Source organism: Cupressus sempervirens, chromosome 3 (assembly GCF_028749045.1).
Source record: "Cupressus sempervirens isolate cs-2001-9-10 chromosome 3, ASM2874904v1, whole genome shotgun sequence".
Taxonomy (NCBI): Eukaryota; Viridiplantae; Streptophyta; class Pinopsida; order Cupressales; family Cupressaceae; genus Cupressus; species Cupressus sempervirens.
This window is the reverse complement of record NC_143120.1, coordinates 522,220,452-522,292,540: the sequence shown is the minus strand read 5'-3', so window position 1 is coordinate 522,292,540 and position 72,089 is coordinate 522,220,452.

Genomic DNA, 72,089 nt, shown 5'->3' with positions numbered 1-72,089 from the left:
TCGATATCAATCAGAAATACATGAAACAAATAGATCTATAATGAGAATAGGGAAAACATTAATAAATAGCAATATCAATGATAAAAATCAATGTCTCTGCCAGAAAATACTCCAATGTTATTCCAATGTATTGTAGCAATGGAAGCATGGGAGTCTATATATGCAGAAGATTGGACAGGGGGACATTACACTTAGGTTCCCTAAATTTCTTCTTAACCACATAAAAATCATTTAAAAATCCTTAAAATTCATACAAAATGTTTGTAAGTATAGTGTTTGAGTTTGGATATTGACATGTTTTATGAGCATGGCAGGAGGCCATCAAGCTTGCAATTTATTTTTTATTTCTTATAGTTAATCAAATTAGAATAAGAAGAATTTTGGATTTGCCTTAATTTTAAAGTATTTATTTGTCAATTCATAGCACAATTTGAGAAGCTACATTTTTACTTGTCAATTAAGTTGCCTAGTTATTGTCAACATTTGAGGGTTGCCTTCCCTGATTGAGATGTTGTAAGAAAGGAGAGCTTAAGTTATATAATATGTTGCGAAGAGAAGGCATTCACTTGAAATCTGAAAAGCAAAAAAAAATTAAAAAATCATGGGATGAACATTATCCCTCTCTACATAGAGATCAAGCTTTTTGAAAAGGGATACCCTTTAGAGCATATCACCATTTAGATTGACATCTAGAATAACAATTGTGTCCATTCCTGACAATAAAAATGTTTAATAAGTTGTAATACTTTAATGAATCTCAATTTTCTTGTGTTATGTTTCAAAACAATACATAATATACAAAATATAGTGTTCATGAACATTTATAAGTTGTTTTCTGTCCACATTCAAACTATGTTATTAAAATGGTATCAAAGCTCAAATCCTACCAGCTTATGAATCATGGAGGGAATTTTGACAAAAAGAAGGGAAAACCTTTTTCAAGATAAACTTATGGAAATTCATAGAAGCCAAGTTAAAATGATTAAGCTATTAGAAAAAAAAGTTGCAAGTTTAAAGAAGCATGCAAAATTTATAAGTATAATAGAACCATAATAGAAACAATTGAGCCTTAGGTATAAGTGTGTCAGCTTTGAGATATCTCCCACACAAGGCCTAGATATACCCCATAGATTCATCTTGCATACCTTGATATCAATATGATGTAGAGATAGGTCAATCCAACCACTTGACCAAATCACTCTACGAAATGTATAATAAACCACAAGGTTTTCCAACTTTTGCTTAAAGGTTTCCTTTGAAATAGAATCAATTGGTTTTCTCACAACCTAAGGCTCTCACCACATCTTCTTAGGTTGATCTTATCACTTTATAACATGTTTAAAAATCTCACAAAGTCTTATGAAAAAAATAGATAATGAAAACTACCAAAATGATCACAAATGGGTGAATCTCCTTGTAGTCCTACAAAACTTAACTAATGACCTTTTCATAAACTTTCTAAAAAAAAATTAATAAACATATTATATATCATAGTTGATAGTGGGATATATATAAGATATGTGAAACACATGTACAAGTCCTTTTGACCAACTATATGGAATGTGCAATTTTAATTTTGTTCACACGTGCAAGCTAGAGATCTCATACTAGCCAAAGCAACTAAAACTTGTTTAGTATTCATAAAAACTCGTGCAAATTGTATTCATGATTATTAGTTAAAGAGATTTGATCTATTAATTATAGTCTTGTGCATGGATGACCTTATTCTTATTAGTGATTAGGAGCTAATAGGATGGTGTAAGGAAGAGTTGGCATTTGAATTTGATATGAAAAATATTGGCCTTAGGGATTATTTCTTGAGTTGTGGTTAGGTACAAGAAAGTCTTCATATTGTTAGTTATGTGCATCTAGAATTTACTTTAAGCAAGCACAATTTCTGTCAACACATGGGTAGAAAGTCAGACAAAAAGATGAATGAGTAAAGAGTAATGAGCATTTGAGGACAGTAAGGGGTTGATGTTTGGAAGGTTAATAGGTAGAGAAATAGAAGATAGATAATTTTGGAGGGAAACATGATGGATAAAAGAATTGGATATGAATGATAGAAGAAAGGAAAGCTATCTCCAGAATAAAGAGAGCAAGTCGATAAGGAGAGAGGCTAAAAAAAATTACAATGAGGTTGTGTTGAGGCTGATAGCAGAGAGGTTAAACTGGATGAACATGGCTGAAGGAATGGAAATGGTCTCAAAGAGAGATGGAAGCCAGAGACCCCATCATTGAAGAGTTCATAGAGTATTGCCAAGAAAACTAACAAAGGAATCCATCTGCGATCAAAGGAGAAGAAAGTATATAGAGTCAAGAAAGAAGTACAAGAACAATGGAGAGCTACAGAAGAATATAGGAGGAAAAGGTTGGTCCAACAGGTTCATAGACAAATGTTTGAATAAATTTATATGTGAACATCATTAAATGAGATTCAATAATAAAGTTCATTAACTTTATTAATGATTGAATATGTTGTTTCCTCCTGGTTTATGTAACCACTGTGATGCCTATTCAATTTTTCCTCCTGGTTTATGTAACTCTTGAATTGGGCATTCTCACTTTTGAAACCCATTTCCCCTATTTTCTCATTCTCACCCCCTTGAAATTTTGAATCTAGTGTAAGTTACTATAGGGATTCTGCTTTGGCAAGGTTTACTACTTTTAACCATATTTGATAGCAGATAATGTCAAGATTTGAACTCAGGATGTGACTTATGAAGATAAAATTGGCCAAATTCAAAATATAGTGGAGTGTAGTTGTAGGTTGAGCGTGGGAAGATTCAAACATAAGACTTTCTATAGTGGAATTAAAGAGAATGGATAAGGATGCAAAATGGGCATAGACACATATATATACACACATAGAGAATCTGTTCTGCTAGAATTGCACATAAAATTCAAGGGGCCAAAAGACCTCATTTTTCAGAAGAATTTTTTTGTTTGAAGTTTTAACAAATGTGTGTGATCCCTTTGATTAAAAAGAACTTACCGCCTTTGTGATACCAAAACATCTGTATGCGAACTCGCCTCCTCTCACCCAAAAGTGCTTCTGCATAATGAAACAATAATAACTATGTTTCAATTTTCATTTTTATTCTAATATAATCCATGTTTTTCACTATTTTGAAATCCCACATTGATCGCTATTTCAATTTTTTTGGGAGCATAAACAAAAAAAAAAAGGTTCACAAGCCAATTTGGCCTCTCATCAAAAATAGAGGCCAAATGTACTAGTGAAAAGAACTATTTACCAAAAATATCCTTGCCACAAAATAACCTAGAAACCTAACATTAAACTAGGGTTGAGAAGATATTAATAGAAAAAGAAATCACTCAATACTAAAAAAAAAGTTGATATCACTTGAAACCAATGTCTTGTGACTGCCTCTCAAGAAACCCCATAATATTGTGCAACCACAAAACCCATAGAAACTTTCATGCCATAGAGTTTATTCTCCAAGCCATGATTGGGCTTTGAGTAGCGTATAACATAAACATAAAAACTAAAATAATGTCAAAATCAACATAATAATTCTTTTCAAGCATAATATCTTTGATACTTTGTGTTAATGTTTTAATCAAATCTTTCGACCCATGATAATGGAAAATGTAAAGATTTTCACAAATTGTATTTTAATCATAATGTCTTTGGGTTTACACTCATGATTAAATAAAAGAAATAATGCCAATAAAACTTCTTACACAATGATGTAAATGCATATGATGCCTTAAGATTAATGTGTGATCAACACCCTCAAAGAAAATGATGTCAAACATCCAAAGATCAATAATGTTTTCTTCTACCCAATATGAGTAATGTGCTCAAAGTCAAACAAGATATATCATTACCATAATGAAACTTGTGTATACTATTATTTGTATTGTTTTTGCATTTAGAATCAATATCATCACCTCATATTTTTATATCATTATTGTCATGATTTTATAATAAAATGGCCATCCTCGTTTAGCTCAAATCAATGTATTACTTGATACATATAGATTGTATATCCAATAGATCTTTAATTACTTATAGATTTTGTATATAATAAGTAATTAATAGCTTATCAACTTAACGAGGTATGTAAGGGATTAATATCTATTGTAAAATAAGATACGTAATACATCAAATAACAAGAATGAATATGTCAATCATATCATATTGTTTGTCAAGCAAGATATATGTAAAAGTGATTGTTTAATCTATATACGTGTCTCCATTCTATCTACTAAAGTATACCATATATCAAAGATGTATCAATGTGTTATATATCTAAAATGATAATAAAATCTAACCAAGTGTACCACTAAGTATCATTAACAATCAAATAGGATTTCTTCAATGTATCATTGTACCTTAATAGACTTCTCCAAAAGTATCAAGAAAGACCATCATCCTAAGATCATATATTGGTTTGCATACATTAATAAATGAAATTATGTAAATACCATGAAACTATGTCATCAACTTTAAATGAGCAACATATTTCATCAACTTGTTTCAATGACAAAACCATCAACTTATATGTCAACATATGTATCTAAATGTCAACCCAAATGTCAATATCGTGTGCATCATGTATCACAGTTGTATTTATGTGAGGTATATGCTTCAAAAATTATAATTATTCTTTTCAAAAATAAATTAATTGTAAGTGAAGTGTATCATCATCAAGATTGAACAATAAACAACAAGAAATAGCAATTGTGTGATGTTACCAAAGGCTAAGATGGTACATATATATTGACTCCCTAATAATAAAGTGTTCAAGTATATTTATCTAAGTGAAATACTATGTGTATACAAGAGGTTTGTGTCTTTGTCATCAAGGGCAAGAATTAAGAGGCCAACAAACTCCCCCTTTTCTTGATGGAAAAACACAAACCACTCTCCCCATTTCTACATCAATGACATAAGGTATAAAAACATGTGAAATACCACAAAAGGATAAGTATATAGAGGAAATCAAGTTTTTTTGAAAATCAAACTTAGAATGATCAACCTAGGGTAATGGGTCTAGAACTCCATAGAGTTGTAACAACACTACTAAAATTCTTTAACAAATCAAGTATAATTATCAGCAATGCTAAACAAAGTTTACAATTTTTATTCATCAAATAGAAATACATAGAGGACAATAATTGGATTCTTTAATAACCACTAAATTTTGAGATCTAGTGTACAATAACAAGGAAATCAATGTCAAAGGCCACAAGAGTAATAAACAATATGTTAATCAGAGGATAACCAAAATCTTATATGCTAGGGATATAATATAAACTTGAAAGCTCCCCTTGAACATGTGTATTTCTACATTATCAATGATAATCGTTCTCCCGACCTATACTCATTGTGATCCAAAGTTTTAAATGATGATACAAATTCAATGCTCAAGAAAATAAATAAAAAACATAGAGACATTGAATATTGAAAACTTAAAACATGACAAAATCAACTCTAGTTCCAATCTTATATGCTATTGATGAGTATCTCCAATTCTTAGACTTCCTTACTATTACCATGAAGACCTAACTGAGATGGATGTCAAGAAACCATGAGACACTTATTTTGCATGATGCGATAAACCTATATGTCCATGATCATTTTTATTTGTATCAGATTAGATATTATGTTATTAATAGAAACTTCACTTCACTTACTAACATTTTAGTGAGGTACCTCCTCATCATAGGGTCAAAACTTGTGCCCTACTTTTCTATTTTGTAAACACGCTCCTCTTTATTTAAATATTCATGTTATGTTTCTTAAATATATTTTTTATCTTTTCTTTCTCATAATTTTAGTGAACATTATTTGTCTCCATCATAAACAATTATTGTTTTTCGAAGATCAGAATATTTGTAGTTTTCGGTAGCATCACTAAATTATAATGAAATATTATTATTTGTTGTGATAATAATGAGCTTTATACATGATATATTATTATCACTTTCATCTTATATTATTAATATAAATGATTTCATATCTATGATAGTCATATTTATCTCATGTTACTGCAAAAATATTTTTTAAGTTTCATTACAAATGTTTCCTTTGTCCATGACTCTCATTTTTTATCATATTGTCACCTTATATCTATTCTTGGCTCTATATAGTACCTCACAATAATGTAATCCTCATGTTTCTTCTTGAAAAAGTCATTTTATGTAATAATACCCTTTCTATTAAGACAATGCTATCATTATTGAATGATGATTGTATTATTTTTCATACACAATCTTGGATTGAAACCTCTTACTATTGACTTTCATTTCAAATGAATATTGAATCATATTTATATTGCATCTCCTAATTTCAACATTTTTTTTTGACAATATATTTAGAGAATTATCATATAATATGTTTCTTCTTCCAAATAGATATTTAGATCTTTTACTTGATTATGCATAATTTTTGCCATTATTTAGGGTGCAAATACATTTAGATCTTTCACAATATCTACTCTTTAGCAATGTATCTCTATTTTTCTTGAGATAATATAACTCTCTTATTTATTCATTTTGAAATAGGGATGAGATGAAAATAAATAGACTACGCTCACTGTGATTCCATGTCATTATTTATGCTCTTATTTATATATCTTATGCATTAAACACACGTACATATGCTTTCTTCTAGGGTCTTATTTTTCTTACCCAAACGTTTTTAGATCCTTCCTTCTTGCCATGATCCCTAAGTAGTCTTTCAATACCACTTCTTAAAAAGTGTGTTGTGTGCTTAAAATGATTACATTTATAACATCTTGTATTTTGTCTTTCAAGAACACACTCCCTTTAATAGATTTTGCAAACCTTTTATAATTTCTGACCTTGTGACCAAGGTTATAATAATTTGAAGACATTTGATTCTTTTAAGCAATTTTTTTTTTCTTGCATAACCATACCATATCTTATCAAATAAATTACAAGTTAAAACCTTATGTGCATGACCATTGCATATATAAAAATAAAAACATGTTCCTTGCACTTATTTTTCTTTCTTTGTGGATGTCTTTGGACCATCTATCTTCTGAATTCTTCTTAACTTCAACCTTAGATGTAGAAACATGACTATTCAAATCAATTTTCTTCCTTGATTTTTATCTCACCTTAAATTTATTTGCATCTCTAGTTAAAAACACTATTTCATTCTTCTAGAAATTTTCCCTTCTTCAAAAGCTCAAGCCCATAAAATCCTTTTGATGTTATTTTTTCCCAACATCTCATATAAACATCGAATCATCTTTTTAAATTGAAGCATCTTATAAAAGTTCAAGGAAAATTTTTATAATTAATTTCTAAGAGATACTCTCTCAAATTCATACTTATTACAATTTATTTATTTTACCTTTAGTTGATTATTAACTTCTTCGTCTAACTTCTTGACTTTAGTAATTTGAGTTCCTTCAAATCTATTGTCTATTTTTTTTGCATCTTCAAGGATAGAAATATTTTTGGCATAAAAATATTTTCCTTTTATATTTGTTACCTTAACCTTTCATTCATTATTTTGAGCTTTCTATTCTCATCAAGGGCGCAAATGAGTTCACCTTTCGTATAAACCTAGAGTTCATTTTCATTATATTCTTGTTCAAAATCACTAAGTACTCTTTTTTCAACATGCTTCTCCATAAAATCATATTTTGTACTAGGTTTAAGTGGTTCTTGTTGTTCACCATTCTATAGGGTTTTTCTTTTTCAACTATTTCTCTTACTTCTTGCCATAACAAGTACTCCACTACAAGGATTCCCTTAAGTTATATAGATATATAAAAAGGTTGTGGCTCGATACCACTTGTTAGAGCACATAAAATAATAAAGTAAGAGGTGAATCAATGTTTATCAAGCATTCAATTTCAAAATAACTCTTTTTAAACAATGAGTATTCAAATTAATGCATATATATCTATAAATAAATATCTTCAAATATATGAATCCAAATGCTATGATGAACATGAAAAACACAAAGCTCATAAAAGAACCATAACACAATGTATTTCATGAGTGGAATACCCTCATAGAGATGGAAAATCACTTATAAATTCCTCACTGACAACTAGGAGAGCCTTACTAGTAAGTAAGAGATCCTCAATAGCAAACTATAGTGCCTCACTAGAAAACTATAATACAATTTTGAAATCAAATAGATAGAGTACAATACCTATTTCATTATGTATAATTTACTTAATAGCTCATTATGTTGAGATGAAGGAACATAAGTAATCACAAGATGTATACAAAATTATTATTTGAATTATACATCTTATGATTGCCTATAAATACCTATGCAAAAAACATTATAAATGCTTGAAAAAATAAATACAAAGCTTATACCCTCAAAGCCAAAACATAGGTCCATACAAAATATAACCAATATATCGTAGAAAAGAAAATATCATTATGTAGATTAATCCAATAGTTCTCAATCTAGATCAAAATAAAATTATCTCTTTTCAAACCATATTATTCAATATTATACATTAACTTCACACAAATGCCTAATATTCTTGAAAACATATATAATCCTTTTAATAAATGATCGCACAAAATTGTATTTCCTACTAAATTCCATAATTGAAACCAAATTGAAAGAGCATAGTATTTTACAATGATTCTATTGTATCCCAAATAAAACAAATCTTTTAACAAATTCTATACAAGAACACTTTACTAAAACTACCTTTTCTAAAAACTAATTCAACAACCCAACAATAAACTAGGGTTGAGAATATGTAGCAAAGAATAAATCATTTATTGCTAAACAAAAAAATTTGATATCACTTGAAACGATGTCTTGCGATTGTCTCTCAAGAAATCTCACGATCTTGTGCAACCACAAAACTAACAAAGGCGCAAAGCATCTAGTTCCCATCAAAGTTATTTTTCAATTATTACTACTTGTGTTCTACTATTTTTTTTTAAGTATCTATTAGTGAATATGGTTAGGATTGAGAAAAAATCATAATTCCTTTAAAAACTTAATTATTAATTTAATATAAACTCTTTGTAATAGTAAACTTTATATTCACAAACATAATCAAGACATTGTATTTAGTGTTAATCTCATATTGGTTTTGACATATAAGTGACAATATACTTAAGTCATTTACTTAGTTCATACCAAATAAGTAATGTATGTTGACCATAAGTTGCCAAATAGTATATGTTGAGTGAGAGATATATAGTGTGTTGAGTAACTAGTAAGTGTCGAGTAGATAGTAAGTGTTGAGTCATTTAGATGTCGAGTGATCAATGGATGCCAAGTCATTCAGAGGTCAAGTTACATCATTGAAGTTGCAGTTGATGCCAAGCATCAGGGACTTCAAGTGCTAAGTAAATGGTTTTTGACATAGTTGTTTGTAATGGCACAAACTTCTATGTAAACCATTTTTTAGCTAACTTAAGGATTGTTTTATGATTCTAGATGATAAGGATGAATCTTTATTGAGGATCCCTATGCAATACATGCAACCAATCAAAATAAGGGAAGGATTAAGTGATAAAATGGGTGAATCACATTCATTGATTCATACCTAACCCTAAGTCACCTAGGTATTATTAAGGAGGATAAACCCTAAACTTTTTATGAGTGTGGAAGGAGAAAAGGAGAGAAGTTTTCATGCGCAAACAAAGCATTCATGGTGACTAAGAAGTTGTGAATTGAGATGCATTCTAGAACTAGTTAGAGGAGAACAAAGGAAAAGAGTTAAAGGAGAGAAGAGATACATCTTATCAATGAGGATCAAGTACACATTAGGAAAGAGGTGATCTATCATCTAGCAGTAGAGTGCTAAATGCAAGATCATTGTTGATACATTCTAGCAAGTGAATCAGTTAAATCTCTTAACAAAGTAATCTTAATAGGCTGTTGTAAATCCTTTAACAGGGTACTTACTTCATTGTAGGTTAGAGTCCTTTTTCCAGGCACACTTCTAATAAGGTGTTGAAATCCTTTAATAGGGTATGATCTTACAACATTGTATACCTTTAACAGGGCATACCTTTTATAGGTTAGATCATGTTTCATGATCAAACATTGTAGCCTTCATTGGATAAACTTTATTACTATAGTAGTGAAGATTTGTGGGTGTCATCCCCACCCAAGTTTTACCTTCTCATTGAAGGGTTTTTGGGTAACCAAATATCTTGTGTCATACATGTGTTGAATGTTATTTGCTTTCATACTATGGATGAATATGTTTAGCTAGCAATTTCAGTTTACATGCAAATTATGAGATGAATGTGTGGTGAATGAATTTGTGGTTAAATTTTTGAAGGACTGAACCCCCCCCTCAAAGTTTACTTTCCCTATTGTATTTCTAATAATTGGTATGAGATCATTGGTTCTTTGGAAAGGAAAGATTTGCAACTTTGAGGAAAGATCTTGAAGATGGAAGTCTACAAGTTGGAAAAGACTATTAATAGCTAGAAGATTGAAATATAGCTTGCCCTACATCAATTGAATGAAGAAAGAGATGAGTTGAAGTGATCATTGAAATGAAGGAAAGAGATAGCTATTGAAGAGAATGACACATATTACCAAGAGACTGAAACTACTAAATTATTTGCATATGGAAACAAAAGTGAATTTGATGCAGCAGTTGCAAATATGATGGAAAAGAATAGAACTCTAACTGAAGAGGTCAAAAATCTTAAAATAAATAAGAAATCCAATCAGTATTGCTATGTGAGGTGATTGAGAAGAAAAAAAAAGTTAAAGAAGACAAAGTCATGATTGAGGATAACAAAAGGATACTGGCCAATAGACTAGAAGAGAAGACATTAGAGGTGAATAGGATTTCTCACGTGCAATTGAAAACATTTAATCAAATGATGATTGAAAATCATGAATTGAAGGGAAAAGATATTGAAATCACAACATTGAAGTTGCAGAATGAACAACTGAGAAATGATCTGAAAAGAGAAAAACAAATTGTTGAAAGTTTCAACATACCTAGTGAAGCCATCAAGTATTTTGAACAATTGATGAGATCTCCTAGATCCAAAAAAGATACTACTATATTAGGTTACACCAGTACTAAAGAAGGAGAATCATCTAAAAGTGGTGGACAAAGAAACAACAATGGTAAGAACTCCAAACCTACTTGTCATAATTGTGGTAAGATAGGTCATACTGCTAATGTTTGCAAAAGCAAGACTACAAATTAGAATCCTAGGCAGAAGTTCATGGGTCAATCTCCATAAGTGGAATAAGCAAGGGCATTAGGCACGTGAATGTAAGATTAAGACATCAAGCACAAAAATATTTCTAGTTTATTGCTACAACTACAAGAAGTATGGGCATAGAGCATATGAGTGCAGATCCAAGCCTAACTGGTCATCAAAAAAGTAGACAAAGGTAAAGCACAATGGAAACTCTTATAATTGGGATTATTTTACAAGGTATAGTTGTCACTGTTGTCAAGAATATGGACATGTTTCTAAAAAATTTATTAGAACACATTTCAAAAGTGACTACAAAAGATGGTTGAGTCAAACTACATGCTTTAATTGTTTGAAGACTAGTCAGATAAGCATAAATTGTCCAAAAAGGTCAAAGGCACCTAATAGTAAATTTAATAAAGGAAAAGGACAGGTTGATGTTGAAGAAGTCATAATGTAGATGAACAAGACACAGAAGAAAAAGGAAGATTGTAGTGCATCAAGCTCAGATGGGATCACTTCATCCAATGGATCAGGTTATCAAGCTAGGCAATCAAGAGGTATGTGTAGGAGTGATATTTCAAAGTTTAATTATACATCAGTTCCAAGGATTTAGTTTTGCAAAGATTATATATGCATGAAGAAAGATGCAAAGTATCAATTAGAACTTAGAAGGAGTCCATGAGTTTTCATGTTACTTTCGAGCATGAATTCATTGTGATTACTGAGTGAAAGTTAGTTGTTGTCGAGCTATCGAAGGTGATAGTGGTTGCTAAGCTTGTTGTGGTTGCCGAGTGTAGAAGGAATTATATGGAAGTTGAGTGAGTTAGAATTGCTATAGGAGTTGAGCTTACAACTATGTAAGCACTTAGCATTGATTGCAAAGTTTTAAGGGCTATATGGCTGATTTTGACTCATTTGCAATTATTCAAGATTGAAGAGAGCACAAAGAGTTGAAGACAAATTGGAGGATTGTTCCAAGTTTTTAAAAACTAGATTCAACCACTATTTGACACCATTCATCATATTTGAGAAATATTTATCATGTCTCAAGCTACATTGTTTGAATTTTTGCAAACCCTAGGTATCAAATATGGCGTCTAGTTCTTCTATTGCTATGATTAAGGAAGGAAAGGAAGTTTTGAATGTCTAATTGATAAGTAATGATATCAAATAACCACATTTCTAAGCAATTTCTGACATTGCATATAAAGGAGACTCGTCTAGTGTGTTATCGATAATACCACCACAAGTTTTGATGATTCAAGATGTAATATGTTGCTACACTTGTAAGGTTGGAAGCATTGGTGACATGGAGATAAGAGACATTTGTGGAAAATTGTGTGAGAACATTGTATTAAAAAATAATACAAGGTTGTAGAGAGAAAAGGGTTAACCCGTTCCCTAGATTTTCCAAGTGTGTTCAAAACAAAATGGATTAAGATTGTTCTTAGTAGAATTCATGAAAACTCCATATGGTTGGAGGATGGCCCTATAAAAATCACAAAGAGGATCATTCATAGAGTGACAGGGTATCCAATCCTAGATAGACCTAAGACAATGAGGAGTGGTGCAAAAGAGGCAATTGAAAGGAATACAGAGGCACTGTGGAACAAGAGAGAAATGACCATAGACACAATTTTTTATCCCCTAATTGTGTTTGCAATAAGAATTATTGGACTTAAGTTCTTTCAATCTAGTAGGTTAAATGGTGTACCATGTATGGTTGTGGATTTGGGTTACAAGATAGTAAAGAAAACCATTCTTATGACCTTAGCAAGTTACAACTCCAACAGTTATCAGAGAACTTGGGAGCCATAAGGAAAATAAAAATTGCACAATGCAAATTTGGTTGAATACTTATTTGTATATTTTTCTATGTTTAGAACACTTTTCCCACATTTTGGAAAGTGGCTTGGAAGACTAACAGATCAGTTGTAGTGTAGATTGGTGAATTTATAGAGCAACTTGGAGAGAATTTTGAGTCTGTGATGACTAGGTACTTTGAGGACTTTAAGGAGTTAATGAAACAAAGATAAAAGGATTCTAGTATCACTAGTAGAGAAGCATTTTAATGATTTTTTTTTATATTTGATGTTGTTTTCACATATGTACATGTTGTTGTTCCAAGAGTGAGATGGCTCATGTATATGAGCAATGTTAGTATGCTAATAGAAACCAAATTTAAATAAAGCTTCTACAAACTAAACAAAATTCATAAACTTCAAGATAGACTAAGATGAACTCTCAATTGAGAATATGAGCCATTAATGGACTCTCTCAATAAGAAGCTCTCTTGTTGAGTAGCTTTATCTAAATGGATAGGATGTATGCTCAATATGCTTCCAAAGGCTTCAATGGATGATTGTGGATTTTTGGTGTGGATAGATGGCTTTAGTATGGATTTGGCTCTCAAAATAACATTATAACTTTACTTCATGGATTGTGTTATTTTGCAAAGGGGAAGGATCCAATTTATAGGCAAGAGGCTTGAGGGATTGAGGGCTAAGATGCAAGGATGGGAAAAAGCTTATGGAGGGCTCAGATTGCATGAGAGGAGAGCACATGGATTGTGCTTCCTTATAGCCAATCAAGGAGTGACACATGTCACATGGTGAGAGGATGGAGGAAAGGGGAAGGATGAGTCAACAAAGGAGGCTCAAGGGATAAAATCTTCATAAAGACCCTCATAATGACTTGTAAGAGCAATAAAAGGGCTTGTAAGAGTCATTTATGACCTAGTGGACTTCATAAAGTTTTATGGTTGAGATATTTTGAGGGTGATGAGAGCAATTTCGACTTGGACTTGATTAAGAAGGTTTTAAGCTTGTTTAGGCTTGTGCAAATGATTAGAGGATGGATTAGGATGGTTTAGGATTAGCTTAGGGATAGGCAAGTGGATGGCATTTAATGAGGGTGGGTGAAGGAGGAGATATTTGTTAACTTTGGCTTGGGTTAGTAATTCTTAACCCATGTTTAGGGAATGTGACAAGGTTAGGAGGGGATTAGGATTAGGTTTAAAGACATCTTCTAGAAGAGTCTAGATTTTGGATGAGGATAAAGACTTTCTAGAATAGTCTAGAATTTCCTAGGATGAGGATGAAGACTTTCTAGAAGAGTCTAGAACTTCTTAGGGTGAGGATAAATTAGATTTTAGGAAATAAATAAAGTTTTATTTATTTCAAGGGTTTGGGTTGAGGAGATATTTATTAAAAAAAAATTAATAAACATGAGGATTAATATTTAATCTTAATTAAATATTTTGAGTTGGGATTAGGGGTAGGAAATGATGGGATTAGCCTTTAATCGAAATTAAAGAAGGATTAGAAGATTTTGGAAGAGGTTATTGGTCATAAGGAAATTGGCCAAGTTTTGGGCAAAAAATAAATTTTTTATTTATTTTAGGATTTTTGGTCAATTTATTAATTAAATAATTAATAAATAAGGAAATAATGTTTAAATAAGATTTAAACATTTTTGGGAGGGATTCCTTAATTAAATATTTTTAATTAAGATAAAGGGATTTAATGGCATAAAATTAATTAATTAATTAATTAATAAATGATGATGTCATCAGGACTTTTTCAGAAAATAAAAATACTTTATTTTCTAAAGGTTTTTAGGTGTCTACAGCTCAAACCATTTCCCTATGTGATCAATGTTGATGAGGCATCCGCAGCCATCACTACTTTATTGGCACAAGAAGTAGATAAGGATTCTACTACTTTTGGAAACTATGATGTAGCAAAGTCAAAGATTACAATGGATTTGAAGATAGCTTTTGTGATAGGAAAAATATTAATCTTGTGAAGAAACTCAAAGAATAATTTGGTGAGGAGAAAAAAGGATATGAAGAAGAAGAAGTTAATGAAGATGCACCTGCCCAAGCACCACTTGGTCTCACACAGGGTCAAGGTGAAGACCAAGGAGAAGAAGAAATAGAAATTGATGAAGGTGATGAGGGAGAAGAAGCCAATGAAGCACCTATTGCCACAAAAGAAAAGAAGAGGAAAGCAAAGAAGCTAGCAACAATCAAACCTAAAAGGGTTGTAAAACCAAAGCATACAATTCCTGTTACCAGGGCTAGCACAAGATCTACTACCAAGAAGGCTCAAAAGGTTCAGAAGCCTAAAGGCAAGAGAGCTAGTACAACTACACAAGGAGATGAACTTGAGTAGAATCAAAGAAGAAAGTATATTTCCCTCGTCAAATCAGATGATAACAACCAATTCAAAGTGGTAATTCATATTCCCTCTTCTAATTTGAATAAATTGTGTGAAAATGTTAAGAATAATGCTGATTTAAGTGGATTTACACATATTGAGTTTGATATACTTGGGAAGTTACATATGGATAAAGTAGAAGAGTCTATATATGCCATGATGGCAATTTTTAAGAAAACTCCAATTGAGATTGCCAACTCTCTACTAAAGAGCTTATATGATAGAGTTGAGAAAAGATGGAAGTATAGTCTCACAACAGAGAGAAATATTAGAGAGACTACACTTGCAAGAGTGATGCTAGATTTGGACAAATATGAGATGACAAAAGCTATTAATAAGTACAAGGGAAGATTTTCTCGAAAGTACCGAGCTTTTAACATTTTATAGAACAAGATTGAAGTTGTTGTCTAGAAAAGCACACAAACATGGAAGGTAATTTATGGGCTAACAACACAAAAGGCTAATGATCAAGTACCTAAGGAAGTAGGTGAAGAAAAAGTAGAGGAAGAGGTAGTTGAAGCAACAAATGATGAATCTATGATGGAAGTACATGGGGAAGGCACTACAAAGGCAACAATTGAAGAAGTAAATGTCTATTATATATTAGAACAGGATCTATCTATATAGAGATAGATGGTTTTGATAATAGTCAAAAACCAAAAAGGGTCTAGTAAAAAATTGATGAGCAAACAAAAATATGAGAGATGAACACAGAGCGTAAATCTATACACGGTATTCTTCCTAACACAGATCTATCTTACTACGCCTTTTTTATTTCTCAAGGAAAAAAAGATTGCAGATCTAATAATTCGGCGAATCCACACACAAAATGTGTAAAAAAGATGTCAAATCTATTCTAGTCTACTCTATTTCCCTTTTTTGCTCTTGTTTGGGGTAGGAATCGCTCAAACAATTGTTCAATTTATTGAATCGGGACTGACGGGGCTCGAACCCACAACTTCTGTCTTGACAGGGCGGTACTCTAACCAATTGAACTACAATCCCACTAGGTACAATTTATTGACTAAACTGTCATAAAAAAAACTGTGTCGGGTCGTATTTGTAAAACTTTTATCTTTCAAATTTATATATCAAAACTGTTCGTTCCGATTCTTTCTCTATAGTTCTGATTCTTTCTCTATACAGTAGGGTAGGGGATTCAAAAACCAATTACCTTTCTTATCTGATAGATAAATATCTATCTCAATCTATCAAGTTATTTCATCAACTCGTTTATGTTTACATAGAACAATATAGAGATAGATAAAAAATAAATGAAAGATTATGAAATAATTGATTGAAATGCTTTCTTAAAAATGAAAGACTACGATCGCTAATATGAAGTCCATTTTCATACTTTACCACTTCCTGATAATTCATTTCAAATCCTCGAGCAGATCGAATAAGATTTCACATATCCTATCAACTAGCCCATGATTCAAAGGTTATACAGTCTGCATAAGGTATAAAGATGAAAAGGCCAAGGACCTTCTCTTGATCGAAATCAATTCTCTCAAATTGATGAATATAGCTCGCTCATAATTTGAAATAAATGAGCGGGCTAACCCTGGGTTTTAGATTATTCCCAATCTACACAAAGATATTGGTAACATTGCTAAAATTATCAATGAAGTTCTAATTAATAGTTGAAAAAAAGAATGTGTCGGAGCGAAGAGAGGTTTACTCCAATTCAACTAAATTGGGAAAATTTTGAACTGTTTTTATGGTGGACCTTACTTATAATTATGGAACCAAGTGCTTGAAGAAAGAAAAAAAAAAAAAAGAGCTCTCCTCAAATAGGATTTGAACCTACAACCAATCGGTTAACAGTCGACCGCTCTACCACTGAGCTACTGAGGAATAACGAAGGTATGATAGCACTTAAAACTACAATTTGTGAGTAAATAACCCTAATTTGAATAAGCAAGCATCTTAATGAGTAAGAGCCCTTGGTTCTTTTCTTACCAATACGCCATGCAAACCTGGTGCCGATGAGAAAGAGTTCTAGAAGGTCATACAAAAAAAACTGTCTTATAGAATGGGATCTTAAATATCTGAATAAATCAAAGCTTCACTATAAACTTAGCTCTTGGTATTCACAGTTCTCTTAATAGTTCGAGAGCATCCGTAGTCATTTTACTATTTTAGTCTCTAGAACTACTAGAGAGACTCGTAGTCTCTCTAGTAGTGAACTGTTTTGGGCGAGGAGGGATTTGAATCCCCGACACCGTGGTTCGTAGCCACGTGCTCTAATCCTCTGAGCTATAGGCCCCGTCTCCACCAGATAAAAAGATTATTGCATTTAGCAATGTGGAATGGGAAAAAAGAATGCCGGGATTTTTGTTTTTTTTTTTTTTTTTTTGATTAAAAAATTAAAAAAGTAAGTAAATAAGTAAGCTTTTTATTATTCTGGCATCAAGCTATTTTTCCACAGGGCTTCCCCTGCAGTGTTGGATTCTAATCAGTTTAACGACCCCCTTCGATACGTGAGTATAGGAGATTATATTCTGCATGGCCCTATGAGGAGCCAAGTTGCTGAATATTTCTTTGATGTTTGTCTCAGTGATGGCCAAAGACCAAAATATACCAGTACTATGAATGTCAAGTGCTAGTCCTCAAGCATATATAGTAAAGGTTAAGGATGTGTCTGACACCACCATTCAAAACACCAATCCCCTCACAAAGGAGGATATGTAGAAGATACTAATTGATTCCACCACCAAGGCACAACTATGTAGTCATCCTTTGCTAATGAGTACAGATGAGATTGAGAAGGCATAATTGGCATCTATAGGGGAGAAAACTCAAGCATTATCAAGTGACCCCTCTCAATCTACAAAGGTACAAACTACCATGCATATGGTAGTATACCAAAAGAAGGACATCATGCCTTCACATATTAGCACCAAGGTACTTGTAATTACAATAATTGAAAAAGAGAGGACACCAATTCAAATAGATCAGGAAGCTAGTCCTGCACTTACACCACAAATACAAGATGGATAAGAGATCAAAGAAAAGGAGAAGGATAGGATTGAAGATTCAATATTGACTACAAAGCTAGAGGAAGTAATAGCAATATAGACACTGCTACACCTACTCCTAGTCAAGCACTTCATAGGCCAAGTACTAAAGCTACACCATTGCAAGCATCAAGGCCAAGTCGTAGCACATCTAAGGTTGATGAGGTGACATCCTATGGTGACATCAACTTAGATGAGGTGATTGAGTTACCAAAGTATGATCTTACAACAATCACAATAGAGTAGATGAGCATATTGTAGGATACTCTAGCAAGAAAGAAACACCAAGAACTACTCAAAAGGGAGCACAGGAAAAAACCAGCACTTCATGACATCAAGGATATATTTCTTGATGCATTTAGCCTACTAGCACCTGATGAAGCCAAGCCAATCCTTGAGTAATTGGTAAATATTGTAGAGAAAATCAGTGAGGAAGAGCTAGATATCAATGTAAAATTATTGGAATGGTCTGAGAAGAAATCCCAAACCACGATGAATGAATAGTTATTTAGTGCCATTGTACTACACCAGGTTGAGTTAGCAACCAAGATTGAGGGTTTAAAGAAATTCTTAGAGAATATTTTCTCTCTATACACTAAGTTTTGTGATACAAATTTATTCACACAAGAAGAACATCACCATATTGACACTTTGTAAGGAGATATGAAGCTAGCAGTTACTGCTCTACCTAACTCTCCAACTTAGAGTCACGGGCACTTCAAGAATTTTTTGAACTCACAAGGTTAGTTAGAAGCATTGCAAACTCAAGATGTTAATATTTGGGCTATACTAATCAATATCCAGTCCATGTTGACCCCACACATGGAGATACTACACCAAGAACTAGCCTTTTAGAAACAACGATGAAGAAAGATCCCCATCTTTCTACATATGAAGTCTTAGTTTTCCTTGCTGTCAAGTTATCTATCTAAATCAAATCATTGGAAGTAGCATGTGATAACTAGGATGCAACTGGGTGATCCCACAATAATGGGTTCCACTTTTTGACCAATTTTGACACTGAAATCAATATTTTTGCAACAAACATCATGTTCAAGTGACTATATCTCCAAAACTATAAATAATTTCAAGATGACATAAACTAGTGATTTTGAGTACTTTGTTCCTACTTTGTAACCATATTTTTTAATCTAAAAAAAAAAATTTATTTATGTCAATTTTTTTTATCTCCTCCAAAAAGTGGTACATAATAAAATTCAATATTTTAAAAAGTGACAGTCTGTTTGACACACATAACTTTTTTTCTAGAAATGATAATGGAGTAATTCTTTCAGCGTTGGATTTGTAACATCAATATCCAGTGTTTGCATTTGGTTTGATTTATTTTTGATGAATATTGTATAGTTTATGAAGTTTTGAAGTGACATGAACCGTAATTCAGACATACGTTTCGTTTCACACAGATAATTTGAAGTCAATTTATCATAAACCATTTTTATTTCTTTTTGAATAGAAAGGTATCTCAATAAGCCAGTGCCTCCATATTTTTCAAAAAAAATTTGACCTAATTTACTAATTTTCTCAAGGTGTCAAAGTCGGTTGATGTTCAATCGGTAATGAACCTATAATGAGTTAAACTCATATTTGAAAGTCTTAATGATTAAATTATGTAATAAAATTATAGTCATTGGAAAGCTTGCTCTGAGCAACACATTTTGAAATTTTTTATTTTATAGTAGGAGATCATTCTCCTGCAATTATGGCAGTCAAAAGAGCAAAAAAAAAGAAAAAAGAAAAAAAGGTTAAATTTTTTGTGATTTTGCATGTTCGTACGAACATGGCGTTCGCGCGAACACGTTTACCATGTTCGTGTGAACGTATGTTCGCGCGAACATACAAATCATGTTTGCACGAACATATATATCACATATGTTCACACGAGCATACGAAATATGTTCACGCGAACATGATTAAAAAAAAAGTTCGCACGAACACAATAAGTGTGTTCGCGCGAACATATGGTAAACTCAATTTCTCATTTTGCAATTTTTTTCCATTTTGTTCATCCCACTAAAGTGGAACCCATTATTGTGGGTTCACCCAACTATGAAGATAATACTTGAGGTTCATAAAAATTTCTTAAACAAAGACATTATTCATGTACCACCCATGGCATAACTGTCAAAAGGGGGAGAATAAATGAAGGGAGAGAATGAAGTAAGGGGGAATATGCATGAAAGGAGAGATGAGTTTTGGGGGAGATTAAGCAGAGACATAGTTAGCATATGCAGAATCTACTCAGCAAGAGTATTCAGTTTCACTTCAAAATGAAATAACCAACTCAATGGGAGTTATTGAATTTTGAGGTATGACTGATGAGTCATAAGTTTTGCAAAAATTTGAAGTTTTGATATTTTGTATGTAAATGGATATTATTTGAGTTATGCTTGAAGAGCTAAGGATATTCATGCATGACCAAGTATTTTTCTACTCATGTCAAGGGGGAGATTATTAATCTCAAATTGTTTTTGACATATGAGTGATAATATACTTAAGTCATTCACTTAGTTCATGCAAAACAGGTAATGTATGTTGAGCATAAGTTTCCAAATAGTATATGTCGAGTGAGAGATATATAGTATATGCCAAATAACAAGTAAGTGTTGAGTCACTCAAGTGTTGAGAAGATACTAAGTGTTAAGTCATTCAGATGTCAAGTGATTAGTGGATGCTGAGTCATTGAGAGGCTAAGTTACAACGTTGCAGTTGTAGCTAATGTCGAGCATTAGGGACTTCAAGCGTTGAGTAAATAGTGTTGGACATAGTTGTCTATAATAACACAAACTTCTATGTAAACCATTTTTTAGCCATCTTAACGATGGTTTTACAATTCTAGATGATAAGAATGAATATTTATTAAGGATCCCTATGCAGTACATGAAGCCAATTAGAAAAAGGGAAGGATTAAGTGGAAAAATGGGTGAATCACAATCATTTATTCATACCTAACCCTAAGTCACCTAGTTCTTCTTAAGGAGGACAAACTCTAAACTTTTTATGAGTGTGGAAGGATAAAAATAGAGAATTTTGTATGTGCAAATAGAGCATTCATGGTGACTAAGGAGTTGTGAATTGAGATATATTGCAAAACCAGTTAGAGGAGAACAAAGGAAATGAATTAAAGGACATAAGAGATACATTTGATCAGTGAGGATCAAGTACACATTAGTAATGAGGTGATTTTTTATGTAGCAACAAAGTGCTAACCACATCAGCATTGTTGATACATTCTAGCAAGTGAATGAGTTAAATCTCTTAAAAGAGTAGTCTTAATAGGCTATTGTAAATCTTTTAATAGGGTGCTTACTTCATTGTAAGTTAAAGTCCTTTTTTCTAGGCACACTTCTAACAGGGTGTTGAAATCCTTTAACAGGGTAAGATTTAATAATTTTGTAAGCCTTTAACAGGGCAAACCTTTCATAGGGTAGATCATGTTTCATGATCAAACATTGTATCCTTCATTGGATACACTTTATTACTATAGTAGTGAAGATTTGTGGGTGTCATCCCCACCCTAGTTTTACCTTCTCATTGGAGGGTTTCTAGGTAACCAAATATATTATGTCATACATGTGTTGAATGTTATTTGCTTTCATACTATGGATGAATATGTTTAGTAAGCTATTTCAGTTTACATGCAAATTATGAGATGGATGGGTGGTAAATGAATTTATGGTAAAAGTTTTGAAGGACTGATTCACACCCCCCCCCCCTCCACAAGAGTTTACTTTCCCTATTGTATTTATGACATTTAGTAATTGTTATCAATTTGGAAAAGTGGTTGAAAAATAAAATTCTATAGCAGTAAAATTACTAAGCAATTCATTGTTTCTAATGTTTAACAAATTTTAGATTTTTAAGTGAATCAAAAGGCTCCTTATTGTTTCCTTCCAATAGGATACTATAACATCGAGGTTGATGTTATCTCTCTATTAATTTTGACCAATGGGAAAGCTATATTTTTTACCTGACATTCTATTTTGCCATGTTTCTAATTTAGTCATAGTTTCTTATTTTTTTAAAGTGCTTTATTTCCAAATTCCAATTGGCTCGTACCTTGAATTGCAGAGATTCCATCTTTTTTTGTGCGACAGCATTAATGTTTTATAATTTTTGTAACAATTTTAAAGGAGATTGAAAATATTTTATCCTGCATCATTGAATTTTTTGACCTTAATCTTTAGAACAAATAGTACCATGTCTTAATCGCAAGAATTTCATATGAGGTGTATATTAATTGCCAACATGCTTAAATAGTGAATATAGTGTATGCTCATACAATTATTACCATATCTTTTGCAGATATCTTGGGCTCTTTGGATTTGATGATTTCAATTTGTCTTTTCAACTTCAATGGCTCTGTCATTGATAGTGAATAAAATATAATATAAAACTCTTTCTTTGTGGTCTAGATACACAAAATGAATTTTCATGGTGCTAGACAACATCATATTTTGGAGAACAAAGAGGACTAGATGCATTTGGTCTTCTTCCACTTAATACCTTAGAGAATTTTTTATGCTAAGAACTGATAGTCTTGAATGCTCATCTTGATGTCCAAACATCAGTAATTTTAAATCATTCATTCTATTTTTTTAGGGTAGTAGATGAATGCAATATTCCTCATTGCTCTTTTTTGGTGTGAGAAGATCAGTCAATAGGTGATTTTTCTTTATTTTCCTCCTTGTATTGTTTAGTATATATGTCTACTAACATGGAGACTGATTTCATCTATTTTTAGATATAATGTATGTTCTTTACACTTGCGGTGATATATAAACATACATTATTATTATTGCTAAGTATTGGTCCATCTATCATTTATGATTTATTTTATAGTTGCAAAGCTGAATGTCAAAGATTTCTTTGTATTGTTTTTCATATGTCACTTATTTTTAAGGTATTTAAAATGGAGGACTAGGAAATCTTACTTATTTTCATCTTTAAAAATATATATCTATATTGTGTTGGCCATTAGCATCCACACTTTTCTTCTCCATTTTCTATGTCTATTTTAGTGTCATAAGATCCATTGTTGGACCTTATTGACTTGGCAGCCACCATATTCGTTATTGGTTGGCTTAGTCTTGGATGATTATTATTATGTTGGCCATTATTGGGAGTACAATTTGGATTTACAAGGTCTAGAATAGGGTAATTTGTTTCTACTCAAGGTACAAAAAGGCCAAAACCCAAAAGGTGGAGTAGGAATAAATTATAGTTGTCATCGATTTTTCTAATTTTTGTTGAAATTGGACTAATAAATGTAAGTTTATGTGATTAATGGTTATGAATTAATAGATACCATGCTTTGTTAGTTTATGGCCTATTTTGAAACTTTCCACCAAATACCACAAACTATGAGTATTAGCCATGCAAATAAATAGGAATTGAGCCACACACCATGCAACAATATTTAAAATCTTATGTTGTAGGTTTATTATGCTATTGCTCTAAAGAAAAGGAATAAATTGTATAGTTAGCGTAAGATTGAAGTGCATGTGATAGGGTATTGAATTGTATTCATTGTAAATAGTTATGTTCTCATTTGTCTACTATTTTCATACGAGGTTAGTGTTTCCTTCATTTCAAAATTCTGGTAATAATTTTATTTTGGAACTAGTCAAGCCTTTTTCTCTTGAATGCCTTATACTAGATTTTTAATGTATATGAAGTAGATAATTTGGAATTTATAATATGACTTTCATTGTACTCCTGAAGTATCAAGCTACTTAAACTCACCTAACCCCTATGTTAGTAGCTTTACAACCTGTAGATTTCATAACTCGCCTTGGAAAGAACTTAAATTTCTTAGTGTGTGAACTTAATTGAATCCAAGCACAAAGGTATTTTAGACATTTTTTCACATGTATTTTCTTTTATCTATCTATCTTGCAACTTTCCAGTGGCAACTTATCTGATGCACAATCTCTGTTGACTTCATAATTTGATCCATGTATTGTTTGTAGATAGTATATGTTTTGTACTTTCATAATAGTGAATGCTTTCAAATACATAAGTTACATGTTAATAGTGAACCATATGATTACTTTACCAAGTTAAATGTACAATGAAATTCTCACTGATATATGAAATTACTGATGGAATTTAGTTTGCATTGATTATTTTTCTTGTGGCATAGATCCTTGAGTGTTTGCCAATATCTGTTTCAACTTTGAAATCCAAAATTTGAGATGTATCTACACTTGTTCTATTTCAAGAATTACAAATACTATAGTTCATTAGATACTTGGGAATCTATTCATGTAAAAATTGTATATGTTTATCTTTGTCAATTGTCCATATTTATGTCTTCGTACTTGTCATCTCTTGTGAAAACCTTTCCTTTATTTTCCCCTCTAGCATAATTTCCCTTGGGAAGTGTGGTGTTACCTTTCCTTGTACTTTTCTTCACGTGGTGTTTCTTCCTCTATTGGCATTCTTTCTTTTTTCATGTTTCAAAAGCTACTGGCAAGAGCTAGGAATTTGGCATTACACCTGTCAATTTATTGAAAGTTATTAAGCCTTTTCATCAAAACCATTTATGTATATACCACATTATCATATAGTCCAGTGTTTTATCTATGTGCCCACATTTTGCATAAGTGGATTCCAACCAAGGTTGCAGTTTTACAACTGCCAATTACATGTGCATGAAGGTTTCTTTCACGAAACTATTTCGTACATAGACTACAATCATGGTTTCTATTTATTTCTATTGATTCATTCTATCAAACAGTTTATTAACCCTTTCTATACTTCCACATTTGTATATATTTTATGTGTGGTCATTGTGTTTTAAATCTTTAATGATTGATGGATGTTCATTCCCTATTCCTAGTCCATGAGGAAACTCCAAAGTTGCAAAATTTGGTTTTACACTTGCCAATTTCATTTTCTTGTAAGTGTCTTAAGTATTTTTGACTTCTTTCATAGTTGTCTCCTCTTGAGTATGATGATGTTGTATTTCTTCAACAGTTAATGATTTTGAATCAAAACATTTATCTTGCACATTGGGCTTTTATTTTACTAATAAAACTAATCCAAGCATTGCAAGGAAATATTTAATTTTTCTATTCTATAGGTATTGTGATCTTTGTATGGTTCTTTCCCTCTCATAGTCATTCTCTGTAGAATTATGGTTGCTTTTGGCAAACAAACCTTTTCCTTGATACTTTATTCATTTCATTGATATGTATACCCATGAGCTATAGTTTTTTAGAAAATCTTCACTATCTCTACCCTAAGTATTTAAAACATTGAAAGTTTTTTTTGTCTAAGACAATTCAATTTTTTATTTGCTGACTACAATTGAAAGAAATTGATTTTTTCCAATTAAGGTTCTAATATTATATCTCATTGCTTACCTATCAGTTTAAAGCCTATTATCTAAATTGGAAAATCAATATATGTTTCACTTTTTGTTGGATAAACATCATTAAACAATATGATTTGAGTATGGATTACAAAACGTTTTCATTTTATAGTGACTTTGCTTCCTCTTAACATCTCCAAAAAATCTACTTGAAGCATTCTTTACCATATATGGTGTACATGTAGAGTTGTAAAATTAAAAGGAAGCTTCCAAAATAAGGAGCCTTTTGATTCACTTAGAAATATAAACTTTGTTAAACATTAGATATGATGAATTTCTTAGTAATTTTACTGGTATGGAATATGAGTTTTCAACCACTTTTCCAAATTGATAACAATTACTAAATACAATGTCTTCATTATATTTGTGAATCTAAATTTTTCTTATTACAAAAATATTAAATTAAATTAATAAAAAAAAAAATTATTAGACTACAGGAATCGGGTGCAGCACGGCCCCCCCTATAAACTGCAGTGCGTCGGGTAAACTTTTTAATGTGACCGTAGAACTGGCACGACACACCCACCGGTACCACGGGGACGGGGGAGACTAGAACCCGTGACCAACCCGCTGCAACAGGGAAGATTTAGCCAACCGAGCTAGGGCCTCCGCCCTAAATTAAATTAAATTAATAATTAAGTTGTTTAAAGAAATTGTATTTTTTTCTCAATCCTAACCATACTCACTAATAGTTTTTTTCTTTTTTTTTGAAAAAATTAGCAGAACACAAGTAGAAATAATTGAAAAATCATTTTGGCAAGAACTTTAACTATACAACTCTACATGTACACGATATATGGCAAAGAAGACTTAAAGTAGATTTTTTGGAGAGGTTAACATGAAACAAAGTCACTGTAAAACACAAAAAAGTTTTGTTATCCATGCTCAAATTGTAGTGTTTAATAATGTTTATCCACCAAAGAGTGAAACATATATTGATTTTCCAATTCAAATACTGAGCTTTAAACTGATAGGTAAGAAATGAGATATAACATTAGAACCTTAGTTTTAAAACATTGATTTCTTTGAATTGAAGTCAATCAATAAGTAATTGAATTATCTTAGACAAAAAAAAAAAAAAAAAAACTTTCAACGTTTTGAATACTTAGGGCAGAGATAGTGAGGTTTTTCAAATAAATTACAGCTCGCAAGTATACATATTGATGAAATGAATAAAATCTTGAGGAAAAGGTTTGTTTGCCAAGAAAAATCATATTTCTACAAAGAACAACTATGAGAAGGAAAGAACCATACAAAGATGACAATACCTATAGAGTAGAAAAAATAAATATTTCCTTGCAATGCTTGGGTTAGTTTTATCAATAAAATAAAAGCCCAGTGTGCAAGATAAATGTTCTGATTTAGAATCAATAGCTATTGAAGAAATGCAACATTGTCATACTCAAGAGGAGACGACTATGAAAGAAGTAAAAAATACTTTAGACACTCACAATACAATTAAGTTGGCAACCATAAAACTAAATTCTGCAACTTTGGAGTTTTCTTATGGCCTAGGAATAAGGAATGGGCATCCATTAATCATTAAAGATTTAGAACACAACAACCACACATAAAATATATACAAAGGTGGAAGTATAGAAATGGTTAATAAACTATTTGACAGAATGAAACAACATAAATAAACAAAAATGATGATTGTAGGCTATGTACAAAATGGTTTTGTTAGAGAAACCTTCATACACATGTAATTGGCAGTTGTAAAACTGCAACCTTGCTTAGAATTCACTTATGCAAAATGTGGGCACATAGACAAAACATTGGACTGTATGATAAAGTGGTATATATAGAAGTGGTTTTTTTGAAAAGGCTTACTAACTTTCAATAAAATGGCAGGTGTAATGTTGAATTCCTAGCCCTTTCCAATAGTTTTTGAAACATGAAAAGAAGAAAGACAGCCAATAGAGAAAGAGGTACCACGTGCAGAAAAGTATGAGGAAAGATAACACCACACTTCCCAAGAGAAATAATGCTAGAGGAGAAAATAAAGGAAAGGTTTGCACAAGATATGAAAAGTGTGAAGACATAAATATGGATAACTGACAAAGACAAACATATACAATTTTTACCTGAATAAGTTCCCAAGTATCTAACGAACTATAGTATTTGCAATTCTTGAAACAGAACAAGTGCAGATACATGTCAAATTTTGGGTTTTAAAGTTGAAGAAAATATTGACAAACACTCAAGGATCTACGCCACAAGAAAAATAATAAATGCAAACCAAATTGCATTGGTAATTTTTATATTAATGAATTGATAGGTCACCAAACCTTTTATCTAAATAATAATAATAATAAGCACCTACTACTGCACTAGTTTTACATAAAAATTTATCATAAGAACTACAACCCCATATATCAGTGAGAATGTCATTGTACATTTAACTTGGTAAAACAACCATATGGTTCACTATGTAACTTGTGTATTTGAAAACATTCAATATTAGGGAAGTAGAGAACAAATACTATCTATAAATAATACATGGATCAAATTATTAGGTCAAGAGAGATTATGCGTGAAATAATTTTCCACTATCAAGTTGCAAGATAGATAGATAAAATAAAACAAGTGTGAAAAGATGTCTAAAATACCTCAGTACTCAGATTCAATTAAGTTCACACACTAAGAAATTTAAGTGCTTTTAAAGGTGAGTTATGAAATCTACAAGTTATAAAGCTACTGTCATAGGGGCTAGTTGAGTTTAAGTAGCCTAATGCTTTAGGATTATAGAGAAAACCATATTATGAATTCCAAATTATCTACTTCATAGACATTAAAAATTTGGTATAAGGCATTGACAAGAAGAAGGCTTGACTAGTTCCAAAATAAAATTAGTACTAGAATTTTGAAATGAAGGAAACATTAATCTCTTATCAAAATAGTAGACAAATGAGAACATAATTATTTAAAATGTAGAATCAATATCCTATCACATGCACTTCGATCTTACGCTAACTATGCAATTTTGTCTTTTGCTTTAGAGAAATAACATAATAAACCTACAACATAATATTTTAAATATTATAGCATGGTGTGTGGCCCAATTCCTATTTATTCGCATCGCTAATACTCATAGTTTGTGGTATTTGGAGGCAAGTTTCAAAATAGGCCAAAAATCAACAAAGCATGGCATCTATTAATTCATAACCATTAATCACATAAAACTACATATATTATTCCCATTTCAACAAAAATTAGAAAAATTGATGAAAACTATAATGTATTCCTACTCCACCTTTTGGGTTATGGCCTTTTTGTACCTTGCGTAGAAACATATTAACCTAGTCTAGACCTTGTAAATCAAAATAGCATTCCCAAAAATAGTCAAAATAATAAAAATCATCCAAGACTAAGCCAACCAATAATGGATATGGTGACTACCAAGTCTAATAAAGCCCAACAATGAATCTCATGACACTGAAATAGAAAGAGAAAATGGAGAAAGAAAAGTGTGGATGCTAATGGCCAACACAATATAGATATATTTTTTTAAAGATGAAAATAAGTAAGATTTCCCAATCCTCCATTTAAAATACCTTAAAAATAAGTGACATATGAAAAATAATACAGAGAAATCTTTGACATTCATCTCTACAACTTTAAAATAAATCATAAACGACAGATGGACCAATACTTGGCAATAATAATAATGTACATTATATATCAATGTAGGTGCAAAGAACATAAATAATATCTAAAAATAGAGGAAATTAGTCTCCATGTTAGCACACATGCATATTACATATAGATTGATCTTCTCACACCAAAGAGTAATGAGGAATATTGCATTCATCTGCTACCCTCAAAAAGTACAATGAATGATTTAAATTACTGATGTTCAAACTTCAAGATGAGAATTCAAGGTTGTCAGTTCTTAGCGTAAAACATTCTCCAAGGTATTAAGTGGAAGAAGACCAAATGCATCCAATCCTCTTTGTTCCCCAAAATATGATGTCATCTATGAAAGTTGATTTTGTGTATTTTGACCACAGAGAATGTGATTTTTCTTAGATTTTTTCCATTGTCAATTATAGATCCATTGAAGCTAAAAAGATAATTTGAAATCATCAAATCTAAAGAGCCCAAGATATCTGCAAGGGAGATGATAATAATTGTATGAGTATAGATTGTATTCACTATTTAAGCATGTTAGCAATTAATATATACCTAATATGATTTACTTATGTTTAAGACATGGTACTATTTGTTCTAAAGATCAAGGTCAGAAAATTGAAGTACGCAGGAAAAAATATTTTCAATCTCCTTCAAAGTTCTTACAAAAATTATAACACATTAATGTTGTTACGCATAAAAAGATAGATCCTTGTTGTTCAAGGTGTGATTCAATTGAATTTGAGAATAAATCACTTTTTAAAATTAAAAAATTATGAATAAGTTAGAAACATAGCAAAATAGAATGTCAAGTAAAAATATAGATTTCTCATTGGTCAAAATTAATAGAGAGATAACATCAACCTAGATGCTATAGTATCCTACATTTTAGCATGAATTAATAAAATATGATATGTCCTATCTTTTGTTCTCTAACTTATGGCTAGGGTTTGAGTCATGTGTAACATAAAAATAAAAAAATAAAATGATGTTGAAATCATCACAATAATATTTTTTAAACAAAGTATCTTCAACACCTTCAGTTAAAATTTTAACCAAATCCTATAACCAATGTCGATGCCAAATGTAAAACCTTTTACAAATAAAATTTCAATGATAATGTCTTTGGATTTTTAATCGTGATTAAATAAAACTAATAATGCCAATGGTACTTCAAACATAATGATGTGTATGTCTACAATGCCTTAAGACCAATGTCTCATCAAAACCATCAAATCAAATGATGCAAACAACATCCAAATATCAATAGTGATATTTGTCTCTCAATATGAGTATTGTGATCAAAGGTAGAGAAGAAATATCATTACCACAAAGAAACTTGTGTATACTATTGTTTGAATCATCACCATTATTAAAATTTTATCATTGATTATCCTTGTATAACACAAATCAACTAATCGCTTGATAAATATAGATCTTATATTTAATGGATTATTAATATCTCTTACTTTTTGTATGCAATATGTCATTAGTAACTTATCAATGAAATCATTGATAAGATAATAATTACTTATTAGATACAAATATATATAAAGGATTAATACCCATGGCAAAATAATATACATATTGTATCAGATAATAAGAATGAATCTAAAGTATGCTTAAAGAAATGAGATAATATATCAATTGTATACGATTGTATGACAAGTAAGGTGTGCAAAAGTGATTGTCTAATTTGTAAAATTATCCCCATTCTATCCATTGAAGTTTACCATATATCAAATATGTAGCATTGTGTTATAACTCTAAAATAATAATCAAAATCAACCAAATGTAGCATTGAGTATTATTGCCAATTGAATGGACATATCTTAATGTATCATTATAAGTAAATAGATTCATTCAAAAGTGTCAAACAAGAATAACATAATGAGATGATGCATTAGTTTGTAACCAATATCCAATGTAATAAATGAAATACATATACTCCAAATTATTTTAACAACCTAGAATGAACACCTATTTCATCAACTCATTTTAATGACAAAACCATTAACCTATAACAAGAACATATATATCTAGGTTTCAACCTAAAAGTTGACACTATGCATTGTTTATTAGTATCATATGTATACAAGGTACATGCTTAAGAATATCAATGATTTCTCATTAACGAGAAATGAATTGAAACCAAAGTGTATCGACATCAAGAACAAACTATAAACAAAATTAAGGAATACAAATGATGTGATGCTATTAATAAAATAGTGAGATGATACCAATACCAAATCAAAGCATGCCAATTATAAGAGAACTTACTACTAATCAAGTATTCAAGTGTGCCTATCCAAATGCATAACCATAAATATACCAAGAGTTTTGTGTATTTGTCATTAACAAAAACAAATGAGGGAATAGTTAGTTCATTGAATTCTAAAATATTTGATGAAAAAAGAGGCAATAATTATGTTTTAATGCAACAATAAACCATGATAGAACAAAAAATGAATGCAGTATCTAATGTATTTAATATTAATACATTAGTCTATTGATCCTAAATGCAATCTTAGTACTGTCTATTACTGCAAAACACTTAGTTATTATCTAGGCAATGTTGGTCGGTCCACATTGCGATCGAGCCACTATATGGGATGAGAAAGTTTTGTGGTGAAGTGTACATAATCAGTTCATATTGAGTGATAGTTAATGCCAAGTATACATTAGAGTCATCAACCAATTTAGTTAGTGTCAAACTAAAATAGTAGCCAAATAATCCAAAGAAGGAAGACAATGTGGTTGCTGAGTGATTCAGGAGACAATAAATACTGAGTGAGATAGAGGGACTTACACTATAAGTCAAGCAGAGCTAATGTAGAGGGACAACATGAAGAACATGGATGATCAAGCATCATAAGACTATTAGTTCCAAGTAAGAAAATTTTTGTATATGAGTTTGTAATGGCACAAAATCATAAGACTATTAGTGCTAAGTAAGACAATTTTTGTATATGAGTTTGTAATGGCACAAAATCCTATGTAAACTATTTTTGTTGAGATGGAAGCGTGTTCTAAAGATCGAGGAATTAGTCAAGGAGAAATTACACTTGTAATTAAGGACCATCAATCCCTATGAAAGGTAATCATTGAATCAAAAAATTAGAAGGACTAATCGGTGGATGGGATATAGAAGTTTCTTAGATGGCTATAAAAGAAGGATTCAAGCCAGGTTTGTGTATGGTTACTAAGTTGTTGATAAAGGATGGTGTAAGTGCAAAGTTTAAGGTGAATCAAAGGTAAAAGACAAAGGTGACTGAGTAGTGTAGTGAGGAGTCATTGAAGATCAATTATAGAGAGGTGATATTACATTAGATAGAGGAGATCTGTATCAAAATTCTAGTACAAACTGAAGGATCAAAATATTGTAAAAATTTAACAGGTGTTTTAGGGTAAAATCTCTTAACAAAGTGGTCCTAATAGGCCTATGTAAATCTCCTAATAGATTACTCACTTAGTTGTGATGTTAAAACCTTTAATCAAGGTAGACCTAACAATATTTTAAGCTCTTAATAGGGCAAACCCATCACATCGTAGATCACCAAAAGTGATCAAACTTTGTAGCCTTAACAGACACACTTTACTACTATAGTAGTAAAGATCTTTGTGGGTGTCATCCCCACCGTAGTTTTACCTTCAACTTGAAGGGTTTCTACATTACATACATGGTTTCATGTGTTGATCAATTGCTTATATGTATTATTCATGTTATTAGATGTTAGATCTGCTATTACATTGCAATATATGATTGATTTGATATGAGGTTAGGGTTTAATGAGGGTTTATGGTGAAAATATCAAATATGGTTTATGTTTGATGTAGTTTTGAAGATCTGGATTCACCCCCTCCACTCCCCCCCCCCCCACCCCCACCTCTCAATATGGAGATATATCCTGCAACCTGGAAGGTATCTAGGAGGAAAAGGGTGAGGGTAAGGATGACAATTCAACGGAGGGATTTTAAGAGGTGCAGGAAGGTGTTGACCACTAGAATATTGTTATTCTTACTTTTGACCATGGGTTTGTTGGTGTCCCACTTGAATAGTCTAGAGGGGAGGGTCCTTCACATGTAGTTAATTAGGACTTTGAGGTTCTACATGATTCTGGTCAGAAGAGTCAAGCGTAGGATGTTGGGGGCAGGCTTTGGTCTTCGCTTTTTGGTAAAAGGTCAAGGGGTAAGTCATCTTTCCCCCTGTTGTTTCAAAATTTTGTTGGGAGAAAGGTGAGTTCCAAATAATTGTGTCGGACCCTATTTTAGACCATTCTATATCTACTATGGATTTTACCCTTGTTGGTGAATTTCTAGGAGCCTAACCAAATATTGATTCTTTAAGGAATATGATGAAGAGGAAATGGGCCCTCCAAGGTTAGGTTGATATTGCGGCTATGCCAAGAGGTTTCTTTTCCTTTATCTTTACTTGTAAGGAGGACAAGGACATGGTGTTATGTGTGAATGTGTGGTATTTTAGAAAAACCTCCCTTATGGTGAAGAAATGGGAACCAAACCTGGACTTATCTGATGCTTTCTTCCTTACCACGCCTATGTGGGTTTAGTTTCTAGGACTCCCTTTGGAGTTTTGGCATGAAGATATCTTTAAAGGGACTGGTGGATCCTTTAGGGAACTTATTGCCATTGATAATATGACAATTGCTAGGTCAAGACTTCTATATGCCAGGATTTGTGTGAAAGTGTCCCAGCTTAAGGATTTACCCTAGAAAGTGGATATTTTTTCTAAATTGGGGAAATGGATATAGGAGGTAGAATTTGAAGATCTTATGGATGCCTATTTCTTTTGTAAGAAATTGGATCATTGAGCTAGAAAATGCCCTAAGAAACCTAAAATGACTAAAAAGGTGGTCCCAAAAAAGAAGAAATCTCAAAAACTGTTATGGGAACCTAAGGCTCCACAAGGAGAATCTATCACCCTTGGTAAGGATACTCAAGGAAATATTAGAAAAGATGAGATTGATGATATAGTTGGAGTGAATGAAGATGAAGTTAATATTTCCATGAGGATGGAGGAAACTCCTCTTCCTCCCCCTCCCCCAAGAATAGTGTAGATGAGGAAATTGTGTCGAACCAACTAGATCGTCTATCCCAAAATAAGAATGAGAGGAATGAAGATAATAGGATGGATGTTTACTTTGAGGAAGGAGAAATTCAGGAGGTGGATAATGGTGATCTAGACAAGATCTTGGAAAATCATGTGGAGGATTCTCTTAAAGAAGGTAACCTTCCAGTCTTGCAACCTATCCTTGATGATACTATGTCGATTGATATGACTCCTAAGACTAATCTTGACTCTTTTCTTAAGCAAGAAGAACAAAAATTTGTTAAAGAAGAAAAGAAATACAAGATATGAATTTGGAAGAAAACTAAAAAGGAAGGTTGTTTTTTGGCTTCATCATCCAGAGTTTCTACTAGGAGGAAGAAAACGAAGTTGACCTCTCCTATAATGAAGGCAGATGTTGGATCTCTAGGAAAAGTGGGAAGAAAGAGTCTAACAAACAAGAGGGAAATGGATAGTTTGCATAATTTAGCTGATGGGAAGCAATCAACTATTCTGGAGTTCACTCCTAATAAAAAAATGAAGATAATATCTTGGAATATAAGGGGGCTTAAAAGTATCCATAATATGGACGTGGTTAGGAATGTAGTTCATGATCATAAACCAGATATCCTAGTGATTTAGGAAACCAAGATGGAAAAAGAAAAAGCCAAAAAGTTTAAGCCTTTTAAAAAATATGGTGTGTTGGTTGGCAACTCTAAAGGTTCCTTAAGAGGTACTCTAATAATGTGGAATCAACCTGTTATCTCTATCCATCTTATTGATTCTAATAAGAATTTTATAGCAGTCAAGCTACAACATTTAAAATTGGGAACTTGTTGGAATTTGGTTAATATATATGCCCCTAATAGCAAATGTGTGAGGAAAACATTTTAGGACATATTATGTAATCTTAAAAATAAAAATTATAATGGTAGCTAGACTATGATGGGGGATTTCAATGTTCCTCTTTATGAGCATGAAAAAATGGGAGGTAATTTCAGTTAGTTAGAAGGGAGAATGGATTTAATGGACTTTATTAATGGGGAAGGCTTGATGGATTTGGATATCTAGGGTATCAATTTCACATGGAGCAACAAGAGACTAGGGTAAAATTGTATTCAAGCTTAGTTGGATAGGGTCCTAATTTCCCCTAATTGGATCCAAGATTTCTCTGTTCTTTATCCTCTATACCAAGGTTTCCTCTGACCACTTTTCTTTGGTGTTTGAGGATGATTTGATTAAAGCTAAAAATAATTTCCCCTTTAGATTTGAGAAAATGTAGGTTCAACGTCCATATTTTTTTAGGTGTTTATAGGATGGTGGAATATTAAGGTGGATGGGATAGTCCTCTTTCATATTTCCTTAAAACTAAGGTATGTTAATGATAAAGTGAAGGAGTGAAATAAGAGAATGTTTGGAGATATCTTTAAGGAAAATTCCAAACTGAAAATGGAGTTAAAAGACATTCAAGATAGAATACATACGGATGGCTACTCGAAGGAGCTTTAAGTGGAAGAAAATGAAAGCTGGTCAATTATCATGATATTATATCCAAGGAAGAAACTTTCAGGAGGAAAAAATTTAGGGCCATTTGGCTAAAGCAAGGAGACAGTAACTCTAAATATCTCCACTTAACTACTATGAAGCATAAAGCATCTAACCACATCTCTAGATTGAAGGTAGGGCTAAAAGATATCACTAATGAAAATGAGATTGCTAGTGAACTAGTCTCATTTTTCTCCTCTCTTCTTTCATCAGCTCTGAATATTGATTTACACGTGCAAGGAGAGTTGCTTAAGTTTATTGTACAGATTATTTCTAAAGAGCATAATAGATTATTGATTGATATTCCCTTTGAGGATGAAATCCACAAGGTGGTCCTTTCTTTTGAAGGGGAAAAATCACCTAGCCTAGATGGTTTTCCTTCTTTTCTTTTTTTGAATTCTCTAGGATGTGGTTGGGAGAGATGTATGTAATGCAGTGAAGGAGTTTTTTGGGGCTAGAAGAATGTTTAAGGAGATAAATTCTACTTTTTTATGCCTAATTCCTAAGAAGGTGTGTGGAGATTTCTGGAGCACTTTAGACTGATCAGTCTCTATAACTCGTATATAAAATTATATCTAAAGTTTTGACTTTGAGAATTTTGAAGACTCTCCCTAATGTGATTTCAGAGCAATAAAATGGTTTTTTTCTAGGGAGGCAAATCTTGAATTCCATTATCAAGGTGCACAAAAAAAATCACTCTATGGCATTCTCTAATTCTCAAGGTTTTTTTATGAAGTTGGATATTGTGAAAGCTTATGATAGAGTGGAATGGAATTTCCTCCTCAAAGTGTTGAAGGCTCTTGGCTTTGGTGAAAGATGCTTACAACCTATATCCCAATTGGTCACTACAAACTCCTTTGTGATGTTGGTTAATGGGGCCTCATCCTGTTTCTTTAAATCTTCTAGAGTACTGAGACAAGGTGATCCTATTTCTCTGATTTTGTTTACTTTAATGGCTAAATGTTTGGGTAGGTATACCAGAGGTCTTGTGGAACAAGGGGATATTGTGAAAGCTTATGATAGAATGGAATGGAATTTCCTCCTTAGAGTGTTGAAGGCTCTTGGCTTTGGTGAAAGATGCTTACAACCTATATCCCAATTGGTCACTACAAATTCCTTTATGATGTTGGTTAATGGGGCCTCATCCAGTTTCTTTAAATCTTCTAGAGTACTGAGACAAGGTGATCCTATTTCTCTGATTTTGTTTACTTTAATGGCTAAATGTTTGGGTAGGTATACTAGAGGTCTTGTAGAACAAGGGGATATTCATGGAATATTGTCTTCTTCTCAACCTCTATCATGTTACCATGAACAATTTGTGGATGATAATATTTTTTTGGGCATGGAATCTGTAAGGGAGACTAGGAGCTTTAAAAAAGGGCACTTAACCTATATTCTAGTACTTCTAGACAATTGGTCAATTGGGAGAAAAGCTCTATTTTTTCCTTAATACTCCCATTCCTAGACAAAGGAAGGTACCTAATATCTTGGGTTTTTTAATTGGTACTTTGCAAGGGATCTATCTTGGTCTCCCCTTGGGTCAAGAACCCCCTAATTCCTTTTGGGAGGATCTCGTGGAAAATTTTAACAAGAAATTGGTTGGTTGGAAAGGATATATGCTTATTCAAGCTGGGAAAGTGACTCTTCTTAAGTCTTTTCTTCAAATACTTCCAACCTATACTCTAAAACTTTTTAAAATTTGAGTAAAATACGAGAAGGCTATTGAGAAGATCCAAAAGAACTTTTTATGGACTGGTATCGACAAGAGGAAAAGGATGGCTCTTATTGCCTGAAAGAATATTGACAAACCTAAATGTGAAAGGGAGCTTATTATTAGGACTATTAGAATTATGAATAAGGCTTTTCTTGCTAGGCAAGGATGGAGAGTGTACTAAGATGATAAGGAATGGAGCTCTATTTAGAAGCACAAATACCTTCATAGTGCTCCTTCTTTGTCTAATTGCTTGGTCATTTGGAGTGTCGTTCAATGGGATAAAAACACTCTTCAAAGAGGTTGTAGATGGCAAGTGAGTAATGGCAGAAAGGTGAGATTCTGGGACAATTCCTAGATTATGAATTATCCATTGCTAAATATATATAATGATGTCTTTTTTATTGAAAGATGCAAGCAGATCTTTGGGTGTTTTTTTTTCAACTATTGGAAAAATGATGGTTGGTGAATCTTGTGGAGATTAATCCCAATCTTAAAAGTATTCAAATATCTCTCTATTCTTACTATCTTAACCTAGACTAGGAGGACTCTATGGTGTGGGGAATTGACCCAATTGGGAACTATAAGGTGGCCTCAATTTTTAGAGATGACTTGAATGAGAATCCTCCCCCCTAGTCCAAAGCATGGATGAAGGGGCTTGTGCTTGAGACTAAATTTTTTTTTGGATTGCTCTTCAAAATAAAATCTAGACTATCAAAAAATTTCATAAAGGGGGAATTTAATTTTAAACATATGTACTCCATGTAAGATGGATGGTGAAGACACCAACCACCTTTTCATTCATTGTAAGGAATATCCTCCTTGGGTATTGGAACATTCATTAGGTTCAACCTAAAAATCTTATGGAGTGCTTTCAAAGATGGAAATTTCTCATTAGCATCCCTTAAGCTCGTATTCTATGGAATTTATGTCCCCCACATCTTTGATGTGTCTTTGGAAAGAAATAAATAATAGGATCTTTAGAGATAAAGAATGTCTCTCTTGGGTGGTAGGCCACAAAGTTCTAAGGAATATAAAAGAGAATTTCTTATCTCAGAATGAAAACAAAAGGGGCTTTAACATCTCTAATCCTACTAGATTCAAAGTGCTCAAGGACAAAACCAATAGAGAGGAAGTTGTCTAGAAATCTCCTTTAATGGGGTGACTCAAAGCTAATTTTGATGGGTCTTCTAAAGGGAACCCAGGGAGTGTTGGGTATGGTGGAGATCCAAGGGGTCATATGAGTAGGTTGGTAGATGTTATGGTTATTCCCTAGATTCTTCTACTATTAATAGTGTTCAAGTGTCAATGGCTTTGTTCATTATCAAAAAGGTAGTAGAAACTAGTTATCAAAAGTTATGGCTGGAAGGGGATTCTTTAAAATACTATTAACATGTTGAATAATAATTATTTGGTTACATGGAATATTGAAGTGTTAATTGTGGAAATTAAAAAAATCCTTAATAATCTTGATATAGTTTTTTTCTCCCATAATTATTGTGAAGGTAATAGGGTTTTCGACTGGATTGCCAACAAAGTTGTTGGTATAGATAGGTTGTTGACATGGGTGGATACCTATGCAAAGAAGTCGATTTAAAGGCACTTATTCATTATGATGGGATAAATGCAATGGAAGAAAGGATTAGTTAATTATTATTTTTAAATGAAGGTTGTTGTGGCACTAATGATGGGAATAATCATTTTTTGAGGGAGTGCCTCTTCATTATTGCCCTCTTTACTCAGCATGTTTTCTGGGTGATTTTGGAAAGAGAGTTAAAAAGTTGTAAGTCCTCTTTTTTTGCAATATTTTTCTATTGTGGATATATTTCTCTTCATCTGGTGAGCAATATGGGTGGTGAGTCGAGGAAGCAAGAGCCAGCAAACTGCAAGTACTAGAAGGGGAAGGCTAAGGTGTGGGATATTCTTCAAAAGGGTAAGGTTACCATTTACCTTGAGATATTTCATGTCTTTAAACCTAATATCACTAAGGTATTTTAAAAAGACTGGGCAAAGAGAAAGTGTCATTGCATGGGGTTACTGAGTCTTTGTATGAAGAGTGTATAGCTGAGATTATTGGGCTTCTAATGGGGGGAATTAAATTTTAAAAAGAGACTAAAATTTGAGCATTGCATTTAAGAAATTCCCAAAAAAAAAAAACGAAGAAAGGAAATTGGTGAAGGAGGGGGATTTCTTTAATCTTGAGCATATTAAGGAAATCTGGCAAGATGAGTTATCTTGCATTCGTGAGTACTTCATATTGGATGGGTAGTCAAAAAGTGTGCATAATTTCCACTTTGTTTTTTTTAACCATTTTAGATACAAGGATAGGGTTTCCTTTCCCTTTTACCTAAAGTATTCCTTTTTAAACAATATTAGTGCTCATAGTAAAAAAGGGAGTAGGCCCATCCTTCATGAAGGGTTGATTTTGTTAATTGAAGAATTCTGCAAAGAGATTGTTGTGAAGTTGTTTCCTTTGATGGGTAAAATAAAGAAGATTTCTAGGAAGGACACTTCGGATAAAACCAGTGAAAAAAAATAAAGACTCATAATGTGAATATTAAGGAGATAAGTAGAGAGGGAATGGAAACATAGTCGAATAGAAAATTGGAAGGGAACGAGGAATAGATGAAGAAAAAGAAAAATAAGAAGAGGAAGGAGGAAGGAAAAGTCAAGATGAATAAGAAGGATGTCAAAACTGAAGAAATCTTGAATGATGACAAGGGTACTTTAGAGACAAAGAACGATGAGGAAGAGGAGAGGGATAGAGAAAGTCAAAATTATATTTCAAACAATGAAGAGTATTATGGTAATTAGAGTGACTCTTTGATTAAATATGGTTGTACAGGAAGTATTGTGGGTACTCTAAATTTAGGAATGAAGGAATAGACTAAGTCTTTGAACTCCTCTAAGGATAAATACACAACTATTAAAGAGAAACTATCAACCCCTGAAGCTGGTCAGGAGAAGGGGCACTCCGTGGAAACTAATACTAACAAAAATGATATGATTACTTCTCCTAGTACTCATGAGCCAAAAACAGATGATGTTGATCAAAAGGTGGAGAATGAGAAAGGGGCTTCAACTGTGGAGAGGGAGTTAATGCCTAAAGGTGTCCACGATGACATTGATTATCTCGAGGATAATACTACTAATGAGGATAATGGGGAGGTGAAGATTAGTAGAAGAGTAATGTTCCTCCACAAATCCAAATTGAAGGTGGATTTCTCACTTCAGGTTGATTCTTTTTTATAATGAGATCATATCCCTGAAGAAAAATTTTAGAGATTTGTAGGACAACCTAGAAAATGAGAGAACCAAAAGAATTGAGCTGAAAAGTAAAGTTGAGAACATCCTAGATAAACTCATGGCCTATGAAGTAAGGCTGAGGCAACTGGTTAAGGAAAGTGGACAAAAAATGAACATGGTCACTTCTATCCTTTTTGTGGCAATGACAAGTATTAGTAGGAGAACCAATGAGGAAATCATCTCCCCTGTGGCTACTTGGTTGATTAGTGGCCTAAGCAAGTGGACAAGGCAAAGCATGAAAAGGACCATTGAAGCTACTCCTAGTTCGACTATCAAAGACTTTCTTCAAGAGGTTTCCAATACTAGTAAAGAATTGACTAAGGAAACAAAGGAGTTGGTATAAGTTTTCTCTCTTTTATTGTAGGTTCTAGTTGTTGGTTGAGGTTTTTGGTCCTGGTTGTTTCTGTTGGATGTTTTGCAATTTTTCTTTTCTAGATTTTATACTATCTGTTTGACTATATTTAGGTTCTAGGTCCTTGTAAAACCTGGTGAGGCTTTTATCTCATTTATCTATCTTTTTTTTTGGTTGTATGGGGTTTTAGATCCCCTCAAAACCTATTTTTATCATAATCCAAAACTAGTACAAGCCTAGTTTTCATTCAAATAAATGAGACTTTGCACAAGTTTCCTATTCAAAATATTTTTAAAAAGTAAATCAAATGTGACCTGTAATCTTAATCAACTTGCATGGGAGTGGAAATTCACTTTCAATCATCTTTGTAAATTTTGTATAGGAAAATCTACATATTTAGACTGATTATCTATTGTCGAGCATGCTCTAGCATCCAAGTAATAATTCAAAAAGCCTAGATTAAACATCATAAAAATATATCTACTTTTTTTTTGAAGATGTTATTTATTTACCTATAATGGTGAGATCATCAACAAATACTACAAACACAACAAATTTACCACACTTTTTTTTCACATATAAATTTTGGTCACCTTCATGTGTAGTATCTAGTATAACTATAGAAAGTAAATTTATCAACAATGAAGAATAATCAATTTTTGGAGATTGCTTTGGCCCATACAGTATTTTCTTAAGCATGTGAATAATATGTTATTGGATTATTTTAAAAAATCCTTCAACTATATTTAGATGCTTCTATCAAGAATTCTATAAAGAAATACTTTCTAAAAACCCATTTTTAATGGTTTTCAACCAAGTTGTGTTGCAAGATTCCATAATTGAATTATAGTCATATTTGTGACTAATACAAATGTTTTCATACTTTAACTGAGCATAATTTTTTGATGCAATTTAAAAATGATAATACCTACTTCCCCAAAGAGATTCAATCTTAGAGCACTCTATTAAAGCAACAAACCCCCCTTAAGGAAGAGGATCTAAAACAACCTTATTACTTTCCATCCACAATAAATGGGAGCCATATATTCCATTAGGTGTCTCTTGAGGTAATTGAATGATTTTAATGTTATTTTCATCATTTCTTTTTTTGGGCCTATATTGATGACTTTATCATTTTAGGAATAATTTTCTTCCTCTATTGGATATTGAATAATGACTAGGAGGGATCTCTCTACAAAAACTAACTTGGAAACTAGTCTTGTATTTTGAACATTATGATATTAAGTGACATTTATTAAAGTATATATGATGGTGAAAGTGTATACCCTTGTATTCTAGTAGATATTTATAACTCTCATCAAGAATTTTCAAAGAGATGTCCACTGGGAGATGTTAGATGATATTTGACTTGACCAACTTGTTCATACACAAGTATTATGGAAATCTTTTGAAGAAATCATCCAACCAAATAAATTTCCCCAATGAAATACACATGGCTTTGAAATAGGATTAAATCCATTATTACAAAGGGATATTTTGTCTTTTCCTGGATTAAAATAGTGTCAAAAGATTCACTAATAAGATTAAAGGAGTGGATACCTTGGTTTCAGAATCAATGAATACTTAACATAAATCCATTGGTAGTCCCATGGGATTGAATTTATATCCTACACTTTATAATAAATAATAATTAAAATCCTTGTACATAGGGATAAACTTGAACATCACTAGGTGGTTGTAATCTATTGATTTAGCTTATGGAGGCTTCGATAGAGCTCTCTAAAATGACTAATGAAATCCAAGCTTATGAATAGGCTTCATTTTCCTTTACTTATTTTTTGAATTATGCTCCAAAAGAAACTTATGTGGAGACTCTAGCATAGTTTAGAGGTAAAATATTGTACTTCAAAAAAGTATCTCTTGATCTTCCACCCTTGTTTCACTTCAACTCTATAGACCTCTTATTTCAAATGCCCCTCCAAAGAGCTAGACACAAAGTGGGGATCAACACATTGCCTTTGAATCTTTCCTAACACCACCTTTCTCTACAATCCACTAACTACATCTCAAAATCTCTTTGATTTAAAAACCCTTGAGCCAAATCCCAAATCTCATGCGAAACCCTTGAAGGAAGTTCCCCTCTATCCCATAACCTGACTAGTATACGATCAACTAGCCTAAATCCTTTCCATGAAACCTAATCACAATCCCATTATATTATCCATTTTTGTGCAATGAACTTAGAGTTGTGCTAAAACCCTAGCCTCTATAAATCTACATAGAGACACCATAATGGTGATTTCTATCTATCTAATTCTTACATTTTTTCTAAAATAAATTAGAATTATTTATTGATTATTATTTTTTTGTTATAATGTATTAAAAAGTAATCAAAATTTTTTCTAAAATTAAACAAATTAAAATTCATGTTGTAAAATTATGTAACTACAATTTTCAATGAACTCGCATACCAAAAAATTTAATGGATTTTGAAATACAAATTGGACTATAAGTTTTGAAAGATTTACATTGTATATTTCAAAACTAAATTCAATATAATTATTAAAAAAAAAAAAATCAAGCACTCCCTACCAACAAGCACCAATGTATATTTACCTTACATCTATTCAAATATTTACATACAATAATGTTGATAACAACTGAAAATCAAACTAAATTTTAATTATATTATCCAATACATGCAGACATGCATAAATGTATGTATGTATGTAGATATGTAGATATGTTTGTGTATGTAGATATGTATGTGTATGTGCATGTTTTTATAGAGACAAAATCTCACTATTTATGTGTGTGTATATAACTATCATTCTAGAATTTTATTACTATATAATTATTTATTTATCTTGGCCCTATTTTACCATGTTTGGGCTCCCACATTAAATTTTGTATACTTTATCCTTGATTTTGCTTTCCATTCTATCATACTCTCTACAATGGACCCATAGTCCAAATATTTGTCCACATTGGGAGAAATAGGCCAATCTAATTCACCTACTCTTTGATTATTGTCCCAAATTCATAACCATGATGCACTCTTAATGATGGAGCAAAAAAATTAAAGTTTCATTAGCTTTCTTTGACTTTTAAGCTCCAAAATATTTGTCATGTATATATAAGCAACCTACCTCTCCTCATTTTGTTATGACATCCTAATATTAAGTACAAGATCACACTCTTTGGCATCTCAAATGTTCCAAGGAATATTTCAAGTATCGAAGGCATTTCCAAGGTAATACTTGTTAAAGTAAAGCATTAATTTAATTTCATTATTAAATTACCTTTACTCCCTTCTTAAGAATTCACTTTATGCACTTTGCATTTCCATTTAATAATTAATTAGTACTTATTAAATGTCATTTACCTTTTAGTTTCCCCTTTTAGGTTTTTGATCTCCTTCTATAAGGATTGATCTTTTGTAATTATCTCTTATCTTTTTCATTTCTGAGAATACAATTTGAATATTTTAAAAGCAAAACCCTTGCCTCTTCTTGTGTTGCTCAAATCCTCATGGTATCAGAGTGAAATCTATTGTAGCTTGTTCGATATTTGGAGAAAAAGAAGAATGAGGGTTTGACAAAACAAATTTGGTGTTTTTTAGGTTTTCTTGTGAAAATAGGGGGTATCTAATTTTTGGAGCACTTTGAGGCAAAATAGAACTTATGATTGGATTCAAAAGGCGTCAAAACCCCTATTTTCATATAAAGTTTTTCAATTTTGGACAATGCTGATCTTGGAGGCAAAAAAATTGCATAACAGGGTTGTACAACCTTGACACGCAATCTAAGACATAGATTTTTTTCTAAAGCAAAAAATCATGTTTTTGGACTATTGTAGTTTAAAATTTCAGCTAGCAATCTTGGTTACTGCCAACAGTGAATGCAAGTGGTCACCCTAACCGCTGTGGCTCCCATCACCAACCATCACACCGCCAGCCACTGTTGCCCGTAGCTCCACCCACCTACCATTGAAGATATCATCATTGCTCCTCCTTGCCACCATTGCTCCTCTAGCATTCTTCTCGGCTAGTGTCTCTACTAGTGGCTCCACCACCTAGCCACCACAACACAACTAACAATGGTTTTTTTTTAATTAAAATAAATATTTATTGGTCATCTAAGGGCCCTATCATTTTTTTGAGATATCTTGAGAATACGGGGGTCTCTTTTCAAGCTAAAAGAAATAATAGAAAGTTGGTTCAGAGACAGAGATGATGGAGCAGGTATTTTTTGAATTTTTTTCTTGTTTGGTACTTATTTTTGTGCTTGAAGTCCATTGATGACTTCTATCTTCTGGGGGGCATAATTTCTTCATTATAACTCTATTTTTTTATCCAAAAAAAATGCCTGAAAGCTCTTCTCAAGAACTTTCCAGATTCTCTATCACTTCACTAGTGTTTTATACTAGGTATTTGTGATTCATATCTAAATCATTTTTTCTCTTCTCTCATTTACGCATTCCTATTAGTAGTTGGGGTTCAATTTTTTGCATTGTGGGGGGTATTTTGTCTTATTGTTTTTATTATTTACATATGTAAACTAGAATTTCATTCAAAAAAAATTCAACACCTTCTAAAACAATGGTCAAGAACTTTTCTTGTCTATAACTTATGACCCCTCATAACTATCACACTCGGAAGATCTCGATGACTCGGCTTCTCCGATCAAAAGGGTTGTGGTCTTGTTTAGATGTAGTGCAACCAATTTTTTAGAGGTCTAATGAGGTCATGTAGCATAGGAACAAGATGGATGAGGCAATGGGGTTGATTGATTAATAGCTATTCGACAGTCTACAATTTCATCTTGATGGGTGCAATACCCCTCTAGCTATGTGGACCAAGCTTCAAGGCTTGTTTGGTACTATGAATGAGTTTAGTGAACTTTAGATTGAGGTAGAGCTTACCTCTCTTGTACCATATTCTTTTCCTTCCATTGAGGACTTCTTGAAGAAGTTCAATCAACAGATATTTTTATTGTAGGGTTGTGGGAAGACCAAGACTGACATTGGGTGCATTTATCTTATTCTTTCTAAGCTTCATGGAAACTTTCAAATTTTTGCTTATACCTTCTATTCCACCAAAGATGCTTTGGGTAATATATTTACCATGCCATCCTTTAAGGTTTTTTGTGATCATTTAACTTGAGAGCAAGCTACACTCTCTTAGTTGGATTGTCTTGCAGGCTCACAGACTTATGCATTGGTAGCTCGGCCATCTCTAGGGATGAAGGAGAAGACATAGAAATCTCATTCTACAAAGTCTCAAATTAATTCTAGCACTCACAGTTCATTAGGGCCACCTCCTCCTAAGGGGGTAAACCAAATCCAAAAAGACCGAATTATGCTTATTGTAATAAGCCTAATCATGATGAGTCACATTTCTATGAGAATAATTTAGATGGCTATGCCAAATAGGTTTTAAATTTGACAGCTCTCCTTTAGAAGAGAAACATTGATATTCCTTCTACTTCTCACAAATCTTCTTCATCATCATCATTTCAATCAAATGGTAAAGATATAAGAAAGGGTCATACGCTATGTGCAACTACTATTCATCATTCTTATAGATGGTTACTGGATTCAGGTGCTTCACACCATATGCCATCTTCTCAGGATTTGTTCTCTTTTTTCGAGGCTTCTTCTACTCCACATATTTTGATGGGGAACAAAACTATTATGACTATATGTGGGAAAGCTTTTATTGACATTGATGATGGTACATTTCATGATGTACTTTGTGTTCCATCTTTTTCCTCTAACTTTCTCTCTATTTATCAAATTACACACAGTGGGATAGGGAAGACAATTGAGTTTGCACAAGATTCAGTGCACATCTAAGATAGTGAGACAGGAAATATTATTGCTACATGGACTATTGACCATGCTTCTCACCTATATTCTTTCTCACATTTTGATCCACCATCTCCACTATTGGAGGCTCACTCTCCTTTTTCATGAGAGTATACTGAGGTGAAGTCAGGTCACTTGAACTTATGTATTGTTCCTAAGACTAGTATTGTGACTTCTACACCTCCACATCCTATTTGGATTCCATCTCTTACATGGGATTACTCTTCAGCATTTCCTACTATTATAGCTCCAATCATCAAGCCACCTATTACAATTGTTGAGGATATATCAAAGGACGCATATCTCTTCTCATATATCAGATTCAGCACACCTATTATCCCCCCTCCATAGGAGATTCCATTTCAAGATTCTCATGCTTTATCCTTTAAGAATCATCTAGGACTTCTAGTTGGACCTTACATACATGGTTTTTATCATCCTTGTCCACTACCTTTGTTTCCTTCAGATTGGAGCCACATTGGTATGTTCATCGACACAAGAGTTCTTCCATTCTAGGGGGCTATGGAGTCTCAAGCTTCTATCATGGAGGCTTTCATTGTACTTATGGTCTTGAGATATTCTCTTGAGATGTTTCATTTGTGCATCCTTTTCTATCTCTTTTTGGAGTATAATTTTTCCCATTCGGTTTGCTCTATTTCTTCGATTCATAGAGATTTGATTGTGATTGGGTATCTCATCAGGCCTTGTTGCCAGGACCCAAGTTTGCTTTTACCATTTTAGTTTCCTTGCTCTTTCTTCATTGTTTGTAGATGCATTATTTCTTATATTAAGGGGGGGTTAGAGTAAAGTGTTAATTAATTTCATTTATTACATTACCTTTGCTACCTTCTTAAGATTTCACTTTATGCACTTTGCATTTCCATTTAATAATTAATTAGTAATTATTAAATGTCATTTACCTTTTAGTTTCCCCTTTTAGGTTTTTGATCTCCTTCTATAAGGATTGATCTTTTGTAATTATCTCATATCTTTTTCATTTTTGAGAATACAATTTACATATTTTTAGAGAAAAACCCTTGCCTCTTCTTGCCTTTTATTTCTCTGTGACAAGTTTTTACATGTAGGTATTCTTCAAGCTTTGCATATTTGTATTTCTCAAATCCTTCAATACTCCCCATCATAATAAGATTATTTCCCTCATTAAAGAGCAAGTAGAGAAGACCACAATCAAGGAAGGAGATCATAATATAAGCATATATAAATAATCATTTAAGCATTGAGTTATTCAACAATACAATCTATTTTCCCTCTCCATATCAAGCACTCAGGTAAAATACAAAATTTATTGTGAAAGGCATGTTTTTCATGATTTCCTTTTTGTTTTTTTGTTTTTTTCAGTATAGATATTGAGTCTACACTTGTGATCACATCTAAACAAGCATTACACTATCAAGTTATAAGACACTTCATAGTTTAGATATAACATCATCTTTATATCAACACATTTTAATTTTAAATACATTTTAATTCAATGCAAAGGAACTGATACAAAACCAAGGTTTGACTAAGTTAAACCCCTCTCAACACATATTTTTTCTCTTTTATGTCTATAAGAATAGGTGGTGTCCTAATTAGATCTAAAAAGTGAAATATCTTCACTATAATTTACAACTAAAATTATCAAGAAGTATAAGAAATAAGTTGACCTAGTCAACCTAGTCTTAAGAATAGGTTGACCCAACCAACCTAGTCCCTCTTGATCAACATCAAATTGAATATGTAGGTTATTGATAGTTTTTAGATTTTGTTTTAGTTAGAAAACTTGGTTTATTTGGTTTTTATTGGTCTATACATATAGGAATTCAACCTTTTCCTGTATCTAGTCCTAAATCTTGTATCTTTCTTTCTATTATCCCATTTTTATTTTCCATTAAGTGAGGGATCACTACACCTATTCAACACTTGAGCCTTCTTGAGCCTAATGGGTCTTCTTCCTTCCAAATGTTGAAAAAAATAGTAACAACACCACAGCTTTGTTACATTGTAGTGATCCCCATTTTTCTTATTTCATAGTATATATATATATATATATATATATATGCACATGTGTACTTACATATATTGGTGTATGTATACATATATGTATGTTTATGTGTATAAACATATGTATATATGTAAATTCTAATATAGGAGATATACAGAAATGATAGACATATTTATTTCTCTATATGTTTCATAATCTATCTTGACCATGTATTCTCTTGTCTTGGAGTTGCACGAGATTATTTCATCTGCTCAAATCCCAAGGTATATATATATATATCCCTTTATTCAATTGCACTTGTTAGTTTTGATTTTTTTCTATCAATAAGGGAAGATAATTGATATTTCATTCAAATCATCTCATAGTTCTGTATTAAATTTATGATTATATTTTGATAGATGTCACTTGTAGGAGGCAAACAAACCATAATATGTTCCTCAATGCCTTTAATATCCTCAAAATGTTTATGTCCATTCCATAAATAGTACAAAGTCTCCTTCAAAATCATTATTTATATTCCTTGTAAGATATGTTATCATGAGTTTATTGATCTCCCATGGAAACATTTGTATCGTTGATCTACTTATAGCACTATAAATTGTAAGACATGCAACTAGGATCTTCCATTTTCAAATAGTTCTTCTAAAAATTCCTACACCAAAGATCATTTATATCTCTGTATATTTTTCCATGTTATTTGTCTCTTTGTGCAAGATTATGCATTTTCACCTTCCTAAAGTTTGCATTTCCCTCCTCCTTAGTTAGACATTTCATATCCCAATGGGTTAGTTAGATCTTCTTGGCCTCCTTTGCTCTTTCCCTTTTTTTTCCAAAATGTATTTAAAATTTGATCCCATTTTTTTTGTATTTTGTAAACATGATATTAAGTTGGTACAATAGATGGTATCACTTTGATAATTATTAGTCTATCTATAAAATAAAGTGAATTAATTCTATAATCTAATATCTTATTGTTGCAGTTATGGATATGTACCATCTTAAGATGGAAGTAATTCCATTTAAGACCTTTTAGCCCTCCTTGATGTGGTTTGGTAAATTAAGACTATCTTTTGCATTTCATTACTTAAGTCATGGTCCTCTCTTCTTTCAAACTTGCTCAAAACTCTACGTTGGCACCAATTTCTATGCTTGCTTCCCATTTATTTCACAAATCACATGAATCATGCTTTAAATGTAGTTTTGACCATTTTCTCCACATATACCACTATTTTTCTTTGATCCTACAATATTTATTGGGTTTGGAGCCCATTTCTAAGCCCTATCACCTCCAGGTTAGGGAAATTTTCATCCCTTACATAGGTTCTTTACCCAAATAAATTTGGGGCCTAATGTCAAATATTATTTTTCTCTCCTTGAGTCAACCCTTCCTAAAGTTTGCTCTAGAATCACTATAAAAGAAGGCCTTCACTTCTCATTTGGGCATCTATGACCATCCAAAATTCATGTAATTTATTCATACTCAAGCTCTCAAGGTGCATTCAAGGATTTTTTCAAGAAGCAAGGCATTCTTCAAGTTCTTCATCATCCATCATGCACTGTTCTTCCTAGATCTAGCTTCATCGTGGAGTTTGGCCATCAAAGAGGAGATCTACATTCATACAAGCATTCATCATTTAAAAATATTGCAATATTATTCATACATGAGGTCTTACATGATTTCCTTTTGATTTTTGCATTAACATACTTGATCCTGTATGAAATATAATTGCATGAACATCACTATGGTATTCTATGTTATTATACTTGATTCTACTACATGTTAGCATTCTTTCATCAAATTTTTTTAATGATTTAAGGTTAATCCCTTAACCAAGGATTGATCTATGAAAGCCCCTCCCCACAAACAAAATCCCCCTTTTCTTATTTGCAGATGCAGATCTACAATTTTTTGTAACAAGAAGCTCATAGTTAAGATATATGGTTTCAAGTTGTAGATTCAACTCCAAATCTAAAAAATATATGAAAAATAGGTGAAGGATTACCTCTTTCATGACCTAGGTCATCCTTGACCCCAAGGTTTTACCTACCCAGAGACCCCCAGATTTGCAAAATCCAAAAACAACACTTCACAAGTCCTAGATCGAGAATAAATTCATATTTTAACAACTTTTTTACAATATTTTTATAGATATAAGTTTTTCCTTTCTATTGGATTGTAAGGTTCTTATTGTACTTACTTTTATAATTTTTTTGCATTGACCATTTAGTTTCATATCTGATTGTTGCATTTTTCTAGTTGTTATGCAAGTTTATTCATCATTTATATCTCATTTGGTCAATTCTCTTGCATTTGATAATCACTTAATCAAAGCATATCATAACATTATAATAAAGGGAAATAATTTTGGTAAATAGTTTTCCTTTTGGTATGGATATTAATAAGGGACTTAGATTTGGCATCGACACCCCTTGCATCCTCCTAGGGTTTGTTGTATTGCATCAACATCACTATGGTATTCTACATTGTTAGATGTGTGCTCCTTTGAAGGGTTATGCTTCTTGGACCTTTCTTCACTTTCCCTAATGTTACATTAGAGGTTATATATATATATATAACCTAGCCATACATGTTGGTGGAATCATCATTATCCCCTAAATTTTATGCTATATTTTGGTGAACTCAACATGAAGAGAGACAAAATAGGTAATTCCCCTTGTTCCTCTTTACTGGTCGGTAAGGTCTATCTATTTCATCTATTCTCTTGGGGATTTAATTTTCCTCCTTTAGTGTTGGGATTAACTACAAACATAAATAACAATTACATGCAAATATAACCAATATTAGAAAATAATAAATCACACACAAGACACAAATATTTTACATGGTTCACCCAATCCCTAGGCTACGTCCACCAACAAGTCCAATATTATTATTATCCAATGATTACAATCCACAATCTCTTATAGCTCAATGTCTCCTCAAGAAGCTAAAATCTCATCATACATTATGAAATCCATAACCCTAAGCCATTTTATACAATCTTTTACCACTTACAAAATTAGGGCTAGAATAAGTCATCCAATAGAAAAATAACAAATGACACCTTTTACAATAGTAAACTCATTTTTGGCTTCGAGGGCATTGCCCCTAATAACCTCCATGAGGGTGTTCCTATCGCCCACACTATACTACGACAAGGAGTGCACCTAAGGTACTGCCCCCAAACCCCTACAATAATAATATGGAGGAAACTATGCCAAATAAAGTGGGGAAATATTAACCTTTGAGTCTAATTAGGCTCCAACATCACAATAATATCCCACTTAGGGACTAATCAGACTCCACAACAATAACCTCCCACTTTGAGACTTATCATAGTACTGCTAAACCTGTAGCTCCCACTGGAATATCAAACCACCCTAGACTTTGTTGTTCTTCTATTTTGTTCAATCTAGAAGACCAACCGAAGTTGAAGAGGAGTTCAACTTCTCCCTTGTTACTTCCTTGGTAAACATATATGTTGGATTATCATTTGAATGTATCTTCTCTAGCTTTAATTGTCCATCATCTAAAATCGACTAAATGAAATGGTACCGCAATTCTAGGTGCTTTGTCTTTAAATGTAGAGAAGTTTTTTTTCCAAGATGAATGACACTCTAGCGGTCGATAAAAAAATAATTGTCCATCTAAGGGTGGACCAAATTTTACATGAATAATTGAATCCATATCATCTCCTTGGCTACCTCTGTAGCAACAACATACTCTGCCTCTATAGTGGATAAAACATTTACCTTTTGCAATTGAGAAATCCAACTCACTCTTGACCCGCCAACAATAAATACATAACCTGTAGTACTCCACTTGGTATCAAGATCTCCTACCAAATCTAAGTCGACATAGCCTTGTAAATGAATAAGAGAGCCCCCAAAATTTAAACATTTACTGGATGTTCCTCTCAAATACTTGAGAATCCATTTAACTGCATTCCAATGCTCAATTCCAAGATGACTCATACACCTGCTAATAACTCCCACTACATGTGCAATATTTGGCCTAGTACATACCATGGCATACATTAAGCTCCCTACAGCTGAAGCATAAGGTATCTTGGACATCTTAGCCTCCTCTTTTGGTGTGTTTGGAGACATCTCCTTAGTCAATTTTAAATGACAAGATAAAGGTGTACTAACAACTTTAGCATTGTCCATAGAGAAACTTTATAACACCTTCTCAATATAATCAATTTGAGATAATTTCAATTTTATGTTCTTTCTAACCCGAAAAATTTTCATACCAAGAATTTATTTTGCTACCCCTGAATCCTTCATAGCAAATGAATGTGATAACTATTGTTTTAACCCCTTAATGTGATCCGTGCTAGACCCAACTACAAACATATCATCAACATATAAACATAAAATAATATAGATGTAATCATCTAACCCCTTAAAATAAACACAATGGTCAAAATAACATTGAGTATAACCATGTGCATTCATAAAAATGTCAAATTTAAGATAAAATTGTCGAGGTGCTTACTTCAAGCCATAAAAACTCTCCTTCAGTTTGCACACTAAATTCTCCTTACCTTTGACCTTAAATTCCTATGGTTGTGCCATATGTATCTCTTCATCTAAATCACCATGAAGGATGGTTGTTTTAACATCAAGCTACTCCAAATGCAAATCTTCGATAGCCACAATACTTAAAACATTTTGAATAGAAGTTATTTTAACAAGAGAAAATATCTCATCAAAATCACTCCCTTTTTTATGTGCAAATCCTTTTACCACTAACTAGGATTTAAGTATTTTCTTGCCTTCATCCTCTTCTTTCAACCTATAACCCCATCTATTATGTAAAGCCCTTTTACCTGCAAGCAACTTGCGTAAATGCCAAGTTTGGTTTTTCAACAAGGAGTCCATTTCTTCTATCATTGCAAATTCCCACTGAATCTTTGTATCCACCTGTACAACTTCATCATAACATTCAAGTTCACCAACATTTGTTAATAAAATAAAATTCAAAGAGGGAGAAAACCTTTCTCGGGTCTACTTATCTGTGTTAACCATCTAACATTCACTCGGATGTGTTGTATTTTTTGTTGCAATTGTTGCAGAGCATGAGAGACTACTGGAACATCATCCTTTTGAGTATAATCTAGTACTACATAGTCATTTTATTTCTTCTCATGTTGCTGCAAAAGATCTTTATACAACACTTTCTCATTGACTATGACATCCCTACTTATAATTTTATGCTTTTCAAAATCCAAAAGCCTAGAACTAAATTCATCAATTCCATATGCAACAAATACACATTTCTTTGAATTAGCTTCCACTTTGGTTCTATTTTCTATATATATATATATATGTATGTATGTATGTATGTATGTATGTATGTATGTATGTATGTATGTATGTATGTATGTATGTATGTATGTATGCTTCAGAACCAAAAGTTCTGAGAAAAGAATAACTCACCTTCTTACCAGTCCATGCTTCTCTAGAATACCATAGCCCAAAGGAGTACAAGGACCTTTGTTGATAAATATACATAAATAATGATAGCCTTAGCCCACATGTTTAAGGGCAGCCCAACATGCAACATCATGCTCCTTGCATGCTCCATTATTGTCTTGTTTATGTGTTCAACCACTTTGTTTTCCTATGGAGTCCTTGGAATAGTTTTATGTCTATGAATACCATTAGAGGAAAAAAAATCTTCAAAATATTTGCTGCAATACTCACTACCATTATTAGATCTAAGACATTTTAACTTTTTACTAGTCTCATTCTTAATCAAGCATTTCCATTTCTTAAAAATTTGAAACATGCCAGATTTTTGTCTAAGAAAATAAACTCATACTTTTCTAGTTGTTTCATCAACAAATGTAACATAATTATGAGAGCCACCAAGGGAAGATACCTGAGCTGGTCCCCATACATCTATATGCACAAGATCTAATTTCTCATTTGTCTTTTCCTTCCCACTCTTCACAAAACTAACTCTCTTTTGTTTTCCATACACACAACTTTCACATAAATCCATATTGATACATTCTAGACTTGGAAAAAATTTATTTGAATGAATTAATTTCATACCTTTCTCACTCATGTGCCCAAGTCTGTTGTGCCATTATGTTGTTTCAGAATCTACAACAACTAATTGTTCTTCCTAGTCAACTATAGCAATTATTCCTAAACATTCATTTTTCTTTGAAACAATTAAAGTAGAAGGAATAGTATGACCTGTACAAAGATATAAGGTGTCTTCTTTCACACCTTTTTCTACTATAAGGGAACCTTTTGAAACCTTCCAATTTTTATCATTAAAAGTAATTGTGCAACCCTCATCACCTAGTCATCCTGCTGAAATTAAATTCCTCCTCAACCTCGGAATATGACTTACCTCCTATAGTAGCCAATGATTCCCATTCTATAAATTTAATTTTTCCCTTTCCAAAAATCTCACAAGGTTCATTATCCCCTAAATAAACTAGCCTAAAATCCCCTTGTACATAATCAAGAAAATAACCTCTATGAGGAGTGCCATGAGCTAAAGCCCCAGAATCTAAAACCCATGAATCGTAAACTTTTTCTAAAAAAAGAAGCAAAGCATCCTCTTCATATTTTTCACTTACCACATTTTCCTCCTTGTTTCCTTCTTGTTTTTTTCCTTCATTATTCTTCCAAATCCAACAATATTTCTTCTTATGCCTTGGTTTTCCATATTACCAATAATCTCTTGGTCCTCTAGATTGAGACCTATTTCCCTTTGACTCTCCTATTGATTTCTCATGATTTCTGGAATTATTTCCTCTCTCATTCATTTTTCCTCTACTTTATGTGTTCAAAGTACTTCATAATGTAGATCCACCTGAGGTTTTCCTACGAGTTTCCTCACTCAAGATAACACCAATCACATCATCAAGTTTTAGGGTATTAGATCTTGAAATAGAATTACTCATGGCCATTACCAAGCCATTCCAATTTTTAGGCAAACAACACAAAATCAAGAGAGCCCTGATTTCTTTATCAAAATTGACATTTACAGAAGATAACTAGTTGGTAATCATATTAAACTCATTGAAATGATTAATAATAGATCCACTTTTAGCCATCTTCATATTAAATAAACACTTAATGAGAAATACCTTGTTTGAAGATGAGGGCTTTTTGTACAATCTTGCTAGGGTTTGTTTCAACTCTTTAGTTGTCTTTGCTTTTATAATATTAAACACCACTAATTTCGAGGCATAAAAAAATACATCCAAGTGCCTTTCTGTCTAAAATCTTGTAGTCCTCATTTGTCATAATTGTTGATTTCTTGGATTTTCCTTCCAATGGCTGCTATAAATCCTTTTGATAAAGATAGTTCTCATTTGCATGTTACATAACTGAAAGTTCCACCCATTAAACTTCTCAACCTTCAGTTAACCCTTATATGCCATTACTCTCACTCAACTCTGAGACTCCCACTCAGCCATGAGATCATCCTATAGATGATAGCTAAAAAAATGATAACACCTCACTCTAATACCACTTGTTAGGATTAACCACATACAAAAATAACAACTACATGCAAATATAACCAATATCAAAAAATAATAAATCACACAGAAGAGAAAACAAGACACAAAGATTTAACTTGGTTCACTCAATCCCTGGGCTACATCCACCAACAACAAGTCAAATATTATTATTATCTAGTGATTACAATCTATAATCCCTTACAACTCAATACCACTGCAAGAAGCTACAATGTCATCATACATTATGATATCCCTAACCCTATGCCATTTTATAGAAGATTTTTTCACTTACAAAATTAGGGCTAGAATAAGTCATCCAATAGAAAAATAATAGCTAACATATTTTATAATAGTAAATTCATTTTTGGCTTCGAGGGCCCTACCCCTAAGAACCCCCTTGGGAATGTTGCCCCTTGACCCCACCCTATACTATAAGGGAGTGCACTCGGGGCACTGCCCCTTGACTTTGTCTTGGGGGTGCTACCCCCATAGTAATAATCTTGGGGGAAACTATATCAAATAAAGTAAGAAAAATATTAATCTTTGAGTTTGATTACTTTTGAATGCTTATTTATACTATAATATCCTTCCTAGTGTACATATATTCATTAAGATGTGTATATTTAATATTTGGAATAACACATTTAGGGAGCTTAATATGTTATCCCTTTTTTTTGCCTTCTTGTACATTCATTCTCCTTGTGTATTTGTATTCTTTACAATGTATTTCTTTTTCATTAAATATATTGTGTTACACTCCTATGTACAAATTTATCTTTTCTTCTGTGAAGATTCTATCATTTAGGGCTTGCCTCATTTTCTCTTTATCTTTAGGATCCAATATCACTTTATGGTACTTTGTTAATTATATTACGATATGGATTACCTTATGGAGAATAGTATCATTTTTTCACAAATTTATCCTTACTTTAGGAGGCATAACAAGTATAGGTAGGGTAGCCCTATAGATGATATAACCTATCCTCCTTTTCTATTTCCCTTCATTTCCTATAGTTTGCATTATTTTTATGATACACTCATCTTTTTGGCATGTGATACTTTGTTTCATACAAGACATGAACATCTATTTTTAACAAATTCTTCTTGTGTCTTAGATTGGTAAAAATTTTATTTACATAATCATCTATAGTTTCCTCTCCTTTCATATATTATTGGAATTATATATCCTATGAATTATTTTTGTCGTACACTTGAGGGGCAAGGTTTCTAGTATATTCTCTCTCATTTTTCTAAGGATAAACTTTCCTTAGCACAATGACATTAGTTTATTATGTGTCATTCTTTTCTTATAAAGAACAATTGTCTTGATTTGGATTCTCTCTTATGTACATGAGGTGTAGGTCCTTGATCATCACCTTTATTTATTTGAAAAAAAAATTCTATTATATATATATATATATATATATATATATATCCCTTACTATGTACTTTAAAATTTATCATCCTTTTCCAAGAATCCCTATTTCACTTGGAGACAAGGGGCTACATGGGTGTATTTTTTTTTCACTCCTCACTCTTTTATCTTGAAGATGGTATCTTTGTTTAGAAACTCCTCCCGAAGGTAAAAATCTTGTCAACATGATCTCTTCCTTTCAAGAGTCTCTTCTCATAAGTGAAACATCCTTTCATGATTATCTATTTGCTTAGTTTGTGAGAGTCTACGCTCGTCACTAAGTTTGTAGCATACATTTTTCTTCAGGATGTGTTCTTATTGACATAAGTAGTTATCCTTGATTTTCTTCCTTGTGATGTCTATTACCACATAGTCATCAATAGAAGGTGGCATACACATACCCTCCTTTGCACTATATTTATGCACTTCTACTTTATATTGAAAGCAATCCTAGGTGAGTGTAAGTGGCCCTTGTCCATCCTTGAGATTAATATTTATAGACACATATCTATATGGATAATGGACTCTAGTCCATGTATAGAAAAAACACAAACATGTCTTCATATATAAAACAACACACATTCCATTTAGGAGGAGCCCTTGTATGGATGCATGCAAAACTTTGTAGGACTGACTATCAGGCATACAACCCCACTATACTATTCAATTCTACCTTCTTCATAGGATTTTTTATCAGTCATACAACCCCACTATACCATTCAATCCTATCATTTTTTTATTGTAGGATTGACTATTGAGTATACAATCCTACTGTGTATGCGAATTTAGTGATGTTAAAAAAATAATGAAGTAAACAAAGCATTCACAAAACCAAACTAACAAAACATATAAAGAGAGACAAAGTGAGGTCCTCAAATGAGAATATGAGCCATGGATAGGCTCTCTCAATGAGGAGGATCACTTGATGTATGGATGTGTCTATTTGATAGGTCTTGTATGCTCAATTGCTTCAATGTAGGAGATGGACAAATGGCAAATTGGTAGCCTTGTGAGCTCTCAATTTGGCATTATGAGGGTATGGTTGATGGCTTTGTTTCTCAAACTAGCATGATAACTTTACTAAAATGGGTTGTGATAAAATGGCTTGGGAGGGGATCCAATTTATAGGCAAAGGGCTTGAGGGATGGAGGGGTAAGATGCAAGGATGGCAAGATGGTGAGGGAGGGCTAGGATGCACTCAAAGGGGAGCACATGGATTGTGCTTGTTTAGCACCAATCAGAGAGTGACACATGTCATAGGGAGAGTGGGTGGAGGAAAGGGCATGGATGAGTCAACAAAGGAGGCTCAAGGCTTTAAATGGCCCTCATAAGTGCTTGTAAGAGCAATGAATGAGCTTGTAAGAGTCATTCATGGCTTTGTAAGAGCACTTATGGCTTGGTGGTTGGAATATTTTGAGGGGAGACTTTGGTTTGGATTAGGAAAGTCTTAAGCTCATTTAGGATTGTGCAAATGATTAGGGGATGGGTTAGGCTTGGGTTAGGATTAGATTAGGGATGTTAGAGATGTGCAAGTGGATGGTATTGATGAGGGTGGGTGAGTTAGTGGCTAAGCTTAGTTAGTATGGGTGAATGGGATGGATTAGGCTAGATGGAGGATTTAGGATAGTTTAGGGGTTATTAGATCTGAGGCTTTTATTTATTAAAGTGATTTTAATAAATTTGGAATTTGAAATTAGATAGGAGAATAGGATTAATTGATAAATAATGGGTTATTTGATTTATCAATTAGGACTATAGATGATTAATTAAATTAATCAGCTAGGGGATGGCAAAGGATTAAATAAATAAGAATTTAATTAATGATGCCTTTTAGAGATAGCTAAATAGGATTACCAAAGTGGTGTAATCGAATTTAGGTGTCTACATTTTGCCCCTCTTTGACATAGTGTTGAGACAACACTATTTCAAAGAAGTCTGCATAGAGACGACATGAGAAAGATGTTTTAGTAACAAGGTTGCCCCAGTCTCATACAAGAAGAGAAGAGACTAGACTTAGAGATGCCCCCTCAAGAAGGCGACAGGGAGAGAAGATGAGGCTCGACGGCTTCTTGAAAAGCAAAAGAAACCAAGACGAGCAGAGACAGAGATTGGCAAAGAGAAGGGGCAAAATTAGCTCAAACTCTCATGATGGGAGAACAAGCTAAGGACAATTCAAGATTGGGGGGGGGGAGGATGAAGGAGCGGAGCGCTATAAAAAGGAATCTAGGATAGAGAGATGGATGAGGGGAAGATAAAGGGGTTTGTAGGGGGGATAATGGGGATGAGGGTAAGTACTACCACGTAGTTGAGCACGAGAGTTAATATAGGAATGTTGGTTAATTTCCAAGGTTACTAAGAACAGCATGGCCTTTTTACCATGGTTTCAGAGGACAGACGAACTGACACAAAACAAACACACAAAGATTGCCCCAGCATTGCACATGAATCTTAGAGGAAGCAGCGTGGAACCGATACTGGGTAATCCACAAGCAAAAAAGAAACAAACAAAAGACGTGATCAAAATTGTACGCTTAGATTGCCCCATTCGCAGCATACCATGATAGGGAAGATCATGGCAACCATGAGGACGGAACAAGGAGATTGCGTGGAAAAGATACGGGAAGACCCCAAAAGGTGAGAAGCCAAATCAAAATAAAGCAAAAATTGTAAAAGAGAACCGTTTGCCAACGAGATGTGTAGGATGAGGTACTAATAGACCAAAATTAGATAGGAGGAAATCTATATCATACAAGGATCCATCAGAGAGTACCTAAAATGAGGGATAACACCTTGGGGACAGGGGATCAAGCTAAAGGATGCAGCGAAATAGCTAATGAAGAGTTGTTACAAGTGTACAAAGGTGTTTGGGGTTGTGGTGGCAGAATGAGAAGGTGTTTCGGAAGGGTGGGATGACCAAGAGGGGTAGGCAGGGTATCGAGGTGGGCTATAAGGGGCGACGAGGGGGCTAGAAGGGGTCATTTGTAGTTAGATTGAGGAGGAGATATTGCAGATTAGGAGCTCTACAATAGATATTACAATAGCGGATATTGGGCGACCAAAGCATCGAGCAGACATAGTGCGACGAGTACAAGTATGAGGGACACTCGATCGAGTAGTAGGGTCTAAAGCCTCTTCATGATTTTGGGTTAAAAATTTGTTATAGCATTCCCGCGAAAGTGAAAACGCGATCTCGCAGGCACGGGTCCAACAAGATTAGCAGGATCGTGATCCCGCAAAACATTGCGTCGGGTGGGAGGATGCGGGGGTTGAAATAGTCATTTGCGGGAAAGCAATCCCAGGATGGGAAGTGATGCAAGAATGGGATAGAGTCAGCGAGATCGCGTCCCCGCGAAGAGGAACACGATTCATGTAGCAGGAACACGGCCCTGCGGGTTAAGGTCATTGTACAGCGAGAAAGGGGGTTAAGGGGACAGTGTAGGAATGCAATCCCGCAGGATCAAGGATCGGTGAGATTGCCAGGTGGAGAGATCGCGAGAATGCACTAGTGGGATTGGGGGAAAAGGTCAAGGGTGAGAGCATAGTCAACATCGTGATCCCGTCGGAAGATAGTTCTGTGGGAACGCAGGCAGACCAGCCTCGTGAGGACGCAAGTTTTGCGAGAAAGCGAGTTTTCCAAAAGAAAGGGAGAAAAAGTTAGGGTTGAGGGAGGGGAGGGTGGGACGATAAACAAGGAGATAGAAAACTGATGGTTGGATTTTTTTTGGTGGTGTGCAGTGGTCGTTGGATGCATTAGTGTCACGAGAGCTGCGAGCAGCAGTGTTGAGCATGGGAGAGATGCTGATGCCGGCTGACTGGGGGCAGGTCGAGATGATCGGGCTAAGCCACCTAGCGAGGTTGCCCCATACTCATACCTATATGACATGGTTACAACGCTATGCGAGAGATGGCATAGTGAAACAGTGACGTTTCACCTACTGACAAGGGAGATGATGGTGATGCTGGAGGATGTATACTACATATTTAGACTGCCAGTGCGGGGGACACCAGTCATGGCGACCAGAGAGATGATAGCAGAGGCAGTTGTGCAGAGACTAGTGGGGCCCAGAGTGGAGTACAAGATCTGGAGGGGACAATTTTATTTGGACGAGCATCTAGATCGTGTGACGGTGGAGAGGCGAATCTACTTTTATGTGCTAGGGTTGGTTTCAGGGTATATTGCCCCAAATACAAGTGGTACAGGTGTGACGCTAGCATTGATTCTAGTGGTGATGCAAATTGTGGATGCAGGATGCCCAGCGACATGGGATTCTCTGATGTTGGTCGAGCTATATCGAAACCTACATCGGATAGTGTATCAGGGCGATGACCAATAGGGGAGGAGCATTGGGTTCCCGACACTGTTACAAGTGTGGGCATGGGAGCATATTGCAGTGCTCAAGCCATTGGGATGCAAGGATAGGCAGCCAAAGGAGCCAATGGCATACAGTTGGGCAGAGCCTTTGACATATCACCACACAGATCCAGTGGATTACTGGAGAGTGCAGATTGATGAGATAGTGGCAGTGCTGTGGAGGCCATACATGGGCCTGGGACCATGGGTAGAGGAGAGAGAGCAGCTCCCCTACACCATTTCCCCATGCTTTGTGTTTGGGAGATGGGAGCACATTGCAGAGCAGTATAGGCCGGACAGGGCACTGCAACAGTGTGGGTGGCAGCAGGTGGTTGTGGGAGATCTGCACTAGTATCAGCGAGTTACACATGAGTCGGTGTCGATGTACAGGCCATCCCTACCGAGGGATGGGCTGTTGAGGGCACGGCGAGAGCTGGAGCCGCAATAGTGAGATTGGTTCGGCGGGGCAGCAAATGCAGGCTCCACATAGGAGTACCGAGATACTTTTGTGAGGCCAAGACCAGTGGGGAGAGCATAGGGCATGAGGGCAACGGCGATGGTAGGGGAGCTAGCTTGAGCAGCCTGACACGGGCAATATGTGGTGAGGGGTTGCGGCAGTGTGCAGTAGGAGTTGCACAGGAGGAGGAGCCCGCTCGTCAGAGGAGGAGGGTTGTGGGGGAGGAGAGGAGAGCTGAGCCAGAGAGGAGAGCTAAGGAGAGGGGAGTTGAGGAGATGGGAGCCTAGCCAGAGAGAGGGGGAGAGGAGGCATAGAGGCAACAGAGGGCAGCAAGGGGAGAGGGAGGAGGATCGTCGACTGGGGGAGGAGATGAAAGATTGGCAGACCAGTACGCCTCGTTAGAGTAGGCACACGCAGTGATGAGCCAGCTGCTTTGTGACACTTAGCAGGAGAGAGATCAGCTCCAAGTAGAGCGGGATCAGTTTAGACAGGAGCGAGATATAGCCCAGGGGTAGGCAGATAGGGCAGGTGTGGAGGTGGGGAGGCTGCAAACAGAGGTGGGCCGGGTGGAGGGGAGGTTGAATGTTGTGACGGTGGAGCAGCAGGGGGTGCAGGCGAGATTAGATGCCCTTTAGGAGGAGCAAGATAGGTTGCTAGTGGAGGTGGCAACCTTACAGGCACAGGTGGCAGTGGGAGGGGGATTGGATGAGCTATGGAGACTGTGGGCAGATATGGAGGAGTTGAGGGAGAGGGTTGGGTTCTACTAGGGGAGGTACCATGCTGTAGTGTCAACATCATAGATTGAGCATTACAGGATGTTGACTCGGTCAGGCATAGCAGGTACCCACATAGGGATGCAGGGAGGAGGGGAGAGTGGATCGAGTACTAGGGGAGAGAGTACAGGTGGGTCCCGGCATAGAGGGCAGGGTCGAGCCAACGGCATCGAATGGGAGAGGAGGCAGAGAGCTCTAGGACAAGGGGAGGATTGATGGGGCCACCACCTCCACCACCACTACCACCAGGGGCCAGGAGAGGGGCACAAGAGGAGACAGATGATGCAGGGATGATGGGTTGACTATCGATGAGCAGGCATCTTTTTGGGATACTGAGTACTCTGTATATATAGGCTATTTTTGAGATACATGGAGATTTTGTGCAGGTTTAGACCCATTTGTACTATATGGACATTGTTCTTTGATGGACTTTTATTCTTTCATTCTTTCATTGATATATAGATTGGATGACTCCGGTGATATTTGTGTTTATGGATGGGTGATGTTATGTATAGTGATTGATAGGGATGTTTCAATGGTATTTCTGAAGATTGGTGATGCAGGGATATGACATGTGCTATGATTTTTTGATTGCGCTGACAGTTTGTGATGCAGGATGAGATTTTTTTATGACATTGTATACATGATATAATATGATTTTGATGTGATTCAGCTATGATAGTGCAGATATGATGTGATGTGATTTTGAGCTATGATATCACATATGGGATGTGTTTTGATGTGATCCTTGATGACATGATTTTCCTTATGATATTGTAGATGTGATGATGATGAGATTTTCTGTATGATAGATATCATATAGTATGATAGGTTTCGGATATGATCCTGATGATGTTGCTTTATGATAGATGTGATGTGATCCTGGGAAATTGATTGCTTTGGAGAGTATTTGATATGATGTTCATGATGATAAGTACAAACTATAAAAATAAGTGACAAATGTAAAAATGAATCACCAACTAAAGGATAAACAATAGATTTATGATATGGAAAAAATGGATATAATGTCACAACATTTTAACACAAACTAAAGATAGATAAAAGAATAAAACAAATGAATTGACAAAATAAAAGATGAAAATAAAAATTGAAGTAGAATTTTAATGATGAACCTCAATGCTAAAATGAAACCTAACCTAATGATAAATGACTATAATGCTAACATGAATCACAATCTAATGATGAGCGACTATGCTAAATGATTGATAATCTAATGATGAAAGATGATGCTAAAATGAACCATAATCTAATGATAGATGATTGTGCTAAAATGAACCATAAGAGAGAGAAAATTGAATTTATGATATGCTAAAAAGAACACAAACTAAAAGATAGACCTAAGATTTATGATAAGCATGGGTGAATATCATAAAAAGATCGAATGCAATGATATTCCGCAATATGATAAAGGATACAAGCTATGATAGGGATAGCAGAAATTTTTAGAGCTAGGATAGTAACTTATGATAGGGATTACATCATGATGAGAATGAATAAGAATTGATGTTCACGGCTATGAAGCAAGTGATTCTGAGGATGTAAAAAGTGATAGTTCAAGAGAGAGGGGTGATGATAAGGAGAAAGATACCCAGGGGTTTCTAAAAAAATAAAAGTGAGGCGTAGGGGAAGCTTGAGTATGGGGTACTTCGTGAGGAAGTACCACTATGTAGTGTAAACACTTTATTTAATATAGGATTATTAGGGATCTACCAAGGTTACTAAGAACGTCAAGGCCTTTTTCTCTAAATTCCATAGGACTGACTGAAACAGGCACGCAAGGATTGCCCCAGCATCACATATGAGTCTCATAGAGATCAGTGTTGGAATGATGTTGGATGATCCATAAGCAAACAAGATTACCCTAGTGCATCATGTTTTATCAAAATATGAAAACATGTTGGAAATATGCAAAGATAATATCAAACTGACTCACAAGCAGCAAAGACTATGATCGAAACTGACCTCCTTAATTGTCCCAGTCAACACACACCATGATATGAAATGATTATGGCAATCTTGAAGAGGAAACAACAAAAGATTCGTGGAAACAATCAACCAAAAAAAATGAAACAACCAAAAGATTCCGTAAAGGCAAAAAAGGAACCTTTTGTCAAAGGGATCAACTGACGGGTTGCAACAAGACCTGGATAATATGCACAAGTATGACTAGTTAAGGACATGGGAACTCATGACTAGATAACAAAACATAGTTATAGGTATATGCATGATGGGGGAAAGCTCAGGATGAGGGGATAGCATTGTTATAATACATGGTTTTTGTTTAGGTGGGATTATGTAAAAGCGTGATTTATGTACAAGGGTCTGGATATTGTTGTATTCACATAGGTACGATATATGGGAAAAAAGGGTTAGTATAGGGGGTATGAGACACATGTTATATGGGTCGTATATGCTACATATGATAAGGATAAAAAGCATGAAATAGGGTAGATCTAGTAGATTACAATGGTAGGACACATCAAGTATGGTACACGTGATGCTATAAATGAGATGGGATGTTACACAGTGTAAAGTGCTAGAGGATGATGTTGCAAAGTATGGAGAATAATGATAAGGAACACCTTAGAAAAGTAGGTGGGATGAGTGATAAAATATGGAGGGGTGATAAAGGGGTGTGTGTCGGTGATAGATAATGGAAGAGTTGTAGTACACCTGGCACCTATTTGCTAGGTTTTCACCAGGGACCTATCCAAGGCACTTGAATTGTCAAGTTTTCACCATTGGACGCTTTATTTTTATTTTATGCCTTTTTTCCTTTCCTCAATTTGCAAATTCTATCGTTTAGGCGTAGAATTTCTTGAGGTGAATAATGTTGGTAGGATCATTTTGGACTTCACCTTCAAGGGTAGATAGTTGATAGGCTCCTGAGCCAAAAGATGTCGTGACCACATAAGGACCAAGCCAGGTGAGCTCGAACTTGCCTTTCTTTTCTTGGTCAGCTTGAACCTTCATATTCTCTTTAAGGACCATGTCACCTTCTTTAAAATTGCATGGATGGACTTTCCTATTGAAATTGCGCTTGAGGTGACTTTGATAGACCATGAGATGGTCATAGGCCTGTTGTCTTCTCTCATCAAGTAGATCCAATTGAGTAAGTCGAGCCACTCTATATTCCTCATCAGATATCTATCCTCAGAGAGAAATGCGGAGTGATGGGAGTTCAACCTCAATAGGAAGGACTGCTTCAACACCATAGACCAAGGAGTATGGAGTTGTGCCAATGGTAGTACGGAATGAACTGCGGTATGCCCATAGGGCAGGATTAATTTGCAAATGCCAATCACGGCCGAAGTCATTGACAACTTTCTTGAGGATTTTGAGGAGGGTTTTATTAGTTGCCTCAGCCTGACCATTACCTTGTGAGAAATATGGGCTAGAAAATCGGTGATGGATGCAGAGGGAAGTGCACAATTTTTCCATATTTAAGTTTTCAAAATTGCCTCTGTGGTCTGTGAATATGGTAGCTGGGACGCCAAAGCGACATATGATATGATACAATATAAAATTGGACACCTGAACTCTTGTGGCAATAACAAGGGGAACTGCTTCGACCCACTTAGTGAAATAATCAGTGGCGATGATTATCCAATTGTGCCCTTATGAAGAAAGTGGTGCAATAAGACCAACAAGATCAAATCCCCAGCAGGCAAAAGACCATGGTGGTGCAATGGGTTGCAAGTCCTGTGTTGGAGCTCGGATTAAATTAGCATGTTGTTGACAAGGTAAACATTATTTCACAAATTCACATGCATCTTGTTCTAGAGTAGGCCAATAATATCCAACCTGAAGGATCTTCTTTGCTAGCACCATCTCGCTCGTGTGAGCACCACAAAGTCTAGTGTGTACCTCTTTGAGAGCCATCACAGCCTCATTTTGATCTAAACATCGAGAGAGAGTATCATGATAATCATGACGATATAGGGTTTGGGTGATGGTAGTGTAACGAGAAGCTTTGTGAATAAGGTTTTAGCGTTGGGTTCGTGTGAGGTGAGGAGATATGATACCATTTAGTAGATAAGCATGAATTTCATGGTACCATGGAGACTGGGGACCAAACAAGATACAGACCCATGTTGATTCATCATTCTCATATGCGGGTTCGTGCAGCTGCTCAACCAAGAATTCATACTGCATAGCTTCGTGTGGTATTTCCAAGAGAAAACCAATAGTAGCCATAGCATCAGCTACTTTATTCTGGAGTCTAGGTATCTGTATGAACTAGATCTGAGTGAAATGCTCCTTTAGTTGATCAACCAGATCTTTGTAAGGTAGTAACTTGTCATCTTTGGTTTGATATTCATCCAAAGCTTGTTTGATGATAAGCTGAGAATCACCATAGACCTAAAGCTCTGTGATAATCCATTCAATGGCAATTTTTAGTCCTGCAACAAGGGCCTCATACTCTGCAATGTTATTGGTACACTGGAATTGTAGCTTGAAAGATTTAGGGATATAATCACCTTGAGGTGTAACCAAAAGTATGCCTGCACCGAAGCCATGAGATGTATAGCAACCATCAAAATATAGCTTCCAGAGTGATTATTTTTCTATCAAACAGAGCTATTTGTTTGGAAATTCCATGATGAGTGGGTGATCTGCAACTAGGGGGCATCAGCCAAGTGATCTACAATAGCCTGGCCTTTGACAGCTTTTCTATCAACATATTGAATGTCAAACTCACTGAGTAGCATAACCCATTTTGCTAGGCGTCCGGTGAGTACTGTATGAGAGAGCATATATTTTAATAGATCAATCTTTGATATCAGTTGTACAGTATGGCTCAACATGTAGTGACGTAGTTTTTGGGTGGCAAATACTACTACTAAGAATGCCTTTTCCATTGGCGTGTAGTCAAGCTCATAGCCTACTAATGTTCGGTTGATGTAATAAATAGCTTGTTCCTTTCCTACATCGTCAAGTTGTGCTAGCAGAGCACCTAATGTTGTAGGAGTAGCTGTGATGTACAATATGAGTGGGTGCCCTGCAATTGGAGGAACCAAAATAGGTGGATTAGCTAAGTATTGCTTTATGAGCTCAAAATTGCGTTAGCAAGCTGGGTCCCATTTGAAGTTTTGATCTTTCTTAAGCAAGTGAGTGAAAGGTTGACACTTATCAGCAAGCTGAGAAATGAATCGTCGGACTGATTGGAGTTTTCCTTGCAAAGAACGAAGGTGCTTGAGTGTCTTAGGAGGAGCCATATCCATGATTGCTTTGACCTTCTTAGGGTCAATCTCAATACCATGCTGTGACACAATGAAGCCTAGGAGCTTTCCTGAAGTAACACCGAAGACAAACTTCTTTGGATTTAGCATGAGATGATATTCTACCAATCGGTTGAACACTTCCTCGAGGTGAGACAAGTGATCCAGAGCATTGAGAGATTTGACTAGAATATCATCCATGTAATCCTCAAGTATCTTATGGATTAGGTCATGGAAGATGACCCTCATCACGCACTGATAGGTTGCCCCGGCATTCTTTAACCCAAAGGGCATCATATTGTAGCAAAATGTGCCCCAAAGTGTAGTAAATGTTGTCTTATGCTGATCTTCTTCTGCTATACGAATCTGATTATATCTAGAGAAACCATCCATTAGTGACAAGAGTTCATGACCTACGGCGAGATCCACAATCATGTTGATATTTGGTAATGGAAAGTCATCCTTTGGACAAGCTTTATTAAGATCCCTGAAATTGGTGCAAATTCTGATATCACCAGAGGGCTTGGTAACAGGTACCATATTAGAAATCCATTCAGAATAATCTATTGGTCGAATGATTTTGGCCTCTAACAACTTCTCTAGCTCTGCTTTGACTAATAAACCCACCTTGGGGTGCATTTTTTAGAGTTTCTGTTTGACGGGCTTGGCCCCTAGATCTACTGCCAGATGGTGTACAACTAGTTTGGGGTCCAACCCTGGCATATCCTGATATGACCATGCAAAGCGTCCTATATTTTCATAGAGGACTTCAAGAAGAAGCTCTGCTTATTCAAGTGGTAAAGAGGTTGCAATGTATGTGATATGTGGTATCTCTGTCAGATTGATATCTATAGGCCGAGTTTTTTCTGTCAAAACTAAAGATATAGGAGGTTGATGCTCCTGTGGGGGGAGGATGAAATCTCCATCCTCAGGTGCCTCTGAGAGGTTTTCACCGTGGGATACGTCCTTTATTTTTGTTTCATTTTTTGAGTCACTCGATGGTGCTCCAAAAGAGTTTTCACCATGGGATGTTTTTCTTTTATTTTTTTGCTTTTTTGTTTCTTTTAGCATTTCATTTTTGTGAATAGAGATTTCCTCCTCCTTGAAGTAACCTATAGGATCCAGCTTGTAGACATGCACCAATGGCAGAGGTGGCCATTTATGTGGCATTTTTTCCCCCATGAATTTAAGGAGCACGTGCTCAATAGAGAACTTGTCAACATGAATGACACTTGGTTGGTCCCAATCTATGAGTTCGGGGTGAGCGAGGGGGAGGTCGATAAGATTCAAGGATAACTGGCAGAGCACAAAGGCTCCAAGGATTATTTCGTCAAGGGAAATATCATCGTAAGCTTTCTTTTCAACTTCCTTAGGGATGTCTTCAACCTCAACGAGAGTGTTTTGGATGTTCATAAAGGCGTGGCCTTTCGTTGTAGTGCCCCCAGATGTGGGGAGTCCATAGCCCAAGCCTTTGGTTTTCTACCCTTGGTGTGCTTCTATAGGCTGCCTCATACCTGATTCCTGGAAACCTAAACCACCTCCTTGATAATCCCATTGCTCCGTGGCCAAGCGATGTGACAAGGGATATTTCTATTTAAAGTGATCAAGAAGTGCTTCACTTTTAGGAGGTGGCTCTTTGTATAGCCATGTGTTAATGTCTAGTGTATTTTCTACTCCATAAAGGATATCTTTGGTGACAAATGTGGTAGGGCCTAACTAGTGAAGTTGAGAGGTGGTTTTTGGTATAGGCCCTTGATGTATTGGGCGTCCTTGAGCATGTGGGTCAAGTGGTAGAGCACCAACAACAAAAGCATCTGTGAGACTATACTTGCCACAACCTTGGTAGTTGATCTTAACTATCGAGAGAGTGGAGGCTAAAATGGTGTTCAGATCATGGCAAGTGCCAGAGGAGTTGGCCATGGTGGTGCCAATTTTGATCCCAGGACAGTGATTGGTGTATGAAGCTTCAACCGCATTGCAATAAGCAAAGGGTTTAGGATCTGCGTGAATGGTTATCTCAGTGCCATTATGCAAAAATTTGACGCATGGATGATATGTGGATGGAATGGCCTTCATGGCATGAATCCATGGACGACTGAGGAGGATATTATATGGAAGATTGAGATCAACTACATGACAAAGTGTTTCTTGAGTGGTTGGGCCGACTCTGATAGGGAGCAAGATGGTTCCTTCAGTAGTACGCTCCAAATTGTCATATGCCTTGATTGTGATTACCTCATTGATGATATTTGCTTCAGTATATCCTGTCTGCTTGATGAACTTTAGAGTACATAGGTTATGACACGTTTAACTGCAAAGTCAAAAACCATAATAGCAATGGGAAGTGGGAGGATGTGATCGGGTTCAACTACTGGGATATTAGTATTTTTGAAGGATAAGGCACATGAGGCTGAAAGATGGCCAACCAAGTTGTGAAACTCAGTTGCATTTATGTCAGAGGGGATGTGTGACTCACGTAGAGTGTTGTCAAGGATCTCTTGATAAAGTGGGCTTGTTCGTAAAAGATCCAGGATGGAGATCTGGGCCGGCCTATTTCCAAGGTGTTCCAAGATGTTATACTATGGCCCTAGTGAAGGTGATTCTAATGGAGATGCTCGAGATGGAGGTGGTTGTGCTGATGGTGGTCTGATTTGTGTGGATACAAGTGGACCAGCTATATTGAGTTGTGTCTGACGGGTAGCAACTGCACACTGAGTGTCTGGGCCTTTGATATTGACGACATTGACAGATGGTTCAACTTGGGATATGCAACCAATTAAGCTACCGTAGTCTAAGTATGCTGAGGTATAATTCTGAGATGTGTCTCAATTGTCAACTTGTTTACTCAGAGCATTGTTAGGTTTGTTGATAGGAGGGTTTGCAGGTGCCTTTCCCGGGTTGGTGTTATGAGGAGGGAAAGCATTTTGATACATCATTAATCCTGCATTAGGTGAGGGTTGTGCCCCCACTATGATCTCTTTTCAATCAATGAGGTCATATACATAATCCTTAAGTTGCATGCATTTAAGGGTAGTGTGCCCTTTGACATGATGGAATTTGCAATATTCGTTATCTTTGTACCAAGATGCCCTAGACTG